The sequence below is a fragment of the Tachyglossus aculeatus genome, chromosome 7 (assembly GCF_015852505.1).
Source record: "Tachyglossus aculeatus isolate mTacAcu1 chromosome 7, mTacAcu1.pri, whole genome shotgun sequence".
In the NCBI taxonomy this organism is placed as follows: Eukaryota; Metazoa; Chordata; class Mammalia; order Monotremata; family Tachyglossidae; genus Tachyglossus; species Tachyglossus aculeatus.
The window spans coordinates 19699629-19770270 of record NC_052072.1 but is presented as its reverse complement, the minus strand read 5'-3'; the positions used below and the strand labels follow the sequence as shown (position 1 = coordinate 19770270).

Sequence of the window (70642 nt, the reverse complement as noted above, 5' to 3'; positions counted from 1 at the left end):
GAAGAGTGCAATGTAACAATATAAGAGACACATTCCCTACCGTCAAGGAGCTTACAGTCTAGAGACAAGCTTACAAACTAGAAATGAGGGTCAGCTATTTCCTAATTAGGACTGTAAACTTACAATCTAGAAACGAACTTCCAGTCCTAATTAGGAAAAAGCTGAAGGGAGAAGGGCATAAGGGAGAAGTGCTCAATAAATTCAACTGATTGACTGATTGATAATCATTCTTTGAATTTGAAGACTATTTTTCAAAGCACTTTTCCCAGCAATTATCTCATGTTCTTACACTCTCCCTGGGAGTAAGTTATGGTATTTATTGAACTCCCATCAGATGCAATGTACTGTACTAAACACCTGGGAAGGGGTAACAAAAAGAAGATGCAGTGTGGCTCCGTGGAAAGAGCCCGGGCTTTGGAGCCAGAGGTCATGGGTTCAAATCCCGGCTCCCCCATTTGTCAGCTGTGTGACTTTGAGCAAGTCACTTAACTTCTCTGTGCCTCAGTTCCCTCATCTGTAAAATGGGGATTAATCAATCAATCAATCAATCATATTTATTGAGCACTTACTGCGTGCTGAGCACTGTACTAAGCGCTTGGGAAGTACAAGTTGGCAACATATAGAGACAGTCCCTACCCAACAGTGGGCTCACAGTCTAAAAGGGGGAGACAGAGAACAAAACCAAACATACTAACAAAATAAAATAAATAGAATAGATATGTACAGGTAGAATAAATAAATAAATAGAGTAATAAATATGTACAAACATATATACATATATACAGGTGCTGTGGGGAAGGGAAGGAGGTAAGATGGTGGGGGGGATTAAGACTGTGAGCCCCCCGTGGGACAACGTGATTGCCCTGTAACCTCCCCAACGCTTAGAACAGTGCTTTGCACATAGTAAGCGCTTAATAAATGCCATCATTATAATTATAAGAGGCATGTTCTGTCTCTTACTCTAAAGACAGGCAGAAAACATTAACTCCATTTTACAGATGAGGCGAATGAGGCCCAGAGGGTTTAGTTCACTGCTCTACACACAGTAAGTGCTCAGTAAATATGAAAAATAAATAAATACGGCTGAATGAATGAAAAGGCTTAGTAACTCACCTAAGGTCACAAAGCAAAAAGGAGGTTTTTTTCCTCAAAAACCTCCAATGGCTACCAATCAATCTGCGCATCAGGCAGAAACTCCTCACCCTGGGCTTCAAGGCTGTCCATCCCCTCGCCCCCTCCTACCTCACGTCCTTTCTTTCCTTCTCCAGCCCAGCCCGCACCCTCCGCTCCTCCGCTGCTAACCTCCTCACTGTACCTGGTTCTCACCTGTCCCGCCATCGACCCCCAGCCCACGTCATCCCCCGGGCCTGGAATGGCCTCCCTCTGCCCCTCCGCCAAGCTAGCTCTCTTCCTCCCTTCAAGGCCCTGCTGAGAGCTCACCTCCTCCAGGAGGCCTTCCCAGACTGAGCCCCTTCCTTCCTCTCCCCCTCGTCCCCCTCTCCATCCCCCCATCTTACCTCCTTCCCTTCCCCACAGCACCTGTATATATGTATATATGGTTGCACATATTTATTACTCTATTTATTTATTTATTTATTTTACTTGTACATTTCTATCCTATTTATTTTATTTTGTTGGTATGTTTGGTTTTGTTCTCTGTCTCCCCCTTTTAGACTGTGAGCCCACTGTTGGGTAGGGACTGTCTCTATGTGTTGCCAATTTGTACTTCCCAAGCGCTTAGTACAGTGCTCTGCACATAGTAAGCGCTCAGTAAATACGATTGATTGATTGATTGATTGATTGATTGAGCAGGCCAGTAGCAGGACTGGAATGAGGGTCTAGGATAAAGGTCTCCTAACTCCCAGCCACGAGCTGTTTGTACTGGGCCTCACTGCTCCCTGAGGTTTAAAGGTTATTAAAGAAGCACCATATTGGCAGTTAGTAAAATGCCAAAAAAAAAAAAAGAACCAAGAACCCAGATGACCAAATGGAAACCTTGGATGGCTAACTAGCAGGGCAAAAGAAGACACTGATCTCTATCTATCTATCTATCTATCTATCTATCTATCTATCTATCTATCTATCTATCTCCCCCCTCTCTATCCCCCCATCTTACCTCCTTCCCTTCCCCACAGCACCTGTATATATGTATATATGCTTGTACATATTTATTACTCTATTTATTTATTTATTTTACTTGTACATATCTATTCTATTTCTTTTATTTTGTTAGTATGTTTGGTTTTGTTCTCTGTCTCCCCCTTTTAGACTGTGAGCCCACTGTTGGGTAGGGACTGTCTCTATATGTTGCCAACTTGTACTTCCCAAGCGCTTAGTACAGTGCTCTGTACACAGTAAGCGCTCAATAAATACGATTGATGATGATGAAGACACTGAGGGGAAAAAAAAATTCACCTTCTGTAAATGGAAAACTCACCTGAATAAAAATCCATCTAATCACCCCAAGATGGAGGGACAATCAGCCCCTTCTCGTTCTGTGTGAAGGAATGAGGGAAGCAGCAGGGCCTAGTTGTGGCTTAGTGGCTACAGCACAGGCCTGGAACTCAGAAGGTCCTGGGTTCTAATCCCAGCTCTGCCACATGTCTGCTGTGTGACCTTGGGCAAGTCACTTCACTTGTCAGGGCCTCAGTTTCCTCATTCATGAAATGGGGATTAAGAGTGTGAGCCCTATGTGATGATGATGATGATGATGATGGCACTTATTAAGTGCTTACTATGTGCAAAGCACTGTTCTAAGCGCTAGGGAGGTTACAAGGTGATCAGGTTGTCCCACGGGGGGCTCACAGTCTTAATCCCCATTTTACAGATGAGGTAACTGAGGCGCAGAGAAGTGAAGTAATAATAATAATAATAATAATAATGATGGCATTTATTAAGCACTTACTATGTGCAAAGCACTGTTCTAAGTGCTGGGGAGGATACAAGGTGATCAGGTTGTCCCACAGGGGCCTCACAGTCTTAATCCCCATTTTACAGATGAGGTAACTGAGGCGCAGAGAAGTGAAGTGATTTTCCCAAAGTCACACGGCTGACAATTGGCAGAGGCGGGATTTGAACCCATGACCTCTGACTCCAAAGCCCGGGCTCTTTCCACTGAGCCATGCTGCTTCTATGCTAAGTGGGACAGGGACTGTGCCCAACCTGACTGACTAATTTGCATCTACCCTAGAGTTTAGAACAGTGCTTGGCACATAGTAAGTGCTTAACAAGTACTATTATTATTATTATTATTACTATTATAGCATGGGCCTGGGTGTCTAATCCCAGCTCTGGCACTATGGGCAAGCAGTGTGGCTTAGTGGAAAGAGCATGGGCTTGGGAGTCAAAGGATGTGGGTTCTAATCCTGCCTCTGCCACATGTCTGCTGTGTGGTCTTGGGCAAGTCACCTAACGTCTCTATGCCCAGTTACCTTATCTGTAAAATGGGAATTCAGTCGTATTTATTGAGCGCTTACTGTGGGCAGAGCACTGTACTAAGCGCTTGGGAAGTACAAGTTGGCAACATATAGAGACGGGAATTAAAAGTATGAGCCCCACGTGGGACAACCTGATTACCCTGTGTCTACCCCAGTTCTTAGAACAGTGCTTGGCACATAGTAAGCAGTTAACAAATGCCATCATTACAAGTAAGAGGGAGAACAGGTATTGAATCCCCACTTTGCAGATAAGAAAGCTGAGGCATACTAGAGCTAAGGTCACACAGCAGGCAAGTGACAAAGCAGGATTAGAACCCAGGTCCTCTGGCCTCCAGGCCCAGGCTGTATCCAGGAGGTCAAGCTGCAGTGCAGGTCCCTGAGTAAAGGTCACAAGTCACTGGGAAAGGGCCTCAAGTTTCTCTGAGAGAGCCCAATCAATCAATCAATCAATCAATCGTATTTATTGAGCGCTTACTGTGTGCAGAGCACTGTACTAAGTGCTTGGGAAGTACAAGTTGGCAACATACAGAGACAGTCCCTACCCAACAGTGGGCTCACAGTCTAAAAGGAAATCCAAAATCACAATCCAGAAAATAGTGATGGGAAAAGCAAGTCAAGATTTGACAGAAGGCAGATGAGGGGACAGAAGGCAGATGAGGGAACTGAGGCACAGAGAAGTTAAGTGACTTGCCCAAAGTCACACAGCTGACAATTGGTGGAGCCAGGATTTGAACCCCTGACCTCTGACTCCAAAGCCTGGGCTCTTTCCACTGAACCACACTGCTTATTACATCATTACAGCATGCTGTGTGTGCAGGTGCCATCTTGCAGAAGTATATTTCATTTTCATTTCATTCATTTAATTGTATTTATTCAGTGCTTACCGTGTGCAGAGCACTGTACTAAGTGCTTGGGAGGTGCAAATCGGCAACATATGGAGACGGTCCCTACCCAACAACAGGCTCACAGTCCACAAGTACATCCAAGCCTTTCTCCAAATCAGATGACCCCTGACTCCCATTCAGCATGGCCTAGTGGATAGAGCATGGGCTTGGGAGTCAGAAGGCCATGGGTTCTAATCCTGCCTCCCTCACTTATCTGCTGCTTATTTATTTATTTATTTTACTTGTACATATCTATTCTATTTTATTTTGTTAGTATGTTTGGTTTTGTTCTCTGTCTCCCCCTTTTAGACTGTGAGCCCACTGTTGGGTAGGGACTGTCTCTATATGTTGCCAACTTGTACTTCCCAAGTGCTTAGTACAGTGCTCTGCACACAGTAAGCGCTCAATAAGTACGATTGATTGATTAGGCAAGTCACCACTTCTCTATGCTTCACTTACCTCATCTGTAAAATGGGGATTAAGACTTTGAGCCTGATGTGTGGACAGAGAATGAGTCTGTTTATTGTTGTATTATACTCTCCCGAGCACTCAGAACAGTGCTCTGCACACAGTAAGTGTTCAATAAATACGATTGAATGAATGGGTGAATGACAGGGACTGTGGCCAACCTGATTTGCTTGTATCACCGCCCCCCCAACAGCACTTAGTACAGTGCCAGGCACATAGAAAGCGCTTAACAAATACCACAATTATTATCATTATTATTATTATTATTCCCTGGGCTTCCCAGCCCCTGGGTTCCCTTCTCGCAGCCCTATTACCCCAGACTCTGTTTCCAATGGTGGAAAGAAAGAGGTAGGGGTCTTTCCCACTTACACGGACACCCTCATTGAAAGGGGGCCCTGAAGTGACTGCCTCGCTTGCTTTCCGTCAGAAGCCGGCCTTGAGGTCAAGTGAAAAGAAGAAACGAGATGGGCCCAGTAGAAGTTTAAAGTGCTCTTTCCAAGGGACCTGAAAGCTAAATCAGCAGGAAAAGAGGCTTCACCAATATCCAAATTAGAGTACAAAGACAGCGATACACAAAAAGATAGGAGTGTGGACTCTGATGGAGAGGAGGGGTGGTTTTCTGTGTGTTTCTCCTCACTCTCTGCTCCGACCCCAACCCCCAGTTCCGCACAGTGGTAGCGGCATTGACTGAGCACTTGCTTTGGGTCAAGAACTGAACTATGCACTGGGACGAATAAAAAATTAGTAAATTCAGATGCGATCCCTTACCTACAAAATGAGTGGAAAATCAATGCATGCCTTCAAGATCATGGGGTAAAATCTGCAATGGAGGACTGAAAGGATTTAGGCAGGAAGTTCGAAACACTTCTCAGCTGAGTTTCTCTGAGAAAGATGTCACAGAGAGTTCCAAACCCAAAATGCTATTTTGAAACGAACAGGTCCGAGGAACAGGAAAGGAGTGTGACTTACTGGAAGGAGCCCTGGCCTGGAGATCAGGAGACTTGGGTTCTAATTCCGGCTCTGCCACGCGCCTGCTGTGTGACCTCGGGCAAGTCATTTAACTTCTCTGGGTTTCACCTATAAAATGGGGATTAAATATCGATTCTCCGCCTCCCTTAGATGGAGAGTCCCATGTGCAGCTGGGGCTGTGTCCAATCTGCTTATATTATATAATAACGATGGTTTTTGTTAAGTGCTTACTATGTGCCAAGCACTGTTCTAAGCGTTGGGGTAGATACAAGGTAATCAGGTTGTCCCACGTGGGGCTCACTGTCTTAATCCCCATTTTACAGATAAGGTAACTGAGGCACAGAGAAGTCAAGTGCCTTGTTCAACGTCACACAGCTGACAAGTGGCAGAGGTGGGAATAGAACCCACAACCTCTGACTCCTAACCCCGGGCTCTTTCCACTAAGCCATGCTACTTCATTAATTCATTCATTCAATCGTATTTATTGAGCGCTTACTGTGTGCAGAGCACTGTACTAAGCGCTTGGGAAGTACAAGTCAGCAACAGATAGAGACGGTCCCTACCCAACAACGGGCTCACAGTCTAGAAGGGGGAGACAGACAACAAGGCAAAACATGTAGAAAGGTGTCAAAATCGTCAGAACAAATAGAATTAAAGCCATATGCGTGCCATTAACAAAAAATAGAATAGTAAATAGAATAGTAAATATGTGCTTCTTTACTCACTCCTCCCTCAGCCCCACAGCACTTACGTCTACATCTGTAATTTATTTATTTACATTAACGTCTGCCTCCTCTTCTAGACTATAAACTAGTTGTGGTTAGGGAATATGACTACAAATTCCATTACATTGTATTCTCCCAAACACTTAGTCCAGTGCTCTGCACACAGTAAGCACTCAATAAACACAATTGATATATTGATTGATTGACTGATCTACTCCAGTACTTATTATAGTGCTTGGGACATAGTAAGTGCTGAACAAATACCACAGTTATTATTATTATTACTGTTAGTGTTATTAGTAACTGGATCAAATCATGGCAAATCTCCGATATAACTATAAGAAAGGTCCCAGGGGACAAACTGAATATAATAGATTCACTAATAGGAAAATCTCACTTCTAAGCACTGGTAGACCCTAATAATTAAGCTTAGGATAAGAAAGCATTTAGAAAAAGAACCTGTGGGGAGAGTCAGTATGGTTTTTTGTAAAAGGGAATCACGCCTGGCTCATCTGCTGGAGGTCTTGAAAGGAGGAAATAAGTAGCAGCAGTCATTCTGTCAATCATATTTATTGAGCACTTACTGTATGCAGAACACTGTACTAAGCGATTAGGAGAGTAGCGTTACCCTCGATTCACATCTGTCATTCAACCCACATATTTAATGTCACCAAATCCTGTCAGTTCGACCTTCACAACATCGTTAAAATTTGCCCTTTCCTCTCCATCCAAACTGCTGTTATACTGATCCTCTCACTGATTCTACACTTATATCCTGCCTTAACTACTGCCTCAGCCTCCACAATGACCTCTCTGTCTCCTGCCTCTCCCCAGGCCAGCCCTTCTCTGTGCTGTTTAGATCATTTTTCTAAAAAAATGCTCAATCCACATCTCCCTACTCCTCAAGAACCTCCAGTGGTCCAACTCCGCATCAGACAGAAACTCCTTACTATCAGGTTTAAAGAAATCAGCTGATTTCCCACTACAACCCAGCCCACCTACTTAGCTCTTCTAAAGCCAACCTACTCATTGTACTTCAATCTTGTCTATTTCTCTGCTGACCCCTTGACCCCATCTTTCCTTTGGGCTAGAACTCCCACCCCCTTCATATGTGACAGACCGCCACTCTCTCCACCTTCAAAGCCTGATTAAAATCACATCTCCTCCAAGAAGCCTTCCCTGCCTTCATTTCCCTTATTCCCTCTCCCTTCAGCATTGCCTACACTCTTTAACCACTTGATAGTCACCCCACCTTCAGACCCAGAGCACTTATCCTTAATTTATTTCAATGTCGGTCTTCCCCTGTAGACTGTAAGCTCCTTGTGGGCAGGGAAGGTATCTACCAGTTTGGTTACATTATAGACTTCCAAGCACTTAGTGCAGTGCTCTGCACACAATAAATGCTCAATAAATATCATTGATTGATAGTGGTAATAATAATAATAATAAAAATAATAATGGCATTTACTAAGCGCTTACTGTGTGCAAAGCACTGTTCTAAGTGCCGGGGAGGTTACAAGGTGATCAGGTTGTCCCACAGGGGGCTCACAGTCTTAATTCCCATTTTACAGATGAGGTAACTGAGGCCCGGAGAATTAAGTGACTTGCCCAAAGTCACACAGCTGACAAGTGGTAGTAGCAGTTCTAGCAGTAGTCATTGTAGTAGTCGTATTAACAGTAGTTGTAGTACTAGAAATAGTCATTGTTGTAGCAATAGTAGAAATAGCAGTATTGCAGTAATAATAATAATAATAATAATGATGACATTTATTAAGTGCTTACTATGTGCAAAGCCCTGTTCTAAGCGCTGGGGAGGTTACAAGGTGAGCAGGTTGTCTCACGGGGGGCTCACAGTCTTAATCCCCATTTTACAGATGAGGTAACTGAGGCACAGAGAAGTTAGGTGACTTGCCCAAAGTCACACAGCTGACAAGTGGCGGAGCCTGGATTTGAACTCCTGACCTCTGACTCCAAAGCCCATGCTCTTTCCACTGAGCCACGCTGCTTCTCTAGCCACGCTGCTTCTCTAATAATGGCTTCTATAGTAGCCACTATAGTAGTAAGGGCTCAGTGGACAGAGCATGGGCTTTGGAGTCAGAGGTCATGGGTTCAAATCCCGGCTCCGCCACTTGTCAACTGTATGACTTTGGGCAAGTCACTTCACTTCTCTGTGCCTCAGTTACCTCATCTGGAAAATGGGGATTAAAACTGTGAGCCCCCCATGGGACAACCTGATCACCTTGTAACCTCCTGCTTGCCAAAGCCAACGGCTCCTACTCTATCCTAATACTCCTCGACCTCTCAGCTGCCTTTGACACTGTGGCCCACCCCCTTCTCCTCAACACGCTATCCAACCTTGGCTTCACAGACTCTGTCCTCTCCTGGTTCTCCTCTTATCTCTCCAGCCGTTCATTCTCAGTCTCTTTTGCGGGCTCCTCCTCCCCCTCCCATCCCCTTACTGTAGGGGTTCCTCGAGGGTCAGTTCTTGGTCCCCTTCTGTTCTCTATCTACACTCACTCTCTTGGTGAACTCATTCACTCCCACGGCTTCAACTATCATCTCTACACTGATGACACCCAAATCTACATCTCTGCCCCTGCTCTCTCTCCCTCCGTTCAGGCTCGTGTCTCCTCCTGCCTTCAAGACATCTCCATCTGGATGTCTGCCCGCCATCTAAAACTCAATATGTCCAAGACTGAACTCCTTATCTTCCCTCCCAAACCCTGCCCTCTCCCTGACTTTCCCATCACTCTGGACAGCACTACCATCCTTCCCGTCTCACAAGTCCGCAACCTTGGTGTCATACTCGACTCCGCTCTCTCATTCACCCAGCACATCCAATCCGTCACCAAAACCTGCCGGTCCCACCTCCGCAACATTGCCAGGATCTGCCCTTTCCTCTCCATCCAAACTGCTACCCTGCTGGTTCAATCTCTCATCCTATCCCGACTGGATTACTGCATCAGCCTCCTCTCTGTTCTCCCATCCTCCTGTCTCTCCCCACTTCAATCTATACTTCACATCACTGCCAGGATCATCTTTGTGCAGAAACGCTCTGGGCATGTTACTCCCCTTCTCAAAAATCTCCAGTGGCTACCAATCAACCTACGCATCAGGCAAAAATTCCTCACTCTCGGCTTCAAAGCTCTCCATCACCTCGCCCCCTCCTACCTCACCTCCCTTCTTTCCTTCTACAGCCCAGACCGCACCGTCCACTCCTCTGCCGCTCACCTCCTCACTGGGCCTCGTTCTTGCCTGTCCCACCATCGAGCCCCGGCCCACATCCCCTGCCCCCGGCCTGTAATGCCCTCCCTCCACACATCCGCCAAGCTAGCTCTCTTCCTCCCTTCAAAGCCCTACTGGGAGCTCACCTCCTCCAGGAGGCCTTCCCAGACTGAGCCCCCCATTCCTCTCCCCCTCCTCCCCCTCCCCATCCCCCCGCTTTACCTCCTTCCCCTCCCCACAGCACCTGTATATATGTTTGTACATATTTATTACTCTATTTATTTTACTTGTACATATTTCTATTTATTTTATTTTGTTAATATGTTTTGTTTTGTTGTCTGTCTCCCCCTTCTAGACTGTGAGCCTGCTGTTGGGTAGGGACAGTCTCTATATGTTGCCAACTTGTACTTCCCAAGTGCTTAGTACAGTGCTCTGCACACAGTAAGCACTCAATAAATACGATCGAATGAATGAATGAATGAACAGTGCTTTGCACATAGTAAGTGCTTAACAAATACCATTATTATTATTATTATTACTGTTACTAGGGGCAGTTGTAGTAGTAATAGGAGTGGTACTACCAATAGTCACTGGAGTAGTAAAAGCAATTCAATTCAATTGTATTTATGGAGTGCTTACTGTGCACAAAGCACTGTACTAATACTACTACTAAAAATGATGATGATGATGGTATTTGTTAAGTGCTTACTATGTTCCAAGCACTGGTGTAAGCACTGGGGTACATACAAGGTCATCACACTGTCCCACGTGGGGCTCACATTTTACAGATGAGGCACAGAGAAGTTGTGACCTGTCCAAAGTCACATAGCTGATAAGCGGCTGAGTTGGGATTAAAACCCACAACCTCTGTCTCCCAAGTCCGTGCTCTTTCCACTAAGCCACTCTGCTTCTCACTTGGGACATTCCCTGCCCACAGAGAGCTCAAAGTCTAGAGGGAGAGAGAGACATGAATAGAAATGAATAAACAAACAAATAAATAAATAAATTACAGATATCTACAGATAAATACAAATGTGCTGTGCTAACTAGCAGTACATGCAGTAGTTGTTTTATAAATAATAGTAATAGTACTCAGAGAAGTGTGGCTTAGTAGAAAGAGCCTGGGCTTGGGAGTCAGAGGACGTGGGTTCTAATCCCGGCTCCGCCACTTGTCAGCAGTGTGACTTTGAGCGTCACGTAACTTCTCTGTGCCTCAGTTCCTTTGAGCAAGTCACGTAACTTCTCTGTGCCTCAGTTCCCTCATCTGTAAATGGGGACTAAGACGGTGAGCCCCATGTGGGACAACCTGCTGACCTTGTATCTACCTCAGCACTTAGAACAGTGCTTGGCACATAGCGCTTAACAAAAACCATAATTATTATTACTACTGCCAGAAGTAGTTGCCGTAGCCATAGTAATAATAATAATAATAATAATAATAATAATAATGGCATTTATTAAGCACTTACTATGTGCACAGCACTGTTCTAAACACGGGGGAGGTTACAAGGTGATCAGGTTGTCCCCGGGGGGGGTTCACAGTCTTAATCCCTATTTTACAGATGAGGTAACTGAGGCCCAGAGAAGTTTAAGTGACTTGCCCAAAGTCACACAGCTAAGTGGCGGAACCGAGATTTGAACCCATGACCTCTGACTCCGCAGCCTGTGCTCTTTCCATTGAGCCACGCTGTTTCTCTAGCCACGCTGCTTTTCTAATAGTAATAGCAGGAGTCATTGAAGTATTAAAAGAAGTACTACCACTAATCACTGCAGTAATAATAGTAGTGGCAGTAACCATTGTAATACTAGTAATAATAATGATGGCATTTGTTAAGCGCTTACTATGTGCAAAGCACTGTTCTACGCGCTGGGGGGTTTACAAGGTGATCAGGTTGTCCCACATGGGGCTCACAGTCTTAGTCCCCATTTGACAGACGAGGTAACTGAGGCCCAGAGAAGTTAAGTGACTTGCCCAAAGTCACACAGCTGACAAGTGGCGGAACCGGGATTGTACTTCCCAAGCACTTAGTACAGTGCTCTGCACACAGTAAGTGCTCAATAAATATGACTGGATGAATGAATGAATGGCTCCCAAGCCCTTGCTCTTTCCACTGAGCCACGTTGCTTCTTGAAGACCCGCTGCCCCCAGGGGAAGGGGATAGGATGGAGAACTCCCTTCTAGAGTGAGTAGTAGTAGTGGTAGTAGTAGTATTGGTATTTGTTGGGTGCCCTCTGAGTGAAATGCATGGTTGCAATGCACTGTTCTAAGCATTTGAACAAGTCCAATAGAAACACAAGGCCTGATCCCTGCCCATAAGGCGCTTACCTAAATATAATAATAATAATAATTGTGGTATTTATTAAACACTTACTATGTGCCAAGCACACAAACAAGCCGGACACAGTCCCTGTCCCACATGGGGCTTATAACCTAAATAGAAGAGAGGCCAGGTATTGAATTCCCATTTTATAGATGGGACACTTGAGGCACAGACAAGTTAAGTGACTTGCCCAGGGTCACAAAGGAGTCAAGTGGGACGGCGGGGATTACAACCTAGGGCCTCTAATTCCCAGGCCCTTGCTCTATCCACAAGGTCACTCTGCTTTTCAGAAGAGCGTAAGCAATGTGATTATTGGATCACTCCAATGGTTCAATCAGGCCAACATTCTGTCTTTGTTTGTGGCAAATGGATTCATTCATTCATTCCTTCATTCAATCGTATTTATTGAGCGCTTACTGTGTGCAGAGCACTGTACCAAGCGTTTGGGAAGTACAAGTTGGCAACATATAGAGACGGTCCCTACCCAACAACGGGCTCACAGTCTAGAAGGGGGAAGACAGACAACAAAACAAAACACGTGGACGGGTGTCAAGTCGTCAGAACAAATAGAATTAAAGCTAGATGCACATCATTAACAAAATAGAATAGTAAATCTGTACAAGTAAAATAAATAGAGTAATAAATCTTTACAAACATATATACAGGTGCTGTGGGGAGGGGATGCTTGCAGTGGCCAAGGAAGTGGCCCTACCTCAATCCTACCATTTAAAGGATGTACCCTCTAATATCCCCAAGTTTTCCCCTCTCCATTTATAACTTCCCTTCAAGTTAGACATTTTACACAGCAGGTCTGTGAATTTCTTCAAACCCCTCTTGAACCTACTGCTATTTTTCCCCTGCACGACTTCCCATGGTAACTAATTCCATATGCTTACCACCCACTGGGTTAAGAAATGTTTCTTTTTTCTATATTTTTAAAAGCTCCACCTTCAGGTTTCAATGGGTGTGCCTTTGTCCTGGTCAAGTGGGATTTGGTGAAAAGCAACTCCATATTTTCCCTGTCCACACCCTTCACGATTTTGTCAACTGCCAGTATGTTCCCTATCGGAAAGACGGTCACGATGTGGTGAACTGAGTCCTGGAGGAAGAGGCAGCGGCAGCCTCCTGGAGAGGCTGACATTCGTTTGGATGGAGGATGCAGGGGTAGCCCCAGACACGGATGTGATGAGAAGCAGCCTGGTCTAGTGGAAAGAGCTTAGGGCTGGAAATCAGAGGTCCTGGGTTCTAATTCCGGCTCTGCCAAGTGCCTGCTGCGTGACTGTGGGCAAGTCACCACCTTTTTCTGTGCCTCAGTTCCCTCATCTGTAAAATGGGGATGAAGACTGTGAGCCCCCTGTGGGACAACCTGATCACCTTGTAACCTCCCCAGTGCTTAGAACAGTGCTTTGCACATAGTAAGCGCTTAATAAATCCATCATTATTATTACTATTACAATGGGGATTCAGTACTTGCCCACCTTCCTACTTGGATACTGAGCCCCATATGGGACAAGGTCTGTAATGAACCTGTATTCATTCATTCATTCATTCCATTGTATTTATTGAGCGATTACTGTGTGTGCACTATTATTATGTCATTATTATTTATTATTATTATTATTACTAAGCACTTGGGAAGTCCAAGTTGGCAACATATAGAAACGCTCCCTACCCAACAACGGGCTCACAGTCTAGAAGGGGGAGCCAGACAACAAAACAAAACCTGTAGACAGGTATCAAAATCATCCGAATAAATAGAATTATACCTATACACACATCATTAACAAAATAAATAGAATAGTTAATATGTACAAGTAAAATAAATAGAGTAATAAATCTGTACAAATATATACAAGTGCTGTGGGGAGGGGAAGGAGGTAGGGCAGAGGTGGGGATGGGGAGGAGGAGAGGAAAATGAGGGCTCAGTACCCCAGCACTTACAACAATTTATTTTGTTAGTATGTTTGGTTTTGTTCTCTGTCTCCCCCTTTTAGACTGTGAGCCCACTGTTGGGTAGGGACTGTCTCTATATGTTGCCAACTTGTACTTCCCAAGCGCTTAGTACAGTGCTCTGCACACAGTAAGCGCTCAATAAATACGATTGATTGATTGATTGATTGACATATAGCAATTGCTTAGAAAATACCACCATCATTATCAAACATACGCTCTATTCTGTGCCCTGGGGGAGAAAGTCAGGAAAGAAGTTTTGGTTCCTGCCCTCAGGGAGCTAACTGTCTGCTGGAGAAGGGAATGAAGTAAAGATTCACTTAGAGAGAGAGAGAGATAGGATAACCAGACACTCAGGCACTTACAGACACAAACACATAAATCAATCAATCAATCAATCGTATTTATTGAGCGCTTACTGTGGGCAGAGCACTGTACTAAGCGCTTGGGAAGTACAAGTTGGCAACATAACATAACACCTAGTAAGCGCTTAACAAATATCACAATTAATTAATCAGTTAATTCATCTGTTCATCCTCCTCCCCGCCACCCCCCCCATTTCATGTCTGAGGACTGTACTGAGCACCGGGGTGATTAAAAAATAAGCAGCTTTAGACTAGGTCACAATCTAGAGGTTCATGTAGGTCTGAAGGTGCCCTTTGGCCCAAGTGTTCTTTCACCCCAGTTCTGCGCCTCTCTCCCTGGCCTCGCACTAGTAAGATTTGTGGTGTTTAGGTAATTGATTAATAATTAATTAATTATGACATCTCAAATGCTTACTATGTGCCAAGCACTGTCCTAAGTACTGGGTTACAGCAATCAATCAATCAATCAATAGTATTTATTGAGCACTTACTACTACTAATAATAATAATGGTAGTATTTGTTAAGCACTTACTATGTGCAAAGCACTGTTCTAAGTGCTGGGGGTGATGATCACCTTGCAACCTCCCCAGTGCTTAGAACAGTGCTTTGCACATAGTAGCCGCTTAATAAATGCCATTATTATTATTATACAAGGTGATCAGGCTGTCCCACTTGGGTCTCCCAATCTAATTATTGAGCGCTTACTGTGTGCAGAGCACTGTACTAAGCGCTTGGGAAGTCCAAGCTGGCAACATATAGAGACGGTCCCTACCCAACAGTGGGCTCACAGTCTAGAAGGGGGAGACAGAGAACAAAAGAACATAAAGACAGAGACAGAGAACATAAAGAAACAGCATGGCCTAGTGTTAAGAGCACAGGGCTGGGAGCCAGAGGATCTGGGTTCTAATCCCAGCCTTAGACTCCGAGCCTCAGTTAACTCATCTGTAAAATGGGGATGAAAGCCCTAGGTGGAATAATGATGATGATGATGATGATGATGGCATTTATTAAGCACTTACTATGTGCAAAGCACTGTTCTAAATGCAGGAGAGGTTACAAGGTGATCAGGTTGTCCCATGGGGGGCTCACAGTCTTAATCCCCATTTTACAGATGAGGGAACGGAGGCCCAGAGAAGTGAAGTGACTTGCCCAAAGTCACACAGCTGACAAGTGGCGGAGTCAGAATTCGAACCCATGACCTCTGACTCCAAAGCCCGGGCTCTTTCCACTGAGTCACGCTGCTTCCGTAACTGTGTCTAACCTGACGAACTTTTAAAGAGAGAGGCAGCATGGTCTAGTGGACAGAGCACGGGCCTGGGGGTCACAAAGTCTTGGGTTCTAATCCCACCTCTGCCACTTGTCTATTGTGTGAGCTTGGGCAAGTCACTTCACTTCTCTGGGCCTCAGTTCCCTCATCTGTAAAATGGGGATTAAGACTGTGAGCCCCATGGGGGACAGGGACTGTGTCCAACCCAATTTGCTTGTATCTTCCCCAGTGCTTAGAACAGTTCCTGGCACATAGTAAGTGCTTAACAAATACCATCATTATTATTATTTTGATCTATCCCAGTGCTTAGAACAGTTTCTGGCACATAGTAAGTGCTTAAAAATATTATTATTATTATTATTATTATTATTATTATTATTATTATTATCTATCCCAGTGCTTAGAACAGTTACTGGCACATAGTAAGTGCTTAACAAATACCATCATCATTATTATTATTATTATTTCTATCTATCCTAGTGCTTAGAACAGTTTCTGGCACATAGTAAGTGCTTAATAAATACCATTATTATTATTATTTTTTTTTTATCTATCCCAGTGCTTAGAACAGTTCCTGGCACATAGTAAGTGCTTAACAAATACCATCATCATCATTATTATTATTATTTTATCTACCCCAGTGCTTAGAACAGTTCCTGGCACATAGTAAGTGCTTAATAAATACCATTATTATTATTATTATTATTTTTATCTATCACAGTGCTTAGAACAGTTCCTGGTACATAGTAAGTGCTTAACAAATACCATTATTATTATTATTATTATTATTATTATTATTATCTATCCCAGTGCTTAGAATAGTTTCTGGCACATAGTGAGCATTTAACAACTATTATTATTATTATTATTATTATTATTATTATCTATCCCAGTGCTTAGAACAGTTCCTGGCACATAGTAAGCACTTAACAAATACCACCATCATTATTATTATTATTTTATCTACCCCAGTACTTAGAACAGTTCCTGGCACATAGTAAGTGCTTAATAAATACCATTATTATTATTATTATTATTATTATTATTTTTATCTATCCCAGTGCTTAGAACAGTTTCCGGCACATAGTAAGTGCTGACCTAAAATACCGTCATTATTATTATTATTATTATTATTTTACCTATCTCAGTATTTAGAACAGTTCCTGGCACATAGTAAGTGCTGAACAAATACCATCATCATCATTATTATTATTTGTATCTATCCCAGCGATTAGAACAGTGTCTGACACAGAGTAAGCACTTAGCAAATACAATTAAAACAACAAACCTACATAATCCCAGAGCCATGAGAAGCAGCATGGGGTACTGGATAGAGCGGGATTCTGGGGGTCAAAAGGTCAGAAGGTCATGGGTTCTAATCCCACCTCCACCACTTGCCTGTTGAGTGAACTTGGGCGTCAATTCACTTCTGTGCGCCTCAGTTCCCTCGTCTGAAAAATGGGGATGAAGACTGTGCGCCCCTCATGGGACAACCTGATCACCTTGTAACCTCCCCAGCGCTTAGAACAGTTCTTTGCACATAGTAAGCGCTTAATAAATGCCATCATTATTATTATTATTATTATTATCCGTGAAACGGGGATGAAGACCGTGAGCCCCATGTGGGACACGGGACTGTGTCCAACCTGATTTGCTTGTAACCACCCCAGTGCTTAGTGCAGTGACTGGCACATAATCAATCAATCAATCAATCAATCATATTTATTGAGCACTTACTGTGTGCAGAGCACTGTACTAAGCGCTTGGGAAGTACAAGTTGGCAACATAACATGACACAAAGTAAGCGCTTAACAAATATCACAATTAATTAATCAGTTAATTCATCTGTTCATCCCCCTCCCCCTCCCATTTCATGTCTGAGGACTGTACTGAGCACCGGGGTGATTAAAAAATAAGCAGCTTTAGATTAGACTTCGTCCCTGTCATACAAAGAGGTCACAATCTAGAGGTTCATGTAGGTCTGAAGGTGCCCTTTGGCCCAAGTGTTCTTTCACCCCAGTTCTGTGCCTCTCTCCCTGGCCTCGCACTAGTAAGATTTGTGGTGTTTAGGTAATTGATTAATAATTAATTAATTATGACATCTCAAATGCTTACTATGTGCCAAGCACTGTCCTAAGTACTGGGTTACAGCAATCAATTAATCAATCAATCAATAGTATTTATTGAGCACTTACTACTACTACTACTAATAATGATAGTATTTATTAAGTGCCTACTATGTGAAAAGCACTGTTCTAAGTGCTGGGGGGGATGATCACCTTGTAACCTCCCCAGTGCTTAGAACAGTGCTTTGCACATAGTAGGCGCTTAATAAATGCCAGTATTATTATTATACAAGGTGGTCAGGCTGTCCCACTTGGGGCTCCCAGTCTTAATTCCCATTTTCCAGATGAGGTAACTGAGGCACAGAGAAGTTAAGTGGCTTGCCCAAGGTCACACAGCTGACAATCAATCAATCAATCAATCAATCAATCGTATTTATTGAGCGCTTACTGTGTGCAGAGCACTGTACTAAGCGCTTGGGAAGTACAAGCTGGCAACATATAGAGACAGTCCCTACCCAACAGTGGGCTCACAGTCTAAAAGGGGGAGACAGAGAACAAAACCAAACATACTAACAAAATAAAATAAATAGAATAGATATGTACAAATAAAATAAATAAATAAATAGAGTAAAAAATATGTACAAACATATATACATATATACAGGTGCTGTGGGGAAGGGAAGGAGGTAAGATGGGGGGGATGGAGAGGGGGACGAGGGGGAGAGGAAGGAAGGGGCTCAGTCTGGGAAGGCCTCCTAGTCTAATCAATCAATCAATCAATCAATCGTATTTATTGAGCGCTTACTGTGTGCAGAGCACTGTACTAAGCACTTGGGAAGTACAAGCTGGCAACATATAGAGACAGTCCCTACCCAACAGTGGGCTCACAGTCTAGGAGGGGGAGACAGAGAGCAAAACCAAACATGCTAACAAAATAAAATAAATAGAATAGATAGGTACAAGTAAAATAAATAAATAAATAAATAAATAAATAAATAAATAGAGCGATAAGCAAAATAAATAAATAAATAAATAGAGTGATACGCAAAATAAATAAATAAATAAATAGAGTGGCAAGCAAAATAAATAAATAAATATAGTGATAAGCAAAATAAATGAATGAATGAATGAATGAATGAATGAATGAATGAATAAATAAATAGAGTGATGAGCGAAATAAATAAATAAATAAAAGGGCAAGTGGCGGAGCCGGGATTCGAACCCATGATCTCTGACTCCCAAGCCCGCGCTCTTTCCACTGAGCCACACTGCTTCCTCTGAAGCTGCTTCCTACTATGCTCAGAGCACTGTACTAAGTGCTTAGGTGAGCACAATCCAACAGAGATAGCCGACATGATCCCTGCCAATAATGAGTTTACAGTCTAGAGTAGATAAATGGCATCAGTTTGGACACACTCCCTCTCCCACATGGGGCTCACAGTCTAGGTAGGAGGAAGCAGCGTGGCTCAGTGGAAAGAGGCCGGGCTTGGGAGTCAGAGGACGTGGGTTCTAATCCCGGCTCCAGCACGTGTCTGCTATGTGACCTTGAGTAAATAGAGTAATAAATGTGTACAAACATATATACATATATACAGGTGCTGTGTGAAGGGGAAGGAGGTAAGGTGGGGGGACAGGGAGGAGGCGTTTATTGAATGCTTACCATGTGCAGAGCACTGTACTTGAACTCTCGGGAGAGTACACGATAATCAATCAATCAATCAATCGTAGTTATTGAGCGCTTACTGTGTGCAGAGCACTGTACTAAGTGCTTGGGAAGTCCAAGTTGGCAACATACAGAGACAGTCCCTACCCAACAGTGGGCTCACAGTCTAAAAGTCTAACAATAGAACAGACCCACCCTGCCCACAACAAGTTTACAGTCTAGAGGGGGAGGCAGACATTAATATAAATAAATAAAACTACAGATATAAATCAATTAGATAAATAGGTATAAATAACATAAATTACATATATAAATTACAGACCTTAATCGTTCTGACGATTTTGACACCTGGCTACATGTTTTGTTTTGTTGTCTTCCTCCCCCTTCTAGACTGAGCCCGCTGTTGGGTAGGGACCGTCTCTATCTGTTGCCGACTTGTACTTCCCAAGCGCAGTGCTCTGCACACAGTAAGCGCTCAATAAATATGATTGAATGAATGAATGTCCTACACAAGCCACACAGTCTAAAGGGGAAATAAGAATAACCGCCTCAAGGTGCCTCATTCTCGCCTGTCCCGCCGTCGACCCCCGGCCCATGTCCTGGAATGGCCTCCCTCCACACATCCGCCAAACTAGCTCTCTTCCCCCCTTCAAAGCCCTACTGAGAGCTCACCTCCTCCAGGAAGCCTTCCCAGACTGAACCCCCCCTTTTCCTCTGCTCCTCCTCTCCTCCCCATCACCCCCACTCCCTCCCTCTGCACTACCCCCTCCCCCACCCCACAGCACTGTGTATATATGTACATATTTATACTTCTATCATTTTATTAATGATGTGTATATATCAATAATTCTATGTATTTACATTGATGCTATTGATGCCGGTTTACTTGGTTTGATGTCTGTCTCCTCCCTTCTGGACTGTGAGCCCTTTGTGGGCAGGGATTGCCTCTAAATAATAATAATAATAGCATTTGTTAAGCACTTACTATGTGCCAAGCACTATTCTAAGCACTGGGGGGATACAAGGTAATCAGGTTGTCCCACATGGGGCTCACAGTCTTAATCCCCATTTTACAGATGAGGGAACTGAGGCTCAGAGAAGTTAAGTGACTTGCCCAGTGTCACACAGCAGACAAGTGGAGGAGGTAGGATTAGAACACATGACCTCTGACTCCCAAGCCCATGTTCTTTCCATTGAGCCACGCTGCTTCTCTAACTGTACTTTCCAAGCGCTTAGTACAGTGCTCTGCACACAGTAAGCACTCAATAAATATGATTGATTTAATTAATTAATTAAATCAATAAATATGATTGGTTTAATTAATTAATTGATTGATTGATTAATTCCCCATTTTACAGCTGAGGGAACTGAGGTCCAGGGAAGTTAAGTGACTTATCTAAGGTCCCCCACCAGACGAGTGGCACAGCCGGCATTAGAACTCAGGTCCCCTGACTGCCAGTCCTGAGCTTCTTCTGCTTGGCCAAGCTGCTTGTCTGAAAGAGCATGGGCTAGAGAGTCAGAGGTCGTGGGTTCTAATCCCAGCCCCGCCACTTATCAGCTGCGTGACTTTGGGCAAGTCACTTAACTCCTCTGTGCCTCAGTTACCTTATCTGTAAAATGGGGATGAGACCGTGGGCCCCACGGAGGACAACCTGATTACCTTGTATCTACCCCAGCTCTTAGAAAAAGTGCTTGACACATAGTAAGCGTTTAACAAATAATAATAATGGCATTTATTAAGCACTTATTATGTACCAAGCACTGTTCTAAGCGCTGGGGAGGTTACAAAGTGATCAGCAGCGTGACTCAGTGGAAAGAGCCCGGGCTTTGGAGTCAGAGGTCATGGGTTCAAATCCCGGCTCTGCCACTTGACAGCTGGGTGACTTTGAGCAAGTCACTTCACTTCTCTGGGCCTCAGTTTCCTCATCTGGAAAATGGGGATTAAGGCTGTGAGCCCCCCGTGGGACAACCTGATCACCTTGTAACCTCCCCAGCACTTAGAACAGTGCTTTGCACATAGTAAGCGCTTAATAAATACCATCATTATTATTATTATTATTATCAGGTTGTGCCACGTGGGGCTCACAGTCTTAATCCCCATTTTACAGATGAGGGAACTGAGGCCCAGAGAAGTGAAGTGACTTGCCCAAAGCCACACAGCTGACTGAACCCATGACCTCTGACTCCAAAGCCCGGGCTCTTTATACTGAGCCACGCTGCTCCTAATAATAATAATACCACCATTATTATTGTTATTATCATTATGATTATTATCATCATTGTGTGCTGCCTGTCCCTAAACACTGTGCGGGCTCTGCAGCCTTAGCTTGGCTCAGTGGAAAGAGCACGGACTTTGGAATCGGAGGTCATGGGTTCGAATCCCGACTCCGCCACAAGTCTGCTGTGTGACCTTGGGCAAGTCACTTAACTTCTCTGAGCCTCCGTTACCTCATCTGTAAAATGGGGATTGACTGGGAGCCCCACGTGGGACAACGTCCCCCTCTCCATCCCCCCCATCTTACCTCCTTCCCTTCCCCACAGCACCTGTATATAGGTTTATACATATTTATTACTCCATTTATTTATTTATTTATTTATTTATTTTATTTGTATATATCTATTCTATTTATTTTATTTTGTTAGTACGTTTGGTCTTGTTCTCTGTCTCCCCCTTTTAGACTGTGAGCCCACTGTTGGGTAGGGACTGTCTCTATATGTTGCCAACTTGGACTTCCCAAGCGCTTAGTACAGTGCCCTGCACATAGTAAGCGCTCAATAAATACGATTGATGATGATGATGATGATGATGATGACAACCTGCTCACCTTGTATACCCCCCCAGCGCTTAGAACAGTGTTTTGCACATAGTAAGTGCTTAACAAATGCCATCATCATTATTATTATTTTATTATTATTATGTGTCCCTAGCCCCAGGGGGGTCTGGCTCTCCTTCTCATATGTACTTCTCTCTTTCTCTCCCTTTGGGTCTCTGGGTGGGACTGTCTCTCTGGCCCTGCATGCCACTTTTGCGGCTTTTGGCCGTGGTCTGGGAGCTTTGGCTGGGGATAAGGCTCTCTTTTTTTTGCTGGGCAGCCCCACCCTTCCAGAAACCCCAACCCTGAAAGCCCCATCCCAAACCTGAACATCCCTCCCAGTCCCTTCCCCTTCCCCTTTCAAAAGGAAATGTTGACACTTATAGACAAACGTAAACGGATCGGATATAATCAGACCCACACACTGACATACACAAAAAATAAAGGAAGACCTTTAGAGGGCCAGGGATCCATATGAAGCGGCATGGCACGGTGTGGAAGTGGCACGGCATAGTGGATAGAACTCGGGCCTGGGAGTTAGAAGGTCATGGGTTCTAATCCCAGCACCTTGGGTCACACAGCACGCTTCACTTAGAGAAGCAGCGTGGCTCAGTGGAAAGAGCCCGGGCTTTGGAGTCAGAGGTCATGGGTTCGAACCCCGGCTCTGCCACATGTCTGCTGTGTGACCTTGGGCAAGTCACTTAACTTCTCTGAGCCTCAGTTACCTCATCTGTAAACTGGGGATTAAGACTGTGAACCCCACGTGGGACAACTTGATCCCACTGTATCCCTCCCAGCGCTTAGAACAGTGCTTTGCACATAGTAAGCGCTTAACAAATGCCATTATTATTATTCTCTGTGCCTCAATTACCTCATCTGTAAACTGGGGATTAAGACTGTGAACCCCACGTGGGACAACTTGATCCCACTGTATCCCTCCCAGTGCTTAGAACAGTGCTTTGCACATAGTAAGCGCTTAACAAATGCCATCATTGTTATTATTATTATTATTATTCTCGGTGTCTCAGCTACCTCATCTGTAAAATGGGGATTGAGACTGTGAGCCCTATGTGGGACAGGGACTTCGTCTAACCCAATTTGCTTGTATCCACCCAGGGCTTAGTAATAATAATAATAATGGCATTTATTAAGCGCTTACTATGTGCAAAGCACTGTTCTAAGCGCTGGGGAGGTTACAAGGGGATCAGGTTGTCCCACGGGAGGCTCACAGTCTTCATCCCCATTTTACAGATGAGGGAACTGAGGCCCAGAGAAGTTGAGTGGCTTGCCCAAAGTCACACAGCTGACAATTGGCGGAGCCGGGATTTGAACCCATGGCCTCTGCCTCCAAAGCCCAGGCTCTTTCCACTAAGCCACGCTGCTTCTCTTCCCTAGTACAGCGCCTGGCACATAGTAAGCGCTTAACATATTTATTTATTTTATTTTGTTAGTATGTTTGGTTTTGTTCTCTGTCTCCCCCTTTTAGACTGTGAGCCCACTGTTGGGTAGGGACAGTCTCTATATGTTGCCAACTTGTACTTCCCAAGCGCTTAGTACAGTGCTCTGCACACAGTAAGCACTCAATAAATACGATTGATTGATTGATTAATAAATACCATAATTATTATTATTCATTCATTCATTCAGCCCTAGTTATTGAGCACTTGCTGTGTGCATAGCACTGTACTAAACGCTTGGGAAAGCACAATACAACAATAGACAGTGACATTCCCTGCCCACAACGAGCTTACAGTCTTATAATTAAGTGCTTGGGAGAGACTATAGCAAGGTTACCCATACAGAGTCCATACAAATTCACACAACCGAGAGGAAACACATACAGAGCCCATAGAAAGCCATACATCCGAGACACTCTGACACACTCTGACACCCAGAAACACCCAGATGCCCAGCCATTGCCTGCGAAGGGCCACACATGCCTAAATTTATTTCTGCGTAGCATCCACACACCTGCCCACATGTCCACCTCTGTCCGGATCTGCCGGGGAGGCCCCAGGGATGATCTGGGGGGATTAGTTGGAAGCCTGGAGGGGGAGAAGGGGGAGAAAGAGGAGAGGACTGGAGGAGGAGAAGCCAGTTGGATGGGAGGAGGTTGCCGAGGCGGTGGGAGCCGGGCTGCGGGGGTGAGGGGAAGGGGTCACCATGCCACTCCAGGACAACACCCTTCGGGAGGTTTGGGCCTCTGACAGGTCAGTCATCCTCCCTCCTCCACCTCTCCATCCTTCCCCGACGTGGGGGCAAATGGGGAGGGGTTGAGGGGAAGGAGAAAGCAGTAGTAGAGAGGAGGAGGTTCAGGGGGAGGGGAGCATCTCTAAAAGAGCGGAGGGTGACCGGAGTTCCCCGGGGACCCAGATGGATGGGACCCCATCCACTGTGACCATCCGTGGGAGAGCGTGGATGGATTTCTGGGTGTGTGTGGCTGGATGTGTGCACGACAGAGAGACCCGGATGGATGGGAAGGGAGGCTGAGGGAAAAGAGGGAGTCCAGGGAGATGCAGGGGATGCTGGAGGGTGGACGGAAGCCGAGCCAGATGGGAAAGAAGGGGTCCTTTATACTCACGTTGCCCCACTTCCTCCTGCCGACAGCGGACATGAGGAGGAGACTGGAAGTCCTGGAGTTCACAGACGCCCCAAAAAGGTAGACGGCATTCATCCCCCACTCCTCTCCCAGCACTTCAGCCCCCACATTACTCCATCCTAGAATGAGGGGCCTGGAGGGTGGAGGATGGAAGGACCAGAGTGGGAAATGAAACAGATGGAGCCATATTGATCCCCGAGGATAATCCCGTTAGGGTAAAGGCATGTCTGAGGGGGTGTGTGGGTGTGGGTGTGTGCAAACTTGGGGTAACATCTGTATGTGATCGTACGCATATGCACAACTAATGGAGGATTGCCTGTATTTGGGAGTGGTTCAGTTGGTGTGACTATGTTTATGAGTGTGTGACTCCGTGGTTAGGTTTGCGATGGGCCCGAGTTTGTGTTTATGTGTTTGTCAATGAATGAGGCCACGGGGTTGGTAGGTGGCCGAGCGAGCCTCCCTGAGGATTTGGGCGTGAGGCCAGTTCTCGTGCGTGGCCACTGTGACCACCCGTGGGAGAGCGGGGATGGATTTCTGGGTGTGTGTGGCTGGATGTGTGCGAGAGAGAGAGAGAGAGAGAGAGAGAGAGAGAGAGAGAGAGAGAGAGAGAGAGAGAGAGAGAGAGAGAGAGAGAGAGTGTGTGTGTGTGTGTTTGTGTGTGTGTGTAGAAATGACTGTGAGTCTGCCCAGGTGAAACTAGGTCAAAATTTGGGTGTGGGCTCCTCCCCCTCATCTCCTAGTGGGAAACCCCAGGTTCCCCCAACACATACCCCGTTCCTCGGGGGCTCCCACGGATCCCTGCAGGAGCAGTGTGTTGGGCTGGGGTGGAGCGGGGGTTAGCCTCCATGATAATCTGTAGCTATTCCGGGCCTCAGTTAAACTGATTAGTTACCGAGGCACTGCCCCACCGTCTCTTCAGCCCCAATGCCCTCTCTCCCCACTGACCTACAGCGTGACCTCCTGGGGAAGAAGCCAAAGAAGAAACAGCTGGAGCCCCCAGAACCGTGCCCACCCCTCGCAGAAGCCAAACCCCGGCGAGGAGGGCCCCCCCAGGGTGAGAGGGAAGGCTACCCCTAGAGCGAGAAAGGCCGGGCAAAGGACCCCCAGGGCGAGGGGGACTAGTCAGGTAGGGGAGCCCTCCAAGCGAGGAGGGGGATACCCAGGGTGAGGAGACTTGACAGAGTGAGGGTCTTGGGCCGATCCCCAGGCTGATCTCTTGAATTCATTCATTCATTCAATCATATTTATTGAGCGCTTACTGTGTGCAGAGCACTGTACTAAGCACTTGGGAAGTACAAGTTGGCAACAACAGGCTCACAGTCTAGAAGGGGGAGACAGGCAACAAAACGAAACATGTGGACAGGTGTCAAGTCATCAGAATAAACAGAAATAAAGCTAGATGCAGATCATTAACAAAATAAATAGAATAGTAAATATGTACAAGTAAAATGAATAGAGTAATAAATCTGTATAAACATATATACAGGTGCTGTGGGGAAGGGAAGGAGGTAGGGTGGGGGGGATGGGGAGGAGGAGAGGAAAAAGGGGGCTCAGTGTGGGAAGGCCTCCTGGAGGAAGTGAGCTCTCAGTAGGGCTTTGAAGGGAGGAAGACAGCTAGCTTGGCAGATGTGTGGAAGGGGGGTATTCCAGGCCAGGGGGAGGACGTGGGCCGGGGGTTGAATGCCAGGTTCCCCGGTCTGACAGAGGCATCTGACCTAGGGGCGAGGAAAGGGCAGAGCCGCCGGAAGGAGCCATCCCCTAAGCCCCGGACCCAGGAGGCCCCTGACGCCAAGGCCACCGGGGACTCTGGGAGGAAGGAAGGGAACCCAGAAAGAGCAGCAACAGCAGCAGTAACTTCTCTTACCGTAGCCCGGGCCCCTGCCACTCGAGGAGGTAAGACCCCACCCAGCACCCCACTCTTTCTCCTCTCACACTCCCACCTTACTCTCATTCTCCCCTTCTGGCCCAGAAAATTCCACCCCAAATAGAGGGCTTCCCCCACCCAGATCCCCCCTCCTCTTGCAATCTTGGCATCCTCCTGTGAAACCCCCTCCCCCCCCCCAGGAGCCCGTCGCTCTGCCCCTACACACGTTCCCACCCACCATGTCCTCGAAGTAAGACGTTTCGCGACAAGACAAACGGCACTGGAAATATTTCTAAATTTTCACCCTTTTCAGCGTTTACGGCATATAGGTTTCAATTAGCGTAGCCTAACGAGTAGTCTTTACAGCTTTGGGGGAGTGAAGGCTTGGGGTTTGGGCAAGGGCACTGGGAGTCATGAAGAAATGGGGAAACAATTTTAAAGGACTTGAAAGGGGAAAGACCAGGGGGAGGCAGACGGTAAGTTCTTGACATGTCTACTAACTCAGCTAGACTGTAAGCTCTTTGTGGGCAGAGAATGTTTCTGTTTATTGTTGTATTGTACTCTCCCAAGTGCTTAGTACAGCGAACCACACAAGGTAACAGCTCAATAAATTTGGTTGAATGAATGAATGCTCTCCAAAACGCTTAATACAGTGCTCTGCGCACTGTAAGCACCATTGATTGATTGATCCCTTGTGAGCAGGGAACGTGTCAACCAAAGCTGTTCTACTGTACTCTCCCAAGCACTTGGTATACTTCTCTGCACAGAGTAAGCGCCCAATAAATACCATTGAATGATTGACTGATTAAGGCAAAAGAAAAGTTTAAAGAGCGTGGGGGGTGGTCTCGGAGAGGGGAGGTTACCTGATGGTCAGACAGTCTCTGGGGAGAACTACCCCATCCATTCTGATGAAAAGTCAGTGACCCTATTGTGGAACCTCTTGCTATATAAATATGCTGATGTAACTATGTAAATAACAATGGCATTACTAAGCGCTTTACTATGTGCTAAAATACAAGATTATCAGATTACACAAGGCTCACAATCTATCTTATCCCTATTTTACAGATGAGGAAATTGAGGCTCAAAGAGATTAGGTGACTTGCCTATGGTCACAAAGAAGGCCTGTGGCAGAGCTGGAACTAGAACCTAGGTCTTCTGTCTCCTAGTCCTCTGTTTTTGCTGTCTCTCATATAACTCATTTAGAATTGACTGAGTAGACACTTCTGGGTAATTTCAGTAAAGATAGGGGAACCCATCCCTCATTCAGACCATTGGACCCAACAGGGAAGGCCCACTTTCCCCAGGGGCCTGAGGACACCAAGTTCATCTCCCGGACGGGCTAGCAGGGGTTGGGAGGGTGGTTTGGGGAGGCCAGGATCCATGGGGAGAGGGAGAGAATACAAGGAGTTGCCCCCCCACCCGCCAAGAATGATGCTGGGCCTTTTTCCCAGAGGAAGAGGAGGAGGAGGAGGAGGATGAAGAGGAGGATGAAGAAGAAGTCAAACACTCTACCTTCAAAGCTTCCAAGACCACTTCCCAACACAAGGCCCCTAAAGACAGCAAGCTCCAGCTCCGGGGTGAGGGGGCCAGAGCCTGGGCTTAGGCTGTAAACTCCTTGTGGGGAAGGAACGTGTCAACCAACTCTATTATATTGTACTCTCCCAAGCACTTAGTACAGTGCTCTGCCCACAGTAGGCACTCAATAAGTATGATTGACTGATTGATTGACTGGGGGAGAAGAGGCTGGGCTTGAGTTAGATGGGCCTGAGAGAAGGGACAGAAACTGAGGGGAGAATCTAGAGCAGAAAAGAATGGGGAGGGAGAGGCTGGGGAAGAAGAGAGAGCGAGGGTCTAGGGAAGGGAACAGAGACACCTAGAATTGGACCAAATGGGCCTGGGGGATACCTTCAAGCCCGTCTCTCCACCCCTAGGGGATCTGGAAGGCCACAGGCCCTCTGGGAAGGCACAGCGGGGCAGGAAGGAGGCAGCTGCTGGGAATTCAGGGCCCAAGGTGCTCCAGGAGAGACGGCGCAAGAAAAACAGTGAGAACTGATCCCATCCCAGCCCCAAGACCTTCCCGTCTGGTCCCATTCCAGCTCTGCAGGTCCAGGACCCAGAATCCTCAGCCCCGACACTTACCCCTTCTCCAGGAGGGTGGATGGGTGGGACACCAGGCTCCATCCCCTGGCACACTCTGGCACCCCACAGCTCCCCTCACATCCCATCGCCTCCATCCTACTTAGAATGGGAGTCCCACGTATCTACCCCAGCTACTTGTCAGCTGTCCTTGTATCTACCCCAGCGCTTAGTACAGTGTTTGGCACATAGTAAGCACTTAATAAATACCATAATTATTATCTCCAGCAGGGTCAAGTGAAGCCGAGCGAGATCATCCCTCAGGCAGTCCCCCCGGAGGCCTGAAGAAGTGCCCAGTGACCATGTTCCAGGTTGGAGGGACCAATTCCCAGGAGAAAGTGGCTAAGAAGCAAGGTGAGGAACCCCAGGCCTAGATCCAAACTGGCCGAACAGGGCACGGGCAGGTGGAACTGGTCTTGGACTGAGTCTAGCTCTAGGAGCAGAGGGCTCAAGCCCAGACTAAACCCTGGCCAGGCCCAGACAAATATTACTGAAGGGGAAGAGGAGGAGAAGGAGAAGAAGGAGGAAGAGGAGGAAGAGCAGGAGAACGAGGAGGAGGAGGAGTGAGGGGGGAGGAGGGAGGAAGCCATGCATGCCCAATGAGTCAGACCCAGGTCTGTTCAGACATCCACATCACTCAGCTAAGCAGGCTCAGCAGTCCCACTGTCTCCACTTCAGCCTTCCGCAGGAGGCCCAAGAAACCCTGAAATGCTGGGTCCTGAGACCCTCCCCAACTCTCCCAAGCTGGGTCCTCCAGGACCACTGAGCCCAGGGACAGGCCGGAACTATCAGAAAACAACTGGATCTGCCCTGGCCTCCGGGGGTTCCATCCAGAGGGGAGCTCTCACCCCCAACGCATCACAGGCCTGCTTCACCCCGCTTCCATCACCCTGTCTCAGACTGATCAGCTCCTCTCAAAGAGCAACAAAGTGATCCAGAAGTAAGGAAGGGTTAGGGGAATTAGCGACTCTTTCCAACTTTCCCCCGCCCCCTCCATTCCACAAACTTTTAGGGAAGTGAGATTTTGGAATTGGGGGAAGAGGGGCGCATAGCTGCCTGAATCCCAGAGCCCTTAGTTCCTGAGATCACCCAGAGGCCTCCAGGTTGACCTCCCTCCTGTTCTTGGTCCTCAGCACGCCCTAAAGTGCCCGCCGCCACTGACAGCAAGGAGGAGAAGGCGACCACGAAGAACAGTAACCAGAAGGGGAAAGGGCGGAAGACCCGCAAGGTGTGGCGGGAGCAGGGAGAGGTGGCTAAAGGGAGGGAACTGATGATGATGATGATGACTGTGGTATCCGTTAAGCACTTACTGTGTGCCAGGCACTGTACTAAGCGCTAGGGTGGATATAAGCAAATCGGGTTGGACACAGTCCCTGCCCCACATGGGGCTCCCAGTCTCAATTCCCATTTTCCAGATGAGGTAACTGAGGCACAGAGAAGCGAAGTGACTTACCCAAGGTCACACAGCAGACAAGTGGCGAAACCGGCATTAGAACCCATGACCTTCTCCCAGGCCCGTGCTCTATTCACTACGCTACGTTGCTTCTCGAGCGGTGGTCGTCCTTATTCCGACGGGAAACCCAGAGAGAGAGGAGTGCTCTCTGGCTCTGGGAAAGTGCAGTCTAGTTGGGAAGAGTGTCCCCTCTGAGAGGGAGTGAGGGTGGGGGGCTTCCGGGCCTGGGTTCTCTCTAAATCTTCCCCCCTGCTCAGAAGGAGGAGCGGGCCCCGTCTCCCCCCATTGAGGTGGGTGACCCTGAGGAGTTTGTGCTGCGGCCTGCCCCCCAAGGGGGGACCGTCCGCTGCCGGGTGACCCGAGACAAGAAAGGGATGGACCGCGGACTTTACCCCTCCTACTACCTGCACCTGGACAACGAGCGCAAGGTGGGTGGGCCTGCCGGCCAGCCGGGGAAAAAAAGGCGGAGGGTGGGAATTGATCTGGAGCTGCTCGGGGTCACGTGGCCGTCCACACTGGACCCTCGCTCTTCTGGGCCACGTAACAGGAGAAGACGGGGTAGGAGGTTCTGATCGGCACCCTGCAAGGCTCCAGCCTCCTGCCGTGGGTGATCCTTTGTGTGTTCTCTAGACCCCAGATCTGTCCACCCCCAATAGCACAGCAAATTAAGAGCGACCTGGAAATTAGATGGATCGGGCGAGGCTGGGACTAGGGTTGGGGCTGGAGCTGGGAATGGACCTGGCGCTGGTGGCGGAAATGAAGCTGGGACCGGGCCTGGGGCTGGGGTTTAGACTTCTCCAGGGGAAGTGTAAAGTGCAGGAGGGCATCACCCGGGGGAGCTCAGGACGGGTTCCCAGCCCACTCTCCCTACAGGTGTTTCTTCTCGCCGGCCGCAAACGCAAAAAAAGCAAAACGTCCAACTATGTGATCTCCAGCGATCCTATAGACCTATCCCGTGGTGGGAAAAACTTTGTCGGCAAGCTTAGGTAAGGAAAAGGGAGAAAAGGGGCGGGGAGGGCCTGAGGAAGGGGGGAAGGGAGGAAGGAAGGGACGAGGACGTTGGAAGTCAGAGGACCAAAGAGACAAGAGGGCTTGAGGGGAAGGAGTGGAGTGGGGAAGCTGGGAGAAGAGCAAAGAGAGGAGAAGGGATGGGGAAAGGGGGATCAGGGCAGGAGCCTGGGAGCTAGAAGGAGGGCAAGGGGGAGGCTTAATCCCAGACACAAAGTTGGTGGAGAGTCCAAAATGACCAATCCGCCTCCGGCAACAGCGGCACCTTCGAACGGAAGGATAACTCAGACCAGACCAGAAGGGCCCAGAGCCACGGGAAGGAGACAGAACGGGCGGGAGGCCAGGAGAAGTGGCTGACACAGTGGAAGATGCGCAGAGGAAAGGATCCACGCCCTTGTCTCCAACCCACCCAGACCTATTCATTCATTCATTCATTCATTCATTCAATCGTATTTATTGAGCGCTTACTGTGTGCAGAGCACTGCACTAAGCGCTTGGGAAGTACAAGTTGGCAACATATAGAGACGGTCCCTATCCAACAGCGGGCTCACAGTCTAGAAGGGGGAGACTGATAACAAAACAAAACATGTGGACAGGTGTCAAGCCGTCAGAAAAAAAAATTGGTATTTATTAAGCGCTTACTCTGTGCCAAGCACTGTTCTAAGTGCTGGGGAGGTTACAATCAATCAATCAATTGTATTTATTGAGCGTTTACTGTGTGCAGAGCACTGTACTAAGCGCTTGGGAAGTACAAGTTGGCAACATAAAGAGACGGTCCCTACCCAACAGTGGGTTCACAGTCTAGAAGTCTACAAGGTGATAAGGTTGTCCCATAGGGGGCTCAGTCTTCATCCCCATTTTACAGATGAGGGAACTGAGGCCCAGAAAAGTGAAGTGACTTGCCCAAAGTCACCCAGCTGACAAGTGGTGGAGGTGGGATTTGAACCCATGACCTCTGGCTCCAAAGCCCATGCTCTTTCCACTGAGCCACGCTGCTTCTACACCTAATACCCACCTAATAGCCACCTGCCCCAGCCTTGGCTCCCCACCCCGCCTACATTCCTCCCCCTCCAGCTGGTCTCGCCTTCAGTCTCGCGCCTGGGGCAAGTGACGCTCCATCCTTCCCCTTCCCTTGGTCCGGGCTCCAACCCTGCCCATGGTTTCAGGTCGAACCTCCTGGGGACCCGGTTCACCGTGTTTGACAACGGGGAGAACCCCGACCGGGCCATCACCGACTGGAGTGCGGTGCGGCAGGAGCTGGCCGCTGTGGTCTACGTAAGCTGTAGAGGCAGAATAATAATAATAATAATCATAATCATAATCATAATCATAATAAAATAATAATAATAATAATAATTATAATGGTATTTGTTAAGTGCTTATTATGTCTCAAGCAATGTTCTAAGCACGGAGTAGATACAGGATTAATTAGGTTGGACACAGTCCCTGTCCCACATGGGGCTCACAGGACTAATCCCCATGTTACAGATGAGGTCACTGAGGCACAGAGAAGTGAAGTGACTTGACCAAAAAATCACAAAGCAGACAAGTAGCAGAGCTGGGACTAGAACTCAGGTCCTGCCAACTCCCAGGCCGGTGCTCTATACAATAGGCTTTGCTACCTCTCTCTCCCTGACTCTCCCCCTATTTTCACCATCATCACTAGCATTTATTAAGTGCCTACAGTATGCAGAGACTGGAAGAACATATAATAGAAAGGAAAGACATCAAAGCAGCCCAGCCTGTTGGAAAAAGTCAGGCCTGGGAGTCCAAGGACCTGGGTTCTAATCCGGACTCTACAGTCCCGCTCCAGACTGTAAACTCGATGTGGGCAGGGAATATGTCTGTTATATTGTTTCTCCCAAATGTATAGTACAGTGTTCTGCACACAGTGAGCGCTCAATAAATACGATTGACTATTTGTCTGCTGTGTGACCTTGGACCAGTCACTTACCTCTCTGTCCCTCAGTTTCTTCCTCTGAAAAATCAGGATTAAATCCCTGTTCTCCCTCTGTCTTAGACTGTGAGCCCTACATGGGACGGGGATCGTTCCCTATCTGTTTATTTTGTATCAATTTCAGTGTGCAGCAGTGATTGGTCCAGAGTAGGCACTTAGCAAATGCATTCATTCATTCATTCAATCGTATTTATTGAGCACTTACTGTGTGCAGAGCACTGTACTAAGCGCCTGGGAAGTACAAGTTGGAAACATAGGGATGGTCCCTACCCAACAGTGGGCTCACAGTCCAGAAGGGGGAGAACAAAACATATTAACAAAATAAAATAAATAAATATGTACAAATAAAATAAATAGAGTAATAAATGCATACAGACATATATACATATATACAGGTGCTGTGGGGAGGGGAAGGAGATAAGGCGGCAGGGGATAATAATACTTCTATTATAGGCACTTAGCAAATGCTTCCATTGTTATTATTTTTATTATTCCATTATTAGAGAAGCAGCGTGGCTCAGTGGAGAGAGCACGGGCTTGGGAGTCAGAGGTCATGTATTCTAATCCCGGCTCTGCCACTTGTCAGCTGTGTGACTTTGGGCAAGTCGCTTAACTTCTCTGAGCCTCAGTTACCTCACCTGTAAAATGGGGATTAAGACTGTGAGCTCCACGTGGGACAAGCCGATCACCTTGTAGCCCCCCCAGCGCTTAGAACAGCACATAGTAAGCGCTTAACAAATGCCATTATTATTATCATTCCATTATTATTAAAAGACATGGTACCTGCCCTCAAGGATCTTATACTCCACAAGTGTTCCACTCCCCTCCACCCCCCTCCACTTTTACTGTCCTCCCATCTTTTACAATTCCCACCAACTGCTGACCCTTGGCTTTCTGTGACCTCTTACCTTAAACACCCCCTTCCTCCCCATCCCGTTCTGACCCATATGCTCCCTAGGGAATCTGGAATCACGAGTCTCTGTCTCTCCCTGTCTCCTCCCTCCCTCTCTCTGCCCCAGGAGACCAATGTACTCGGATTCCGGGGTCCCCGTCGCATGACGGTCATTATTCCAGGAATGAATTCGGAAAGCGAGAGGGTCCCCATCCGGCCCCGCAATGTGAGTCACCCTGACTCTTCCCTCTGACCTACTGCCCTGTGCCAAGCCCAGCCCACAGATCTTACGGCTCCCAAGCCCGGGGGCCACAACAAATCAGCCCAAAGCCAAACCTGGTGGTCCCTCCTAAGTCGCCCATCAGCCCCCCATTTCGAGGATTTCGAGGGAGGGGGCCAGGCTGGGGTGCTGCTGTGCACAGGGCCGGTTAATTACCCCTTAGGCTGCTGAGACCACAGCTGTCAGCCATCCCTAGAGCAACTGCACATGTATGGCACAACTTCGTGGACGTGACTCGACCCGGGTTTGTTGCTCACGTGCTCCGTTGCCAGTGCTCCAAGCCCCAGACCCCCCTGGGGCTGCGATGAGGACTTTCAATGTGAGGACTTCTGCTTCGACACCTATCAACTCTCGCCCCAGCTAACCCTGCAACTCTTCTGCAATCAGATACACACAAAAATGTAAACATACACCAGCATTCACAGACACACACACTCATATAAACGTATTCACACAATACATACAAACACACCCAGACTGATAAATGCACTTTACCACACACACTCACACACACATACACATACACACACCCTCACTCAAAGATACCCACCCGAACAGCAAAAAGACACAGAAGCAGTCATACAGTCACATTCCTCCACAGACTCAGATACATAATAATAATAATGATGGTATTTGCTAAGTGCTTACTATGTGCCAGGCACTGTTCTAAGCGCTGGGGGAGATACAAGGTAATCAGGTTGTCCCACGTGGGGCTCACCGTCTTCATCCCCATTTTACAGATGCGGACACTGAGGCACAGAGAAGTGAAGTGACTTGCCCAAGGTCACACAGTTGACAAGTGGTGGAGCTGGGACTAGAACCCATGACCTCTGACTGACTCCCAAGCCTGGGCTCTTTCCACTGAGCTACGCTGCTTCTCCGTGAGACGTCAGAGACACATCTCTCACACACAGTCTCACACACACACATACACACACAAACATACAGTCACACACACGGTCCTACAGACCCAAACGATCGACTCTCTCCCACCAATTCAGACATTCATGTGCACCTCCAGACTGACAATCGCACCCCAATTTTTTCAGACTTTCAGATGCACCCTCTCTCCCACACCCACTCAGGCTCAGATACGTAAACGTTCACAGGCTGGCCCAGCCACAAACACATGTGGACGTATGCAATCACACGAAGAACACATAAAGACACCCAAATGCACACTCTCACTTATGCATTTAGGCACAGATGAAAAGAGACCCGAAAAGACTGACCCTCTCCAGGACCCCGGGGTGGGCACAGGACCCTAGCTCTATTCTGGCAGCTCCCTCGGGGTCCCCACCTCCAGACCCCCTTGTTCCCCTAGGCCAGCGATGGTTTGCTGGTACGCTGGCAGAACAAAACCCTGGAGACCCTGCTGGTACTGCACAACAAGACACCGGTATGGAGCGAGGAGAGCGGCTCCTATACCCTCAACTTCCACGGCCGGGTCACCCATGCCTCTGTCAAGAACTTCCAGATTGTTCACGACGATGACCGTGAGTGACTGTCAACTCAAGCCAGGCTGGCTGCCTCTCAGTCAGGGAAGGGCCCCCCACTCCCTCCTCCGTCTCCACACTTCAAAGCTAAGTTCAGGTTCACAGTGCTGGATACCCTCCTCTAAATGCCTCCATTGCCCTCGCCCCCCGCCTTTTCAACCTCCCAAGCAATCCCTTCACTCCCAGCTCCCCCCAAGTTCCCTCCCCTCTCCCACACTCCCTGCATCCCCCCTCCCCCCATCCCTGCAAGTGTCCCCTTCTCTCCCCCTCCTCCACACCTGTCCCAAGCCCTTGGGAGGCTGCTGCCCACATATCGGATTTCAAGCTGGGGGTGAGAAAGAAGGAATATTTTTAGCAGCTTCCTGTGTCCCTGGGAGCTAGGACAGGGAGGGGCAGGGAATGGGTGATCAGAACTTGGGCCCAACGGGGCCTAGTTGGGGAAGAACGGGGGCAGCCAAAGTGGGGTGAGAACGGGTCGAAGGGAGTGAGCCAGTGCTGGGGCTGGGGGTGGAGATGGAGGATGGTGAAAGATTGGGACCCTGGGGGGTCCTTTCAACTCCCTCCCTCCCACCTGCATCCTGGGTTTGGAAGGACCTGACTTAGCCAAGAAGGGCCCCCAACCCCGACACCCAACCCACGTCCTCTCCCTCCTCTCCCCACCTCCAGCCGACTACATCGTGCTGCAATTTGGCCGCGTGGCCGAGGACACCTTCACCCTGGACTATCGCTACCCGCTATGTGCCCTGCAGGGCTTTGCCATTGCCCTCTCCAGCTTCGACGGGAAACTCGCCTGCGAGTGACTCCCTCCACGACGCCGCTGGAGGAATTGGGATGGTCCAGTCAGTCTGGCGGCCTGGTACAATCCCCGGGCCCGCTTCCCTCCAGAGTTTGATGCCCACCAAACTAAAGCCCCACCCTTTCTCTGGAGACCCTCCCAGACCCCCCAGGCTCCTGTACTCAACCTCCCGGCTCAAGTTCCCCCAGTAGCTACTCTCTGGAGATCCCCCTGGAACCTCAACCCTCCAGCCCTGCCTCTCCCCTCCTCCTGCCATCCCTGCCTAAGCCCATGACCCGGATTTCTCCTGACTCCCACCACTCTGACCCCTGAGTACCTCCCGCCCAGCTCCAGGGCCTGCGGGAGAATTGGGAGAGGGGTGGGATTATGGGGTCTGGCGGAGATGAGGAACATCTGGACTGGAGCCGGCGCTGCGGGCAGTAGCACATCTGGATGCAGAGATTTGCTCCTTCCCTCTCCCTGCCCCCCTCTCCCGTTTTTCTGAGTCACTTCCTGTCCAGGAGTGGGGGTAGGAGGGACAGATTTGGGGGACGGGGGGGGTCCTCTACCCCCCAGGCAAAATGGGGATTTGGAATTGGGCCCCGAGAGACAGGAGAGGGTGAAGAGGAGGGGTGCAGCTCTCAATAAAAGTCGTTTTCCTGGCCCAGAGGACCGGCTCACTGCGAGACAAGGGAGTTGTGGGGCTTGGAACCCAAGTATCAGGGGAGGGCACAGACAATTTGGGGGGGGGGGTGAGAAACAGGGGGAAGGGGTGTGGGGGGCGTTGGGTCCTGGGGGTGGGATGAGAAACGGGAGGAAAGGGCATGGGTGGGCGTTGGGGTCCTGGAAGGGGGGAATTAAGGGATGGAGGGGGAGGGAGTCATCCCAGAGGCGGGAGTCCATGGCCCGGCCGAGGGGGGCAGGGGCCCTGCCCACCCCAAAGCGTTGGGTCCTACCAGTCCCGGGCTCCGCCTTCGGGAGGCGGCGGGAAAAGTTTGGGAAAAGGGGCCGGGAAGCCGGGTTCGGAAAACAAGGAAAGAGCGTGTGGGGTGGGGGGAGAGAAGTGCCGGGAGATCCGGGAAACCAGAAAACCGGGAAATGGGGAAACGGGAAATTCGAGAAACGAGAAAGCCGGGGAACCGGCCAAACCGGCTCGGGGAGAGGAGGCCAAGGAGGCGGGGAAGGAAGGAGGCTAAGGCCGGGCCTGGCTGGGCCTGGCCGGGGGTCCAGGGGTCCGGGGGTCGCCCTAAGACCCGGGACAGGCGGTGGCAAGGCAGGGCCGGCCTGTCCCGGGGGGGGGGGGGGGGGGGGGGGCGGCGGGCGGTCAGTGGGGCAGGGGACCCCAACAAAAGTCCTGTCTCCCCTGGGCACCCACCTGGAGTGAGAGGAGCGTCGAAGCCCGAGTGACCCCCCAACTCTGAAAGGACCCCCGGGCTTTCCGGCCCAGGTCAGCGACCCCTCCCCTAAAAAACCCGCAGGTCCTCGCAGGGGGGGGGGGGGGGACAAGAGGGGATGGGGCGACCCCGGGGGTCATTGGGGGGGGGGGGGGGGCGGAGGCTGGACTAGGCCCGGAGGCCGGGGAGGAGGAGGAGGAGTTTAGTGCCGGGGGGAGGGTCCCTCCGGCCGGCCGCCCCGCCCCCCCCCCCCCCTTTCTCCGACTCCCGCCCCCCGCCCCGTCTCCTCCGCACAAACTTTCCGCCCCTCTGGCTCCCTCCTCCTCCGCGCCCAACGCCTCCCGCTCCCACCCGGCTCATTCCGCACATTCCTGCCCTCCACCCGCCCCCCCCCCCAACCTCGACGATCCCGACCCCCCCCCACCCCCCGCCCCCGCGGCCCCCCCGACCGGACACCCCAGAACTCGGACCAGGTAAGCGCGTGGAGGGGCGGGGGGCGGCCTGGGGAGACCGGTCCGGCTCAGCCTGGGGGAGCGGAGAGGGGGAGGCCCCCATTGTCCAGCCGGGCCGTGGAAAACTTTCAGATCGGAGGGAAAGGCCGGGGGGGGGGGCCTCTTTGGGAAGCCCCGCCCCTTGGTGATTTATCTCCCCCCCCTCCCCAACCTGGGGGACCCGAGAGGGAGTCCGTGGAGGGCCGGGAATTGGGGACCAAGGCCTCTGGGGAGCTGGGACCAGTAGGCCTACTGGTCCAGGAGAGGCGAGGTGTGGGGGGTTCCTCCCCCCCTGGGACCCCCGGAACCCAGGCCGACCCCCGACCAGGCCGCCGAGCTCCGCGACTTAGTGCCCCGCCGCCCTTTAGACTCCCAGACTTGGCCTCCCGTCCCACCGGGCCTCCCTCCGACAGGGCCTCCGGGCCCGGCGGCGGCAGGACGGACCACGGAGGGGGCCGGGTGAGTGTGTGACCCTGGACTGGCTCAGGGTGTGTTCACACGCGTGTGTGTGTGTGTGTGTGTGTGTCTGTACACTCCTGTCTGCCTGTGGGTAAACCGAGGGCCCACCACTTTTTGTGTTGTTACCCTTGGCAGGCTCTCTCTCTCTCTCACACACACTCCTTGAGTGTGTCTTTGGACACTTGAAATCAAGTTGAAAGCCGTGGGGGCCCTGGGACGACAGTTTAGCCCAGTGTCTGGGCCCCAGAGAGGTGGGACGGGAGGCTGTGGGACCCTTTCCCAGCTCTCGGGAGCAGCTCCGCCGTGATGGACTCACTCGGGATCTGGGTCTTGCCCAACTCTCCACCCGGATTTCTCAGCGGTCCCTTCCCAAGCCGAGCCAGGCCAGGCCGGGCCGGGCCGAGCACCGGGGTTCATGGGGGAGAAATCTCTGGGTGGGGAGGGGGGAATCCCAGAGAGGTGGCTACCGTGGCAGGTCTTGGGGTGAGTGAGGGGAAGTTGGTGGGAACCCCGGTGGGGCAGTGGGATGGACAAAAACTAGATGAGGAGAAGGGTGTTGGAAGCTGGGAACCAGAGCAGGGAGGCTGAGGAGATGCTCCGCTTTCTCTGCAACGAAGACAGAGCCAGATCAGGCCTGAACACGCAGCCCTAGGGGCACCTGGTGGGAAGCAGGCAGTGCAGAGGGGCTTGCAAGAATTTCCAATCCAGTCGGGGGTGTCCGTCTCCCCCAGTCCTGCCCTCCCTGACAATGTCCAGGAGTCCCAAGGCTTCGACGCGGGGCATCCTGATACCCACCAAGCTCTAGGGTCTCCAGGCAGGGCTGTTGATGTTGAGGTTCAGGTCTAGGCTGGGGCTGGGGGGCTGCTTTGGTCTGGGGAGGCGGGTAACAGACTCCTTTCTCTCTTCCTCTCCTTCACCCAACCTTCCAAACCCCCTGCCCACCCAGGCTCCCATTCAACCTGCTTCCTCCAAGAGAAAGGGAAGCCTCATGGTTCAACTCCCCATCCCCTCCATGGCAATTATTTCCCGCTTCCATGCCCCCATGTGCCATCGCCCCCTTTGCCCCTACTTCTACTGGGTTCTTTCTAGAGTGGGCAGGGCCAAACACTGCCCTGCTTCCTGCTGGACACTGGAGAACTCTGTCCCCTGGTCACTGGCTCCTCCCAAGAAAGGATTCCCCCCAGGCCTCAGCCTGGGCCCACCTGAGGGGGAAACAGAGAGGAAGTGAGGAGGGATTGAAACCTCCTCACAATGTGAGGTTCACAATGTGAACACAATGTGAACCCAATAAGGGACTGATACAGACATTGTTAGAAGCCTGGCCATGGCAGTAGAAGCCACAGGTGCTTAACCGTTCCTGATCAGTCGATCATATTTATTGACCACTGTACTAAGCCCTTGGAAGAGTACAACAGTCACATTCCCTGCCCACAATAAGCTTACAGTCTAGAGGTACTGGGACCCCCTCATGGAGTTGAGAGTCCAGTCTCCACTACCCTAGACTTTAGGGGTGAACAGGGTTAACTCCTCTGGGAGAAGGAAAATGTGGGGAGGGAGGGAGGGCCTGCCATGGATAGCCCCCACCCACCCATCCGTCGACAGATCCAAAGCACTTCAGGATGAGACGGTGAAACTGAATGTCCAGTGAGGTTCTGGAGCCAACGCAAAACACTCGACTCCCAGTTTGGGCTACGGCTAATGTCGTTATGAGTTGGGGGACCTCTCCCCCTTCTGCTGACATCCCCCTTGGCTCCAGGGTTCAAATGACAGACCTCAGAGGACTAGAGCCAGAAAAGTAGGAAATAAAGGGTGGCAGGGAGAAATGTGCTGGTCTGTAGATTGTAGTCTCTAGACTGTAAGCTCATTATAGGCAGAGAACATGTTCACTAATTCTGTTGTACTCTCCCACGCTCTTAGTACAGCGTTTTGCACATAGTAAGTGTTCAATAAATACCACTGATTGGTGGAGCCCAGGAAGAAGGCTTGGGGAACTGTTTCTGTAGAGGGAAGAAGGAACTGTGGATGGATTCCCCTTGGCCTACAACTCCCAAGTTAAGAGTATGAGGTACCACCTTCAGCTGACTACTGGCCTCAAGGGTGTTGAGAGCATAGGCCGAATGAAGGAATGGGGTCTGGGGGCTCAGCTGCGGGGGAGGTTCTGGGGTCCTCCGATCTGTACTTCTCAAGCGCTTAGTCCAGTGCTCTGCACACAGTAAGCGCTCAATAAATACAACTGAATGAATGAATGAAAAGAAGGGCATAGAACAAGGAGAGCCAGGTGTTAGTGGACTGAGTGGTAAGCGGGAGGAGTGGAGGGGGGAGGGAACAGGAGTTAATCTGAGTCAAGGCAGACTTGCTTCTGAGAAGCAGCTTAGTACAGTGCTGTGCACACAGTAAGCGCTCAATAAATACAACTGAATGAATGAATGAATGAAAAGAAGGGCATAGAACAAGGAGAGCCAGGTGTTAGTGGACTGAGTGGTAAGCGGGAGGAGTGGAGGGGGAAGGGAACAGGAGTTGATCTGAGACAAGGCAGATTCGCTTCTGGGAAGCAGCTTAGTACAGTGCTCTGCACACAGTAAGCGCTCAATAAATACGATCGAATGAAAGCAGCAGGATCCTGTCGGTGAGCTGTTTGATGGGCCCAGTGGTAGCAGAAGATGTAGAGAGTGTGGCTAAGAGTCACACATTGTCCCTAGCCCTGCTGACTTGGTGCATTGGCAGGGCTCCCCGTTGCCCACAGAAAGGAGGGGCGGACCCCTGCCCCAACCCCCGGGCTGCTCTGTGAGCTTGCTGTTGGGCCAGTGGACCCCTCCCTAAGTGGTGGCTACAGAACATGGAGGGAATGAGCCCAGCTCACTGCTGGAGGTTGAGGTTCTCTGTCTGGCAGGGGAGGTGGTAGGATGCAGGGTATACTCTGGAGGTGTGGGGGGAGGGTCCACAGGGTTGCCTCTGAAGGGGTGGGGGCAGCCACAACCAACATTAACCCCCTTGGTGCCATATAGAGTCCTAATTCCCACCAGGAAAGAAACCCTGGACTCTGTGGTTTCCTGGAACTCTGATTGCTTCCTGCACTCTTAGCCAGATCGGAAGGAACAGGAAATGATAGAGGAACTGACCTGGAGTGAGAGTGAGTGAGTATGTGTGTGTGTGTGCGTGTGTGTGTGTGCGTGTGTTTGTGTGCAGGAGGGAGACTTACTGTGTATGAGACCCACTGACGGTGAGCGACTCGCTTCGTCGATGTGCGTGAGACCGCCAGAGCAGGCGTCCGGGGGCGAGCGCGGCTAAAGGATGTGCAGACTCAGGTTCATACAGCGTCCTTCAGCTCCCTCACGGTAGATCAGGGGAAAGTAACTCGTTGCCACCAAACTGGAGGAAAATCCAGGCCGCTTCACAACCAGTTCAAGTCCCACACCTGGTGGCAGTGGCATTCGGGTGTGATGGCGTCCTGGGCTGCTGCAACTAAAATTCCCAGCAGCCTACAGGGCCAACTGCAAATGTGCATCAGTGAACAGCTTCTCCCCTCTCCCCGTCTCCTCATCGTTCATTCATTCAATCGTATTTATTGAGCGCTTACTGTGTGCAGAGCACTGTAGTAAGCGCTTGCTCATCACACCCTAGAAACCAGCCAGAGCCAGAGCAGGCCTGGCCCAGCCTATCTTCCACATCACTTTGGGACTTGGCCACTATGTCCAGATTTGAGTCCCAGCTTAACACACGTTAGTCCCCACTCCAGATTTACAGCCAAGGCAGAACTCTGGGGTGAAATCTGCCAAGTGTGTGTGTTAATCAGTGTTTGTGTCTGTCTGTTCCGAGAAAGATGTACCACACGTCCTTGTGTGAGGGAGACTTGTCTCATGCATGTGAGAGACAAAGTGAATGTATGTAAGGGACTTGCCATGAGACCAAGTGCGGAAGACTTTACGTGTGTGTGAAAAAGGGATGTGCCTAATTTCCCATCAGTCAGTGCTATTCATTGAGTGCTTACTATGTGCAGAGCGTTGTACTAAGTGTTTGGGAGAGTACAGTGTAACAGAGTTGGTGGACATGTTCTCTGCCCACATCGAACTTCCAGTCTAGTTGGCCAGGTTTACCGCGTGGGACACTCACTGGGAATGTGTATGAGACTGGTTCTTTGTTTCTCTGTTTGTAACTGTGTGAGACTCCCTGGGGGGTGGATAAAACTCACCAAATATAAGTGTATAAAACCGTCTGAGTGTGTAAAACACTGCCCAATTGAGTGTGTGTGTGAGTTTCACAGTGTGTGTATAACACTCACCGTATATGCCTGGGAAAGAGATTCACCATGTATTTGTATGTGTGTGAGCTTCCCCTCTCTCTTGGTTTCACCATATGTTGTCTGTATGTGAGACTTACCATGTATGAGACTGTGTGTGGGATTTGTGTGTGTGTGTGCAGGCACATGCATGTGAAACACTCACCATATGTATAAGCTGCCACCATCTGTGTTTTCAAGACTTGCTGTCAGTACAAGTGTGACAGACTCAATCTATGAGTGTATACGAGTGTGACAGACTCAGTGTAGGAGTGTATATCAATCAACGATATTTACCCAACACTTATTGTGTGCAGAGCATTGTCCTCAACGCTTGGGAGAGTACAATAGAATGGAATAATATAAGGGTAGCAAAGAGAAAGTTTCACAGTGTGTGTAAAAACCCCCATGAAGGAGGACTCACTATAAGTGTGTGGGGAAAATATGTATGAGTACATATGGAGAGGCTCATAATAATTGTGGTGTTTCTTAAGTGCTTACTATGTGCCAGGCACTGTATTAAGCGCTGGGATAAATACAAGCAAATTGGACACAGTCTCATTAAATTTAGGTGAATATAAGATGGGTACACCATACGTACCATTCCCCTTCTAGACTGTGAGCCTGTTGTTGGGTAGGGACCTCTCTATATGTTGCCGACTTGTACTTTCCAAGCGCTTAGTACAGTGCACAGTAAGCTCTCAATGAATACGATTGAATGAATGAGTGAATAAACGTGTGCCTGAAATTCAACATTTGTATGCGACAGGCTGTGTATGACAGATTTGCCATGGGTCTGTAAACATGTCAGAGATGCTTGCTGGGTGTGTGATTCTCTAAACATGTGCAAGTGAGAATCTCCATATCTGTGTATGTGAGGGACTTCGTGAGCATACGTTTGAAACCCGCTTCCTATATATTTTTATTTGTGTGTTTGTGTAAGAGAGAGATTTGCGGTATGAGTGTGAGTCTTGGTGCTTGTAGAAGAGGAGACTCTTGATGTCTTTGGGTGTGAGAGAGCCAATCAGTGGTATTTATCGAGCGCTTACTATGTGCAGAGCACTGTACTAAGCGGTCGGGAGAGTATAATATAATAGAGTTGGTTTTCACGTTTCCTGCCCACAAGGAGCTTAGAGTCTACAAGGGGAGACAGGCATTAATATAAATAAATTACGGATATGTCTTTCATTCATTCATTCATTCAGTCGTATTATGCGCTTACTATGTGCAGAGCACTGTACTAAGCGCTTGGGAAGTACAAGTCGGCAACATAAGTCTTTGAGATCCACCAAATATTTGAGAGACTTGCCCAGTGTGTGTGAGAGATTCACCCTATTTGTGAGCCTCGTGTGGGACGGGATAGTGTGTCGAGCCTGATTACTAAGCACTTAGTACAGTGCTCTGCACCCAGTAAGCACTCAATAAATACGATTGAATGAATGAACGAATGGTTAACTCGTTTCTTCCCCAGCGCTTAGAACAGTACTTGGCACACAGTAAGTGCTTAACACATGCCTTAATAATATGGGGGTGTATGTTTGAGACTTGCAGTGTGTGATGGAGACTCGGTGTGTACGCGTATGTGTGTGTGTGTGGTGTATGAGTGACTCACCCGGTGTGAATGAGACTTTACTTTGTGCATGTGGGAGTTTTGCTGGGTGTTTTGTATTTGTGTGTGTGTGATTCATTGAGCCTGTGTGTGTGTGTGTCTGACTGACTCATAAAGTGTAGGTAAGAGATTGAGCCTGGTGAGAGACTTGCCACGTTTGTGGTGTGTAAATGATAATTCCCCGTGTGTGTGTGTGTGTGTGTGTGTGTGTGTGTGTGAGGCTCACCAGATGTAGATGCGAAACTCACCATATGCATGTGTAAAAAACCACTTGCCTTGGGTGACTCTCCGTGTGTGAAGCAGCGTGGCTCAGTGGAAAGAGCCCGGGCTTTGGAGTCAGAAGTCATGGGTTCAAATCCCGGCTCTGCTAATTGTCAGCTGTGGGCAAGTCACTTAACTTCTCTGGGCTCAGTTACCTCATCTGCAAAATGGGGATGAAGACTGTGAGCCTCCCGTGGGACAACCTGATCACCTTGTAACCTCCCCAGCGCTTAGAACAGTGCTTTGCACATAGTGAACGCTTAATAAATGCCATCATTATTATTATTATACTTGCTGCACAACAAGCGCTTAGTACAGTGCTCTGCACACAGTAAGCGCTCAATAAATATGATTGAGTGAATGGAGAGGGAGAGCCAGGCAAGAGACACACTGTTATTGTGTGACTACAGGCCTGTTGGTAAGAAACTCAAGTGTCTGTGAGAGACTCACCGTGTGTGAAAGAGAAAGGGACTTGCCATGTAGGTGAGAGTCTCTGTGTGCGGTGTGTGTGTGTTTGTGTGTATGAGACTGGTCTATGTGAGATTCACCATGTGACTGAGACCTGTTGTGAGTATGTGACAGATTTTACATACACGAGATCTTCATCCTATGTGTGTTAGACTCACTGGGTGAATGCTATTTGAGTCTCCCCAAATGTACGTCAGACATGGCTTCTCCGTGAGCGATCCACCAGGTGTATGTATAGGTAAAAGGCTTTGCCATATGTAGCTGTGTGTGTTTTTGTGTTACTGTTTTATTGTGATACTGTCATGTGTTGGGAGAGAGAAAGTTTGGCCTGGGCCAAATCCAGCCTATGGTTGGCCGGACCGCAAAACCAGGCTGGTCAAAAGTTAAACCTGAAGTGGGTTGGGTCAGGTTCAACTAATTCCAGGGCCTGATTCCTTTCAAGTGAAATTGAAAGTGGCCAGGACCCCCTTAACAATAATAATAATAATAATAATAGCATTTATTAAGTGCTTTCTATGTACAGAGCACTGTTCTAAGTGCTGGGGAGGGAATACAATGTAATCAGGTTGTCCCACACGGGGCTCAGAGTCTTCATCCCCATTTTCCAGATGAGGGAACTGAGGCCCAGAGAAGTGAAGTGACGTGCCCAAAGTCACACAGCTGACAATTGGAGCTGGGATTTGAACCCATGATCTCTGACTCCAAAGCCCGGGCTCTTTCCACCGAGCCACGCCGCTTGTGGGAGAAAGTAGCCAAACACGTGTGCTAGTCTCCTGGGTTTCTGGGACTGCAATTTCCAGCCACAGAGGCAACCACATAGATGCAACAGAACACCCAGGAAACGTACAGTACTTCCAATCCAAGGTGGGGTGCTGGTTCCAGGCCCGATGCGCACTGAGATCACGGTATGCCGGGCCTGGGATTTCTGACCCATGAAGAGTTCTATTGTGAGGCTCCCAGAATGTGTGTCTGTGTGAGTGTGTGTGTGTGTGTGTTTGAGGGACCAGAAGAATGCCCAGGTTTCATTTCCTGGCTGTACAATTGCCATGGTAGTATGTTCAGGCACATACAGTAGGGGCTCAGCTGCCATGGCATAGCATCCTTTGGTCAGGAATGGCCATAAAAGGGAAGCTTTGGAAGACACAGGTTGTGTCTTAACCCAGTAGGGTTCGGTCGTAGCCCGGGTAGAGCCCACCTATGGGGTGACACTCTGTGTGTGTGTGTTAGTGTGTGGGTGTGGATGTGCACAATCAAATCTATTATCAGGAGAAAGGGGATGCACACGTGACACTCTATAAGCAATTGAGTGTGGGGATGTCTGTGCGTGCCACACTGTGGGTGAAGGTGAGCACAAGCGATACTGCTGTGTGTACATGTACACAATACTCAGTGGGTGTCTGGGCATGGGTGACACTGTGTGATCATGCAAAACCCTCCCCATGTGTGACCGTATGAGGAAACTTCAGAGGCTCCTCCAAGCACTGGGATGGGGCTGGGATGGGACTGGGATGGGGGAGGAGTTTGGAAGTCAGGAGTTGAGTCCCATCCTTTCTCCCACGCACCCCCTCACTCCAGATTTTTGGTCCACATAGAAGCTGTTCACTAGGGACTGTCCCTCTCCTAGTTTTCTGAAGAAAGGAACAAGATCCTCTGCAGTGAAACTCTCCCCCTGCCCCCTTTTCCCATACCCTCTTTCAGTCCTCCATTCTTTTTCTCGCCTCTCTCTTCCCTTGTCCCCCCCACCCTACTCTCGTCTTTCCCTCAACTTTCTCTCGTCCTCCAGCTCCCTCCGATCCCCTTTATGTGAAGAGACCTCCGGCCGCCCAGCCCAAATTAGAAGCACATTAGTGAGAGGGGAGGAGGGAAGCAAGACGAGCGAGGGTAAGGAGTGGGGAGTGGTGCCAGTTTGCTCTGTAAATTATTTTCTCCTGGAGAAGAATAGACTCTGCTCTGGGACCGCCTGTTCCCGCCCAGGGTTGGGGGAGAAGGGCCCATTAGCCAGGGTCTCCCCGAGGGCTGGGCCCGCGAGTCAGGTCTGGGTGGCCCAAAGCTCGGCCCTTCCCAAACTTCCTCCCGCCTGGGGCTTTGGGGGCCACCTCCGGGCTCCAGCTAGGGACATGTGGAGGCGGGGGGCGTTGGAGCAGCAGGGGGACGAGGTGAAGGATGGAGGGAATCGGCGACTTCCAGGTTGACTACTCCCAACTCTAACCGTACCCCTCCTTCCCCTCCCTCCCAGAGCCTGGCCCCTCAGGCTTCATCCAGGTTGGGGTGAACAGGAGAAAAACCGGGGCCCTCCTGTAGACTTCCTGGCACCCTCCACTCCCCTCCTCAAGCCCTCAAGATCTCTAGAGGGAGGGACCTCTCCCTCAGGGCTCCCTGTTCTCTCTTCCCCCACGCTCCTTGCCCCCAGCTCTACCCTGTCCAACGTAAGGGGCCAGACCACACTCCTGGGAGCAGAGAAGCGTGGGGACTTGACCCCTGCCGGGACTCGCCCAATTGAAGTGCTCCTTTTCACTCTCCCAGAGAGGCACCATCCAGGCCTCCCCTCTCCCAAAATTAGGGCCTTGGGATCAGGGGACCGCCGGATCCCGGAGCCATTGGAAGAAATGAAGGAGAACAAAGGTGAAGAGAGGCAGAGGGGGCCCGTCCGGGAGCCTGGTTGAAGGGCACTGGGGTTCCTCGGGCTGCGGCCTGCACTCCGGGTCTCTGGCCTCTGCTCTTGGGAGTGGTCTGGCCGGTTCTTCTGGTGCTCCAGCCCAAGGGAGTGGGCAGGAGGGAACGCACAGGAGGGAGTGAGGCCCCTTATCTTTCTCTCTCTCCTCCTGCCCCAAAGCTGACTTGGCCACTTCCCCCCCCCCCACCTCCGGTGGAATCGTGCAAGACGGGGTGCTGGGGGGATGGGGCGTGGAGAGGACCTCTTGATCCATCCAACCTTGGGCCAAGGGAAGGGAGTGAAAGAGAGAAATGGGTAGATGGGGAAGGCTCTGGGCAGCGGTGGGTGGGGGGAGGGGGAAATGGGAATGGGAAGACCTTGGCTCTGAAGTAGGAGAGGAGGGTCTGAGGTTGGAAACTTAGGCCAGGATTGTCACTTTTTATTGTTATATTGTGGTCTCCAAAGTGCTTAGTACAGTGCTCTGCACACAGTAAGCATTGAATAAATACGATTGAATGAATGAACGAAAAGGTGAAGTGGTGGGTGGGTGGGAGGGGCACTATTGCAATGGTCAGCTAGGAGGGGTGCTTGACTCCTTCAGGTTCTCGGTGACCCCGCCTTGTAGAGGGTGGTGTTTGAAAGCAAGGCAGTAGCCTCAGAATCTGGAAGGAAGGAGGCAGGAAGCGTCCAGTCAGCAGAGGAGTAAGGGTCCCACCCCTAGAGCCACCAGAATGGCAGAGCCTATGCACCCCAATTCAGGCTTCCTTTGGCCAAGTTGAGCAGCACCTCCCGACATGCATTCAGCATTAGTACCAGGGTGGTTTTTCCTGTGGCCTTGCTGGAATTAGAGCAGGCCCCAGGAACCACCACAGACACACACAGGATTTCCCAGGCGGGGCCCCATCTCCTCCCTGGAAGTGAGCTGGGCCTCCATAGGACTTCGGGCTCCCCGGATTTGAGTCCATTCGAGTCCTCGACTCATCCACTCCCAACTCGCCCACCAGGCCCCCTTCCCTCAACTGGATCCTGGCATTGTTTCCATTCATTCATTCAATCACTCAGTGGTACTTACTGAGCGCTTACTGTGTGCCCAGCACTATACTAAGCACTTGGGAAAGTCCAGAATATGAAAGCTGGTAGACATGATTCCTGACCTCAAGGAGATTACCTGGTTCTCAGGGAGTCAGACTAAGGTCAGAGCTCAGAGAGGGAAGAATTTCCCAGGGTCACAGTCCCCTTCAACTCCCCACCAGCCCCTCCCACACTCCCTCCTGGCCTCCCACTGCCCATCTGCCAGCCTCCCTCAGCTCCTCCCTGTCAGCCCACCCTAGCCTCCTTTCTCAGCCTCCTTCCCCCAAGGCCTGGAGTAGCTGTGGGAAAGCAGCCTGGGAGCGGCCAGGGGCAGCTGGAAGCATACTGGGACTATTCGATTCAGTTTGGAGGGTTGTGGTGGGTTCTCAGAGTGGAGAGGGAGGAGGTCTAGGGATAGAGGAGGAGATATTCTGGCCATGTGGAATTTGGGACCCGTCAGGTTGGTTCTAAGAGGACTTCTTCCCAATTTCACATACCTAACGGGTACCTGGAGGGGCATGGGAGGGGGCTTGGATCCATCTATAGCTACCCCTAGGTCCTGTTCTCCCAACCCTTTCTAGTTCTAGACTGCGAGCCCACTGTTGGTGGGTAGGGACCGTCTCTACATGTTGCCAACTTGTACTTCCCAAGTGCTCAGTACGGTGCTCTGCACACAGTAAGCGCTCAGTAAATATGATTGAATGAATGAAGAGCTTGGGTTCTCGGGAAAGTACCAACTTGAGGTACCAGGCGCGGCTGGGTGTGTGAGGGAGAGAGAGTGAATGTGTGTGCATTTGTGTGCATGTTCATATGTGAGCCCACTGCTGGGTAGGGACTGTCTCTATATGTTGCCAACTCGTACTTCCCAAGCGCTTAGTACAGTGCTCTGCACACAGTAAGTGCTCAATAAATACGATTGATGATGATGATGATGGGCAAGTTGGCGGGGAATGGGATGGGGTGGGGGGGTCTGCTCTTTCCCTTTACCTCCCCTTTCCGAACCTCCTCACTGTCCCCTCCAGAGCTCCCCCTCCCCCCTCCTCTGCTCACCAGCTGCACACAGCCCCCGCCCACTGGCCCACTCAGAGTGGCCCCCCTCTCATTCTCCCTCCCTCTCCCCCCTGCCCCAGCGCCCTCTCCCTCCGCCGTGTTCTCCTTATTTGGCCACAGCGCTCCCCCAGGGGCGGGGCGGGGGGCTGACATCACCCCCTGGCTAGGGAGGGGGAGAGGGTGGAGGAAGGGGAGTTGTGGGGGGAGCCATCAAAGTTTCTTTAAAAACCCTGGGCCTGGGCACCGCAATGGTGAGGGGGTCTCCTCTTCAGCCCTGTCCCGTCCGTTCTGTGACTTCAGTTGCTAGGGAATAGTAGGGACCCCCAGGGACCCGGGAAGCCTTGCCCCTGCTTTCTGAAGGACCAGGTCCTGGAGGCCGTCAGAGCCCAAGGGGGGACAGAGCAGGCTGCCTTGACAGCCCCCAGATCCTGTGCTTAAATTGGTCCTTGGGGGAACAAGGGACTGACCATCCCTCAAGACACGTTTGGGGTCTGTTTCCCCTTGGGTGGAAGTTATAATTAATAATAATGATGGTAGTAAGCACTTACTAGGTGCTGAGCCCTAGGGTAAATCCACGATAAACAGATCAGACACAGTCCCTGACCCACATGGGGCTCACAGTCTAATGATGGGCTCACGTTTGGCGGGGCAAGAAAGAGGGAGAGGCAGAGAAATGGACTGTCTTCCTGGATGCAGGGAGAAGAGGAGACAGAGCATTCCTTCCTACATCTTCCCCCAATCCAGCACCCCACTCCCCAGTTCAAATCTTAGTCCCTAGAAAGACCAGGCTGGGGCTGGGTTAAGACTCTGTTTGGCCCCTTCACTAGGCATCCTCTGCCCATACTATTCTACCTGGATTTGGGGGCCCCTCCGGGGGACCACATGTGGACAATAGAGGGGAGTGGTCCCCTCAGTCCTGGCCGAGACTTCCCAGACCATCATCTTCAGGAGCGAAACCCCTAAGCTTGCTCTGGAGATCCCAACCGGTGTTGGGGGGTGAGAGGCAGTTGGTAGCCAGGAAAGGGATGAGGAAAAGGGGGAGAGGAAACTTATGGGGCAGTGAGGAAGAGGGTCCAGGGCAGAGCATGCAAAGAGATTGAGGGGGTTTAGCAGGGCAGTTGGACAGAAATCCAGAAAGAGGCCCTCTCCTCCTGAGGTTTCGTGAATTCACCTTGCTGCGTCCCTGGTAAAGAGCTGGCTCATCTCATGTTCATCCCAGACTCTCTTTTGGGTCTGCCCCCATGGCAGAGGCCACTGGGGGAACAGGCTGGGCCCTGAAAGACCCTGGTCAGGGGGAAGAGCATGGAACTGGAAGTTAGGAGACCCGGGTTCTAATCCCAGCTCTGTCAATTGCTGCAGTGTGACCTCGGACAAGTTGCTTAACCTCTCTGGGCCTCAGTTTCTTCATCTGTAAAATGGGGATAAAATATATTTTCTCCCTCTTAGGTTGTGAACGCCATGTGCGACAGGGACTGTCCCATCTGATTATTTTGTTTGTGCCCCAGTGCTTAGCATGGTGCTTGGCATATAGTAATTGTGTAATAAATTCCACCATCCTTGTTGCTATTATTATTATTATTGTTATATTTGGTTCTGCGCCCCCTGAAAGTCTGAGTCGCCGTTTCATGGACCTTGGGATGTCCTCCTGACAAGCCCCAGGATGAACCGTATCCCCTGGAAAGGGGAATAAGTCAGTCCCCATAATGCTCCCCACAGGCACTAGATTTGTGGGATTGCTGTATCCAGCTCCTGTTGACCAGAAAGGCTGAGCAGGAGAGAAACGGAGGATAGACAGGAGACAGTGGACTCTTTCTGGGTGTGAAGGGAGCTGGGGGTTTCCTGTCTCTGCTGAATATTCTTTTTCCAACCCCTGGATAAAACACCGTGACACTGACTCTGGCCTCCTTCTAAGGGGAATTGGTTTCCACCTGCTCTCCTGGATCACCCCCATCAGTCTGTGCTTCTTGGGGATTGGGGATGTATCTCCAGGGGTCTGCTGGTCTCAGAGGCTAGGGAGCTGGAAAATTAGGGAACCTAGGTCCCTCCAGCCCTATAGAATAGCAGTTCCCCATCTTCTCCAGATCCAGGGGCTGTCAGATTAGGGGAAGAGTGTGGGTATCTTGGAGGGTGTAATCTAACCTTGCCTGGTCTTTGCCTCCATCTTCTCCCCCAACCCTACCCCCAGATTGCCGCATGCCCAGTGGGCTCAGAGCCGGAGCCCGGAGCAGCCAGCACAATAGCGTCCAACAGCTGGAGCGCCAGTGGCAGCCCCGGCGAGAGCCGGGACGATGGGGCCGAGGGCCTGGACAAGGGACTGGACAATGACGCGGAGGGGGTGTGGAGCCCTGACATCGAGCAGAGCTTCCAGGAGGCACTCGCCATTTACCCACCATGCGGCCGCCGCAAGATCATCCTGTCAGACGAAGGCAAGATGTACGGTGAGTGAGGGGAGTGGCGACGGGGAGAGCCAGGGTCGGGGGGAGAGAGAAGACGGGATGGGAGTGGGGTGGCAGGGGGGATGGGATGACCCAGAGGGGAGTGGAAGATGGGCCGTGAGCGATGGGGAGAGGAAGCAGCCTTCAGACAGGTGGGAGGCTCAGGACCCGGTGGCAGTTGGCCAAGGGTGACCAGTGACAGGGCCGGGGACCGGCCCGGAAGCTGAGAGTCTGGGCCGTCCTGGACTCGGCTCCTCCCATGCGCTGGGTTTCTGCGGCTCCCACCTCTGCCCGCTGCCCCTCCCGCTCTCTGTCCCTCATCCAACCGGTTTTGTAAAGTATCACCTCCCCCCAGGCCCCCCCCCCACCTGCCCGTCACAGGCGTGTCTGGGCGTGTGAGCCAGTGTGTCTGGATCCTGCTGCCTCGTAAACACGCTGGCTGAGGCCTATCCCCTCCCCCAGATTTCACTCCCCCACCCACGACCCCTACTCAGAGGCTCTGGGGACGACTCAGGAGGCCCAGAAAACTGGGCAGGGCTGGCCCCCTGCCTCGAGCCCCGAGGAATCAGGGCTTGGTACGCCCCGGGGTTGGAAAGGGACTGACTTGTGCTGGGCAGAGCTGGGGCTTCTGGGGAGCTGAGTTCACGGCTGACCCCGAGGGGAAGAGTCCCAGACTCTGTGGGCTGCTAGGCAGGGGTCAAGGCTGGCGGCCCTTTCTGGCTGCTCCCCTCTTATTGCAGGCCGGGAGCAGCTGGGCTGTGGAGAGCCAGAACCTTCTGCCCTTCCTTCTGTCCCTGGGACCCCAGCAGCTTTAAGCTCCAGGCATCGCTGTGGCAGGTGTTTGTGTTCAGGCCTCTGGACACTCCCCAGTGGAGCTCTGCCCTCCTCGTCCTCCCCCTTCCCCCAGGGCCCAAAGTGGAGCTACATTTCTGGGATGTCTGTTCCCCTTCCCCCCTCCCCCAAAAACCTGCTCTCCCAGCCACAACCCAGACAGCTGGAGGCCACTTAAAGAGACAGGCCCAGCCCACTCTGAACCAGAGGGGAAGGGGAGAGGGGAGTGGGGGAGGGGAAGAGAGGGAAGGGGAAGGGGAGCTGGAGTGGCCCGGGCTCTAGGGTTCACTTATCGGGTCTCCTTCCGTCCCAGAGAAGAGGTTCTGTCCCCCTGGGAATCTTTCGTTTAGTTGGAGGATGACTCCTGCAAGTTGGGGACCACCTTCTCATCACCCCTGCCTTGTGGCCTTCCCTTCCCTCCTGGGGCCGGGGGCATTCACCCTCACCCAGCCTCCTGGGCAGGTCACAAAAGATGGTTGGGGCGCTGGGCACAGAGCCGGTAGAGTGAAGGGGTGGGATTGGCCTTGCTTCGCAGCAGAGGAGAGCTGAGGGCCTTTACCTCTTATCTCGCCTTTCTCTTCCCCCTTCCTGACAGCAGAGGCAGCCCGTGGGGTATTTTTAGCCGGAGAAGCGGGGGAGTAGGAGTGGGGAAGGAGGGAGGGGAAAGGACAGAGCTGGGGGGAGCGGGTGGGTGCAGAGAGACTGGTTCTGGCTGCTGTCCGGACAGAGGAATTCTGGCAATGTGGACATTTGGGGAGAACCTGGGGTAAGGGGTGGAGAAAAGCCATCAGGGAGGGCCCTTCGGCAGAGAGACAGCAGACCCCTTGAAGAACCCACACAGATACACCCAGTTGGAATATAGGGGGACGTGGGGGACACACGCGCGCATTGCGTATAGACATGTGCACTCTCAGGTACAGTCTGGGACATCAAACAGATAAACCGGGCCACACCCCCATTTACATAGACACATAGCTCCACCCAGGGAGACAAAGACATACACACAGAGTTACCCAGCTGTCTTTCCACCTGACCCTGTCTATCAGAGGAGGGGTGGGCCGGGTCCTAGAGCGACCATGGAACAGAGCTGACCCATGTCTTTCCACCTATCTGGCCAGCCATCCTTCCTCCCCTCAGGCAAGGGTGCCTCTTGAGGAGGAGCCCTCTCACCCCTGCCCGCTCCCCTGCCACCCTCCTCCAAGGCCACTAAGAAAGATCCTAAGTAATAATAATAATAATTGTGGTGTTTAAGCGCTTACTCTGTCCCAGGCACTGTACTGAGCGCTGGGGTGGTTACAGGCAAATCGGGTTGGACGCAGTCCCTGTTCATTCATTCAGTCGTATTTATTGAGCGCTTACTGTGTGCAGAGCACTGTACTAAGCGCTTGGGAAGTCCAAGTTGGCAACATATAGAGACGGTCCCTACCCAACAGCGGGCTCACAGTCTCAGTCCCCATTTTCCGGATGAGGTAACTGAGGTCCAGAGAAGTGAAGTGATTTGCCCAAGGTCACACAGCAGACAGGTGGCTGAGCTGGGATTAGAACTCATGACCTTCTGACTCTCAAGCCCGCGCTCTATCCACTACGCCAGGCGTCCCCCTGCCTCCCCTCATAGACATTCAGACTGCCTCCTCTTACCCTACTACAAACTGCCCTGGCTACCAGGAGAGAAGAGGGGTCAAGGGTCAGCTGAGTGAGCCCTCCATCCTCCACCTACTAATTTAGAGAGCCACTGGCAAAGATTGTGTCACCAGGGCAGGGCCTGGAGGGATGATAGGCTCCCCCCCCACTCACTCTTTTCCCTCCTCACAACTCACCCTCCCCTCACTGACCCCCTTCCTCCCCTCAGGCCGCAATGAGCTGATCGCCCGCTATATCAAGCTGCGGACTGGGAAGACGCGGACAAGGAAGCAGGTAACGAGCCACACTTCCCTCATCACCGGGCTCCCCCATCCCACCCACCGTAGCGTGGATGGGCAGTGGTTTGGGTCAAAGAGCCACTTTTCCAGATTCTGAAGCTGGCTGCGATTTCCCCTCAGAGGGAGGGCTGGGGGTGGGGGTGACGTGTTGAGAGGGGAAAATGTCTGCGCTCCCACCCTGGGTAGCGCCTTTCTGGCTCTTAGCTGGCCGCAGAGTCAGTGGTCAGGTAGGAACACCGCTGCTCTGGGCCGGACCGTGTGAGATTGCTGACCACATCCACAGCAGGCTCAGAGCCAGGTAGGAGCCACCACGAGTGGAAGTGCGGCCGCCTCCACAGATAATAATAATTGTGCTATTTGTTAAGTGCTTACTATGTGCCAAGCACTGTTTTAAGCACTGGGGTAGAAACAAGATAATTGGGTTGGACACAGTCCCTGTCCCACATAGGGCTCACAGTTTTAATCCCCATTTTACAAATGAGGTAACTGAGGCACAGAGAAGTGGAGTGACTTGCCCAAGGTCACACAGCAGACAAGCGGCAGAGCTGGGATTAGAACCCAGCTCCTTCTGACCCCCAGGAACGGGCTCTTTCCCCTAGGCCAAAATGCTTCTCATCGATTGGCGGCCTATAATAATAATAATAATGGCATTTATTAAGTGCTTACAGTGTGCAAAGCACTGTTCTAAGCGCTGGGGAGTTTACAAGGTGATCAGGTTGTCCCACGTGGGGCTCACAGTCTTAATCCCCGTTTTACAGATGAGGTAACTGAAGCACAGAGAAGTTACGTGACTTGCCCAAAGTCACACAATCTGACAAGTGGCGGAGCTGGGATTTGAACCCATAACCTCTGACTCCAAAGCCCGTAGACCCGGCTCCGTGAGCTGGATGAAATCGACTTTACCCACCCCTGCCCTAAGCCCGGTAGAGTGAACCAGAAAAAAACTCAACCCATTTGGGCTCAGGCAGATTGGAGCAGCCCCCCATGTTCCCCTCCGTTCTGCCACTCCCATTCCAGAAGTTTCAGCCTTAGGAGGCCTTGGCAGGCCAGCTGGGGGGTTCTATCGCCGGGTGTGAAAATCTTCCAAACTGGGGACAATTCCAAGACAAATGCAAATGTGGCTAGTGCCCCTGGAAGTGAGCCCAGACCAATGCACTGTGGTCCAGGCTCTCTTTAAACCGCTCCATCACTTGCTGATGGAGCTGACACCAGGCTCCATCGTGCCCTTCACCCCCGACTCTGCTCCCCTCCGTCGCCAGTGGCAAGCCAGGAAAGGAAGACCTGACGGACTAAGGAAACCACCCCACTCTCAAATGCCGGGAGCCTGGGGGTCGGGCCCTTCCCTTAGGGAGCTTCGCGAGCTCCAAGAACAGGGAGAAATTCCTATGGGAGGCCAACCTGGAGATGGATCAATCAATCAATCAATCGTATTTACTGTGTGCAGAACAGTGTACTGAGCGCTTGGGAAGTACAAGTTGGCAACATATAGAGACAGTCCCTACCCAACAGTGGGCTCACAGTCTCTGGGTGTCCAGCTTCTGCCGAAGCCCTGGTGGGGAACACTTGGTGATCTGCACTCAGCGTGCACTCAATAAATACCGCCGATTAAAATGGATCGACTCCAAAGCACCTCCCGTCAGGTCCTGGGGTTGATGTTTGAAAACAACAGGAACGTTGAAAGGGATCTTAAACCAACCAGTCCCCGAGGCCGTCAAGAACTGCTTTATTCATCATCGTCGTCATCATCATCATCATCAATAGCATTTATCGAGTCCCTGCTGGTTGCAGAGCACTAGACTGAGCCCTTGTGAGATTACAAAATAATGAGAAGAAAGGAACCGTGCTCTCAAGGAGCTGGCTGTTTAGCAGGGGAGATAGGCACCTAAATACGTTGCAGGCAGCAGGATAATAAGGCTTATAATAATAATAATGATGGCATTTATTAAACGCTTACTATGTGCAAAGCACTGTTCTAAGCACTGAGGGGATACAAGGTGATCAGGTTGTCCTACGGGGGCCTCACAGGCTTCATCCCCATTTTACAGATGAGGGAACTGAGGCCCGGAGAAGTGAAGTGACTTACCCAAAGTCACACAACTGACAATTGGCGGAGCCGGAATTTGAACCCATAATAATAATAATAATAATAATAATAGCATTTATTAAGCACTTACTATGTGCAAAGCACTGTTCTAAGCACTGTGGAGGATACAAGGCGATCAGGTTGTCCCACATGGGGCTCACAGTCTTAATCCCCATTTTACAGATGAAGTAACTGAGGCACAGAGAAGTTAAGTGACTTGCCCAAGTCACACAGCTGACAATTGGCGGAGCTGGGATTTGAACCCATAACCTCTGACTCCGAAGCCCGGGCTGTATCCACTGAGCCATGCTGCTGATAATATACCCAGTGCTTTGCACATAGTAAGCGCTTAATAAATGGCATTTATTATTATGGTTTTAGTGCTATGGGGTCTATGGTAGGGTGAGGATTTGAGGAGTAAGGAAGGGCCAAGGTGAAAGTTGGGGGATGCAAGTTGGGAAGATTAGTGATCATTCAGGGAAGGCTTCCCGGAGGAGATGTGATCTCAGTAGGCCTTTGAAGATGGGGAGATCTGTGGTCTGTCAGATGTGACGGGGGAGTGGGGGGAATTGCCAGGAGGGCAGGGTGGGAATGAGCCACAGGCCAGCAGTAATAAAATAATAATAATGATGGCATTTATTAAGCGCTTACTATGTGCAAAGCACTGTTCTAAGCGCTGGGGAGGTTACAAGGTGATCAGGTTGTCCCACGGGGGGCTCACAGTCTTAATCCCCATTTTACAGATGAGGGAACTGAGGCACAGAGAAGTTAAGTGACTTGCCCAAAGTCACACAGCTGACAATTGGTGGAGCCGGGATTTGAACCCCTGACCATTGACTCCAAAGCCCGGGCTCTTTCCACTGAGCCACGCTGCTTCTCAAAGCACTGTTCTATGCACTGGGGAGGTTACCAGGAAATCAGGTGGTCTCACGGGGGGCTCACAGTCTTCATTCCCATTTTACAGATGAGGGAACTGAGGCCCAGAGAAGTTAAGTGACTTGCCCAAAGGCACCCAGCTGACATGGCAGAGCCGGGATTCAAACCCATGACCCCTGACTCCAAAGCCCGTGCTCTTTCCACTGAGCCAAGGCATGGTTATTCCTCTCCACCGCCCCATCTCCCCATGGCTTTTGGTTCTAAAAGTACCCCAGAATTAGGCCAGACACCCTCCCAGCCACCACAGACCTTTTCAGAGAGCTCCAATCCAAATCTGAGAGGTTCTCTCAACCCGAGAGGCCTCGGGTCCTTAGGCCTCACACTACTGGGCTCCATTTCCATCAGGACATCACTGAACTCCCACCCTACTTTCTCACTGGGGCCTACAGAAGAAGAAACTGCCTTCTTTATCGTCTAAGACGGGCGGTGATGGGTGACTCTTCCCTCAGCTCAATCCAGTGGTCACAGGGGCAGGAGGTGTCTCAGTCTTGAAGCCCGAAGTGGCAAGAGCTTTCATGGCTCCTGGGAGAAGGGAGAAACAGTTGCAGTGACCATGTCCTGTGAGGTGAGCTGGGAACGCTATAACCATTAGGACACTGGAAACCATTCCCTTGATCCAGTTTGGGGGTACGTAGGTATCCCTTGGGTTCTGGTCAAAACTGTTCTGGCTCCATCCTCCCCCACTAGTGCCAAAGATCCTGGGGTGAGGTTGGGGCAGGGGTTGTTTCTGAGTCTCCCGGGAGCTTTGGATCACTTCTGCAGGCTCAGGGTTCCAGTTCTGTCTCGGAAGCACGGGGGAGGCCCAGAACTGCCTCGTTCTCCCTAGGATCCTTGAGTCTGGGATCGCCAGGATGTTCTGGATCCTCAAGAGATCCTTATCCACCCAGAAAGTTCCAGGCGAGATCAGATCCAACCCCACTCCAGTTGATTCAAATGGAACCTGACTCTTTTCTATCCATCCTCCCCAAACGGTAGTGGTGGATGGCTATTTCTGATTTCCATCAGAACTGGGACAACTAAGGCAAAGGAATCAGCGCTGGCTAAGTCTGCTCCTGCTCATGGAACTGCCATTTTCTCGGATGCCTTCTAGATTTCCGCTCCTGCTACAGCCTACAGGAGTGGGGCGAGGCTTAGGGAACAATAGCTTACCCTCCCCTACGGGGCCTGGCGTGGGTCCCCAAATCACAGATTGCCCCCCCAAGAGTCTACTCCAGACCTAAGGTTCATTGTGGGCAGGGAACTTATCTACCAACTCTTAGAGGACTCTCCCAAGGGCTTAGTACAGTGCTCTGCTCCCAGTAAGCGCTCATTAAATACCATTGACTGGTAGATAATGGGGCCATCCTGGAGTCCCCTGTAGTTTAAGGGAATAGAACGAGGTATCCCCTGAGTGCTCTTTCCTTCCACCCTCAACATTGCCCAGGGAAGCTGGTCTCAGCAGGGAATCTGAACTTTTCAGGTCTTTTCCAGGAGCTCCCTTATTGACAGAGCTGGGGGAGGGGAGCGGGAACTGGGAGGTGGGGTGTGGGACAGCCAGAGCTGCGTTGACCCAGGGGCCAAGAAGGGCATGGTCACCCCAGGGGACACCCTCCTCACTCTGTTTTCCTCTCCGGCTGGATGCGGGGCGGGTTCCTAGGTGTCCAGCCACATACAGGTTCTAGCACGGAAGAAGGTGCGGGAGTACCAGGTTGGCATCAAGGTATGTTGGCGCCGCTGCCCGGGCCCCCCCGGTGTGCAGCATGGGCAGTCCCCTCCCCAGCCCCCTCTCCGCTCCCATCTCTCCTTTGGCTGACGGCCACGCTGTCTCCTCTCCTTCTGCTCTCTCTCTGCAGGTCTCTAGCCATTTGCAGGTTCTAGCCAGGCGGAAATCGCGGGAGATTCAGTCCAAACTGAAGGTACGCCCTCCCCGCCTCTAGCCTGGCCCAGCCCGCTCCTGGCCCTTCCAGGGCACCCCCCGGCTGTGGAAACCTGAGGCCGGGAACCGGGGCACTGCCGTAAAGACCCTGACTAGAGCGCGCTTGGCCCCGACCTCCCGGAGCCTAGAACTGGGTGGGCATGACCTAGTCTGAAGGGGCTGGCCTGACATCGGAGGCCTCCAGCTCTGGCTGGAGGGGCAGCTGAGTGTGGGGCTGGGGTCCCTCAAGATCCGGGCCAAAGTTCGAGGCAGAAAGCTCAGCCAAGAATTTCAGTGGGCGGAGGAATGGGGGACCGAACCGGGGCAGTCATCATCTATTATGGGAGGGACGGTCCCGGGGTGAGTGGCTCAGAGAGGGAGGCGGGGAAATGGAAGCTGGGTGGCCAGACCTGTAGTGAGAGGAGGTAAGGACCACTGGGTCCATGACTCTTTCTGTGAGGGGCTGGGATGGGGGGGTGGGGGAGGAAAGGGATGGGTTGGGATGGGAACAGTCCTAGAGGAAGTGACCTCGTTCTCAGGAGGAAGCGGTGATCCTGTGGCTAGTGATCCCAAAGTAAAGGCAGAACAATCACAGATGAGCAGATACCATAATGGGAGGGAAAAGGGTCTGGGGGCCACTAGGGTCCATCTCTCCGCTCCGCTTTCTTTTCTCTCCTTCCCTCCTCACTGCTGCTCATTAATCCTGCTGGGATGGGGTGGAGGGGTGGCGGGGGAGGGTATAAGGAGAGGGGGTTTGGGGGACTTTAGCCTCCTCTCTCCCCAACTCCCCCCCCCCACTGAACTCCTGAGTCCTCGAGAAGGGTGCGCAAGAGGTCTCAAAGGAGGAAAGTAATAGGAATTGTGGTATTTAGGGAAGGCTGGGCTCCCTCCCGCAGGGGCCAGACATCTCCAGCCAAGCCAATCACCGGTCTAGGTCCAAAACAATCCAAAAGCGAGCCTCGTTTCAGTGGGTACTGCAGTAACCCTAGTAACATAGAGGGCAATTTTCCTAGTGCAAAAACACGGCAAGGGGGAGTGGCACACCTGGAAGTGAACTTCAGTCCATTTCTGATTGGCCCAGGCTCACTTCCCTGCAGTCTGAAATGGACTGAACTGCCTCTCTCACCACTTAGTACAGTGCTCTGCCCACAGTAATGCTGAATACATGATATTACTGCCACTACATGGGAAAGGCAGGTGAACCTGACTCGGGTCCGTGAGCCAGGCCTGACCCATGCAGGATTCTCTTCCTTCGGGGAGGGTCTGAACAGTTGCCCGGCCCCGCCCCGCCCTGCCCATCACAGCAGGGACCAAAATGGTGGCAGCCCGAAATGGGCAGGAGCCTCTTGGTTCTCTTGAGTACGAGTCCATGGAGGATGTGGGGAGAGGGGGAGATGAAGGCGGGCAGAGAAAGGACTGCGGCTTTCCAGCTCCAGGAGAAATCCAAGACACACCTTTGGTGCTCAGGCCCTTCCATGCAGACAGGTGGCTCACAGCCAGCAAGCATACAAAGTTCTTCTAAGCTCCCAGGCACCCTGCTTCCTCCCCTGCCCTCTGGCTGAAAACTCTGGGAACCTGACCCCACCACCCCTCCGCCTGCACCCCCCCACCCCCACATCCTGTAAGGTCCTCAGCTGGTTTTCCGTCCCTCTTCCATAACCACCACACCTCCTCCAAGCACTCACCCTCACCATCACCCTCTCCATTTACACACACACACACACACACACACACACACACACACACACACATTGTGAGCCTCCAGAGGACAGGGACGATATCTAATTACCCACTGTGTATTCTCTCCCAGCACTTAGTTGAGGGCTGCTACACAGACCTCCGTGACACCCAGGCATGCTGGTTTTTGCCCCTGCCCAAATCACCCTGTCTCCCTTAATGATAATAATAATAATAATAATAATGATTGCATTTATTAAGCGCTTACTATGTGCAAAGCACTGTTCTAAGCACTGGGGAGGTTACAAGGTGATCAGGTTGTCTCACGGGGGGCTCGCAGTCTTAATCCCCATTTTAAAGATGAGGGAACTGAGGCACAGAGAGGTGAAGTGACTTGCCCAAAGTCATACAGCTGACAATTGGCAGAGCCGGGATTTGAACCCATGACCTCTGACTCCAAAGCCCAGGCTCTTTCCACTGAGCCACGCTGCTTCTCTGCTCCCTTGCCTCCCTATGCATGTGGCTTCCCCTCCAAAAGGCAGTTTCCCTGCCCTCTCCTCAACTCCAGTTTTCCATAATGATACTACCTTGAATTTGTGTAGTGCTTTTATTTTCCAAAGAGTTTCATCTCACATTATTTTAACCTCACAGCATCCCCATTTAACAGATGAAGAAATTGAGGCGCAGATCACCCAATAGGCCAGGAACAGAGTTGGGATTAGAACCTAGGTCTCCTGGCTCCCAGACTTATATACCTCCCCCTAAATAATCTTGCCTGTTCTAGACAGTTGGCTAACCCCCACATCCACCACCACCTCCCCAGACAAACACACACCCCAAAGGCATCCATAAGTTCTTCCTGAGCACATGGCTTCCTTCCACACTCACAAATCCAGAGCTTCCCTTCTCTCTCTCTCTCCGGAGCATCCAGACACAAGGCTCTTCCAACACCCAGACCCAAGGCTCTCCCAACACTGAGCCACCTGACTCTCTGGACATAAAGAGTTCCTCCTCCCCCTTCCCCTTGGGCACATGGCTTCTCTCTTCCCACCCCTCCTGGGATCCACAGGGTTATCCCGGCCCATACTCCCTTCTGGCATTGCTCACCGTGCTCCCTCTCTGTCCCCTCGCCACCCCCTCCCCATCCTCAAAGACCCCAATCCACAACATTTAGAAGTGAGCTTCCAGATGCCCCCTCTCCTGGGAGGAGGCTGGAGGGACAGTGGGGGGCAAAGCATGTCTTGGGGGGGCAGGTCTGTGGGGTTTGGCCAAAGGATGTCCCTGTAACCCTATCCTCCCTCTCTCTCTCTCTCTTTCTCACAGGCCATGAACCTGGTAAGTGGCAGCTGCCCTGTCTCCTTCCTCCAGATCTGGGAAGTTGAGGAAGCACAGCAGAGTCCCTCCCCTCTTCCTGTCACTCACCCCCTCCCCAGCAGCCCCTTCCCCCCCCCCCCCACCCCCCAGGCTCCCTGCCCTCTTCCAAACCCCATCCCAATAAGGCTGCATCTCAGTCCAGGAAAGGCAACAGGTGGGTGGGAGCTGTCCGAAAGTGGGGGCTGACCTTCTCCCCCAATTCCTGTTCCCCCAGGACCAGGTCTCAAAGGACAAGGCACTACAGAGTATGGCGGCCATGTCCTCTGCCCAGATCGTGTCTGCCAGCGTCCTGCAAAGCAAGCTCAACCCCCCTCCGCCACCCCCACTAACCCCCGCCGTCTTCTCTGCCGCCTCTCGAGTAAGGAGGACTGGGTAGGAGAGGAGGTGTGGGCAGGGGGGTGCTGAGATGACAAAGGTCTGGGGTGAAAAAGGATGGGGAGGGAGGGAGGGGAAGAGCCTGTGGCTGGGGGAGGCAAGCATAGAGGCCCAGAGCTGGGAGACGGAGCAGGGAAAGGGGAGCCAGGATCCTGACTGCCCGGTACTCATGGAGGCCATAACTGACTCCTTTCCTCACACATCTCTGTAGTTCTGGAGTGGTCCCCCTCTTCCAGGACAGCAGCCAGGACCGTCTCAGGAGTGAGTATGGAAAACTTAGACCCTCCTCTCTCACCCTCCCCCTTCTCCCACCCCAACCCCTTCCCTGACTTCCCATTTCGGAACACCTCTCTGTGACCGTCCCCTCTTGGGGCCCTAGACCCTTTGATGAAAGTTGTTGGAGTCCCCTGAGCGGTAACTGTTCCTTCCCAAGACCGATTCTTAGGGCTGCAGGGCTCATCAGAGAAAACTGGGTTGATGGGGGCTGGGGGAGAGATAGGGGAGGGAAAAATCGGGGGACGGGAGAGAAAAGGGAGTTCCTGGGAGTTCCCAAGGGCTCGTGAGAGCCAAAATGACCCACCTGGCTCTACTTGTATCCTACAGCATCAAACCCTTTGCCCAGCCGGCCTACCCCAGCCAACCACCCCTGCCGCCCACGCTCGCCAGTAAGTGTCCCCTTCCTCACTCTAGAAGGGAGTTCTCCATCCTATCCCCTTCCCCTGGGGGCGGCGGGTCTTCGAGAAAAAGCGTGGCTCAGTGGAAAGAGCACGGGCTTGGGAGCCATTCGTTCATTCATTGTCGTATTTTTTGAGCACTTACTGTATGCAGAGCACTGTACTAAGCTCTTGGGAAGTACAGTCCCGGCTCCGCCACTTGTCAGCTGTGTGACTTTGGGCAAATCACTTAACTTCTCTGGGCCTCAGTTACCTCGTCTGTCAAATGGGGACTAAGACTGTGAGCCTCATGTGGGACAATGTGATCACCTTGTATTCCCCCCAGCGCTTAGAACAGTGCTTTGCACATAGTAAGCGCTTAACAAATGCCATCATTATTATTATTATTCTCCCGTCATATCCCCTCCTCCCCAACTCTGCTTTACAAATCCCAGCCCGCCCCCATCACTCCCACCCCCGGCCAACTAGGATTCTCTCCGGTTTGGAACCCCCGGCCCCCTCTCATCATGGAATAAAAGCACCCGCCCACACCTCCTCTTATTCCAGTGCCGGCTTTCGGCCCCTAAGTTTCCCCACCCCACGACCCGTGGGATTTCCCCAGGTTATGAGCCCCTGGCCCCACTCCCACCACCCGCCTCTGCCGTGCCAGTCTGGCAGGACCGAACCATCGCCTCCTCTCGGCTGCGGCTGCTCGAGTACTCAGCCTTCATGGAGGTGCAGCGGGACCCCGACACGGTAATGGCCGGGGGGTGGGGAATGGGATGGGACCAATTGTCCTGGGAGTTCCCAAGGGCTCGTGACAGCCAAAATGACCCTCCTCGAGTCCCACCAAACCTCCTGAGCCTCCTCAGTCCCCAGCACCCCAAAGAATGGCAATGTCTGGCGCAGCTTGAACTGTTCTGGCCCGGTTGGGGCACCTCTGAGGCCTTTTCAAGTCCAGAAAGAAGTCGGAGCGTTTACTAAAACAGTTGGGCGTGTGGGTGTGAGGTCAGTCAAAGCTTGGAGTGCTAGAACATGACTTTTCTCAATTGGGAAGTTCTGCAAGAACGGAACTCCAGCATTCTAGGAGAACAGACTGACGACCGATCTTCCAGGACCAGCCACCTCAAACAGAGGACAAGCTTGGCAAAACTAGATCAGGGAAAGCAACTCGAGGGCTAGAAAACTCCGGGGTTTGGCCCGGCCCAGGCAGAACTCTTCTGGATCCCCTCAATCCCCCGCCCCTCCTAGATTCCCCTCAGCTATCCCCCCACCCTGTTTCTGTGACCCCATGACCCCATGCCTGGCCCTCCCCCCCACCACAGTACAGCAAACACCTGTTCGTGCACATCGGCCAAACCAATCCGGCCCTCTCAGACCCCCCTCTGGAGGCAGTGGATGTACGACAGATCTATGACAAGTTCCCGGAGAAGAAAGGCGGCCTGCGGGAGCTGTACGAGAGGGGTCCGCCAAGCGCTTTCTTCCTCGTCAAGTTCTGGGTGAGGCCCTGCCCCCGAATCATTATCCTCCCCACTGAACCACCCCCGCCCCGCCAACATCTGACCCTCCCTGACATCCCGACTGCTCCCTGAACCTTGTTGGAAGGAGAGGCCATCTTTCTGCCGGGTAACTGGGCACGAGTCCACTCCCGGCCCCTGGGCTTCTCGTCCATATGCTGCTTCTCACGACCACCCCTCTTTGCAGGCCGACCTGAACAGCACTGTCCAGGATGGACCGGGGGCCTTCTACGGGGTCAGTGCCCAATACAGCTCAGCCGATAGCATGACCATCAGCGTTTCCACTAAAGTCTGCTCTTTTGGCAAACAGGTGGTGGAGAAGGTGGAGGTAAGAAGGGGCTGGTGGGGAAAGGGGAGGAGGAGAGGATAAGAGCAGTGCTTAGCACAGTGGTTGTCACATAGTAAGCAGTTAATAATTACCATCATTATTGTCGTTATCACTAGAGACAGGATTCGGTGCGTGGGTAGGGGCTTGGGGGCCGGGGCGGAGTGGGCATGGGGGCGTAGAGCGAAGGGGACAGAAGTGTGCCTGGAAGGGAAGGGCGAGAGCCCCTCAGAGGTGTGTCAGGGGTCTGGGGGAGCTGGGAGATCAAGTTTCACAACCCTGAGAAAGAAGAAGGGTCCTGAGTCCTGTTAGTCTTCCTCCTTAAATCAGTCACCCTGTCATTATGGTATGTCATCAACCATCCACGCTCCCCCTACCCCCAAATGATCACGTCAGTGCCCCCCACCCAGTTATCCTTCCAGTTGATCCTCCCGTTTACAGTGTCAGTCTTCCCCCTCTATGAAGTCAGACCTCTCCAACTCACTACCACATTAGGATTCCCCCAAACCTGAACATGACTTTTCCATCCCCAGACAGAGTACGCGCGGCTGGAGGGTGGCCGCTTTGTGTACCGAATCCACCGTTCGCCCATGTGTGAGTACATGGTCAACTTCATCCACAAACTCAAACATCTGCCTGAGAAGTACATGATGAACAGCGTCCTAGAGAACTTCACCATCCTGCAGGCATGGAGTCTGGGGTGTTGGGTGGGGTCCTGGGAATGGGGAGACCTGGGGGACAATGGGAAGCGAGCTGAGATGGGGAGAAAAAAGGGCTGGACCAGGGGGACGGCGAGGGAGGCCTCAAATTGTAGGAGAGGCACCCAGAGGTGAGAGGACGAGGGGGAGCCCAAGCCACTCATCCTGAGCAAGGAACTGGAGAATCCCACAAACACCCAGACGCATGGCTCCCCTGATCCTGATCTCTTCCTTTCTGACTCCCCGCCGACCCTCTCCTCTGATAATAATAATAATGATGATGGTATTTGTTAAGCGCTTACTATGTGCCAAGCACTGTTCTAAGCACTGGGGTAGATACAAGATCATCAGGTTGTCCCACGAGGGGCTCACAGTCTTCATCCCATTTTACAGATGAGGTAACTGAAGCCCAGAGAAGTTAAGCAGCTTGCCCAAAGTCACACAGCTGACGAGTGGCGGAGCTGGGATTAGAAGCCACGACCTCTGTCTTCCAAGCCCAGGCTCTTTCCGCTATGTTACACTGCTTCTCAGTGCCCTGATGCCCCATTCCCTCGGTCCTCCCTCCCTCCCTCGAATCTTTTCTTCCCCTGTCCACTGACCTCCCCACCCTTTCCCTGCCTGATCCAGCACTCTTCCCCCCCTTCCCCAGGTGGTGACGAGCCGGGACTCACAGGAGACGCTTCTGGTCGTAGCCTTTGTGTTTGAGGTCTCTACAAGCGAGCACGGCGCCCAGCATCATGTCTACAAGCTGGTCAAGGACTAGTTCAGCCCCCTCCCCAGCCTCCCCACTCCCCCGAGGCCTGGGCCAGGACCTGTCTCCTCCCCGCCAAACCTCTACCTACCCCACTGCCCTGGGGGACTGTGCCAGAATTGCCCCCTTTCCTCCAACTCCCCCTGGCTTGGGCCAGGATGTGACTTGACCCTCCCCGTGAGGGCCTGTGCCGTGTTTTGAAGAAGAGGAAAGAAGACAGAGCTGGAGCACGGGGACTGAGGGCGACAGGAATTTCCCACCACTCCTTCATCCAACTTGCCAAGATCCAGCCTGGGTCCGTGGCTGCTGGCAGGAGGGAAGCACCCCAGGGTTGGGTTCCTGGGGGGAGGGGGTTGGCTCTTGGTAGGGGTCCGGGGGAAGGAGAGAGAGGTGGTCAGGGTGGAAACAGAGCAGGGGTTAGAGACGGTCTGAGGAAGCTTACCCTACGTCAACAGAAGTGGCTGCACTGAGGGGGGTGGTCCCCGTGAGCAGAGGTGGGGGAGTAGGGGCTGGGACGGAGGAGGCATGGAAAGCAGGTGTGGAGGAGGGGTGAAAAGGAGGTGAAGGGGGGGCAGGGATTGGGGGAGAGGGGGGAGGCCAGGAACGTGACTGTGTGGGAGAGATGATCAGGGGGACATGACAGGAACCAGGACTTGGAGAACAAAAGAGATTTAGAGGCCGAGGAAGTGGAGCGAGGATTCAAGCCTAGAGCCGGGCCACGATGAGGGGAAGGCCTGAACCCAGAGCCCTCCGTGGAAGGAGAAGTGGGCAGGGATGGCAGAGTGGAGCCTGCCACGCATGCTCCCAACCTGCTCTGAAGAATGGGGGGAGGAGGTTATCCAAGATACGGGGGCCAAGAGAACATCCTGAGGCAGATGGGAGTTGGGGTGGGAAGTAACAGGGACAGAGGGGAGCCTTAAAATTTGGCTGCCCCACCACTCTCCCTTTAGCTGCAGCATTCAGCCAAGCTCCAGTACCCTCCCCCCGACCCTGCCAAATATTGTTCTCCCCACCATGGCTCAAACTCATCCCAACCCCCTTACCTTCGGCCTAGCCCTGGATGCTGCCAAACTTGACTCCTGCTTGGAGAGGCCTTGGTGGAGGTCTCATCCCTCCCGCAAATTTCCCGCCACTCCAGCAGGCCACCCCGACCTGGCCCCTTCTCCCCCACCCCCAATTCCTCCCCTTCCAGCCCCCGATTCAGTCCTCTGAGCCCAGTGCTAGTGACCCCCTTTCTCCTCCGGCCCAGAAAGAAATTCCCCTGAGCTAATTAAGAGCCTATGAGTAACCTGGGGGGTGCCAGGATGCAATGGATACCACTCCCTTCCAGCCCCACCCTCACTTTGGCCAGGGTCAGAGGAGTCGTTAAGGAGCCTTGTGTCAGAGGGGAGGTTCTCCTAGGGGCAGGTGAAGCTGGCATCACGGGCTCCGGGGTAGGGAAGTAGACCTGGAAGAAGGGGTAGCTGAGGTTTTAGGAAAAGACTGAGAGTTGAGGATGTGTTAGGCTCCTTGAGGAAAGCGATAGATGTTGAATTACCCCCCACCCCCACCCCCCCTTCTCCCTCTTTGGGGTCCCTCAGGGAACCACCAGGCAGCCCCCCCTAGCTGCCTCAACTCTGGGAATGAAGATTTTTAACCCCCTTGTCTCCCGAGAGCCGTCTCTTTCAGGCCCCCATTCCATCGTCCGGTCGCCCCATGACGTGGGAGGGACGGACCGCCCGTGGTTGTCATCGGTGAAGATGGAGGGAACAGCCGGGGGAGGGGGGGATACTGTGGCAGCCCCGGGGGATTCATGAGTTTCATATGAAGTACTGTGCCCACCCTCCTCACACTGTGTGTTCCTCTCCCTCAGTTTCCCAGGCCCTTCACCAAATATCCTCCCCCATCCACTCCCTTGGTTTGTACTGTACATTATATTATATTGTTTGTGTATTTTTTAATTCAGCTGTGAGGGGTGTGTCCTCTCTGGGTCATGGGGCTGGGGCGGGCAGCTCTTACTCAGAAAACAAAAAACATTAAAGTGATTTGTTTGTGGGTCTGTGGCAGCAGCCTCAGATTGTGTCCCCCAACCGGGCCCCAGGAGCTCTTGGTCTGGCCGGGGGGGGAGTCTCCTTCACCCTCCTCTACCAAGTCCCAATTTCCAAACTTCGCAGCACTTATGAGTTCCAAATGTACAACCTCCTTGCTCCCCTCGTCGCCTTCCCCGCCCACCAGTTGACCCATTCCCCTCTACTTAGCCACGGTCTCCAGACCTGTACGGCTTCTCTTTTTGGAGCCAGTTGGCCGAGGGGATTGGGGAAAAAGCTGGTGCTTGACTGTGTCTTTGAGCAACCACTGAGCCTTTTCCTTGTCCAGCCCAGAGTCAGCCTGGAGCTTGGCTGTGTTCCCAGAGCCGTCTTTATATCCCCAGGTCCCCAGAGCTGCATTCGGTTGATGGGTTCCCCTACCCTAGATCCTTTCCAGGCTGCCTAAAGAGCAGCTGATCCCCACACTATCTGGACCAGTGGTCCACGAGGGATCTCTGACTCCCAGCGAGGCCCTCTCCAACTGCGCTTTCTGCTGATCTACCCGAGAGGAGTCGGAGAAGAAAGTGGTGAGAGATCAGCCCCGGGGAAGGAAGGAAAGAACCAGAGCGAGGAAGGGGCAGGTGGGAGGGTTGGAAGGGGAATGGAGGCCCAGCCCCAATCATCATTCCAGCAGGGTCCAACAGTGCTCAGGGGACCTGAGTCAGGCCTAGTCCATCCTGGGAGTCCCTTAGAGGTCCCACCCCATAGGCAGTGAGTGACCATGAGAAGTCCAGATGGGACCCTGCAGGCCCCTAGCCT

At 51.4% G+C, this 70642-nt stretch overlaps 2 protein-coding genes across 2 annotated transcripts; both read left to right on the top strand.

Annotated features, from left to right (window-relative positions):
* The first annotated feature begins 24317 nt into the window (after positions 1–24317).
* On the top strand, positions 24318–36642 carry TULP1 (TUB like protein 1). Its single transcript, XM_038748762.1, has 12 exons — positions 24318–24364; positions 24762–24813; positions 25705–25807; positions 28552–28662; positions 29021–29110; positions 29890–29984; positions 30470–30637; positions 31083–31195; positions 32384–32492; positions 34194–34292; positions 35671–35842; positions 36509–36642. The coding sequence occupies exons 1-12, from the start codon at positions 24318–24320 to the stop codon at positions 36640–36642; spliced, it is 1293 nt and encodes a 430-aa protein (XP_038604690.1).
* An 876-nt stretch (positions 36643–37518) lies between these two features.
* Positions 37519–68336, top strand: TEAD3 (TEA domain transcription factor 3). Its single transcript, XM_038748761.1, has 15 exons — positions 37519–37659; positions 38473–38484; positions 38689–38961; positions 52535–52787; positions 55465–55529; positions 60190–60252; positions 63448–63459; positions 63713–63856; positions 64085–64134; positions 64477–64538; positions 65149–65282; positions 65852–66025; positions 66231–66371; positions 66902–67054; positions 67716–68336. Exons 1-15 carry the CDS (start codon positions 37519–37521, stop codon positions 67827–67829), a joined length of 1791 nt encoding a protein of 596 aa, XP_038604689.1. The 3' UTR covers positions 67830–68336.
* Positions 68337–70642: the final 2306 nt, after the last annotated feature.

Excerpts from the sequence above, each read along its gene's own strand:
- TULP1 (XM_038748762.1), top strand. The coding sequence starts at position 24,318 with ATGCCACTCCAGGACAACACCCTTCGGGAGGTTTGGGCCTCTGACAG. Across the intron at positions 24,365-24,761 it reads GAGGTTTGGGCCTCTGACAG|CGGACATGAGGAGGAGACTG; the intron begins GTCAGTCATCCT and ends TCCTGCCGACAG. Across the intron at positions 29,985-30,469 it reads AAGGGCGGAAGACCCGCAAG|GAGGAGCGGGCCCCGTCTCC; the intron begins GTGTGGCGGGAG and ends CCTGCTCAGAAG.
- TEAD3 (XM_038748761.1), top strand. The coding sequence starts at position 37,519 with ATGGCCCGGCCGAGGGGGGCAGGGGCCCTGCCCACCCCAAAGCGTTGG. Across the intron at positions 64,539-65,148 it reads CCTGCCGCCCACGCTCGCCA|GTTATGAGCCCCTGGCCCCA; the intron begins GTAAGTGTCCCC and ends GGATTTCCCCAG. Across the intron at positions 66,026-66,230 it reads TCTTCCTCGTCAAGTTCTGG|GCCGACCTGAACAGCACTGT; the intron begins GTGAGGCCCTGC and ends CCCTCTTTGCAG.